The 72089-nt window shown below is 36.5% G+C and overlaps 3 protein-coding genes and 3 long non-coding RNA genes across 10 annotated transcripts; 4 read left to right on the top strand and 2 right to left on the bottom strand.

Annotated features, from left to right (window-relative positions):
- The first annotated feature begins 3816 nt into the window (after positions 1–3816).
- On the top strand, positions 3817–6167 carry LOC113278187. The gene is made up of 3 exons (XR_003325351.1): positions 3817–4335; positions 4596–4651; positions 5653–6167. It is a non-coding gene; the product is annotated as an uncharacterized LOC113278187 (long non-coding RNA).
- Positions 6168–12678: 6511 nt separating this feature from the next.
- LOC113283728 lies at positions 12679–17735 on the top strand. Of its 2 annotated transcripts, none has more exons than XR_003327601.1 (5): positions 12679–12788; positions 13271–13329; positions 13458–13657; positions 15894–16097; positions 16926–17735. It is a non-coding gene; the product is annotated as an uncharacterized LOC113283728 (long non-coding RNA). The 2 variants fall into 2 exon arrangements; XR_003327602.1 differs by having other exon boundaries at positions 12704–12788; positions 13202–13329.
- Positions 17736–17909: 174 nt separating this feature from the next.
- Positions 17910–20893, bottom strand: LOC113283727 (ankyrin repeat-containing protein At5g02620-like). Of its 3 annotated transcripts, none has more exons than XM_026533055.1 (3): positions 20217–20893; positions 18809–19126; positions 17910–18700 (listed from the first exon to the last, which is right to left on the bottom strand). In XM_026533055.1, exons 1-3 carry the CDS (start codon positions 20826–20828, stop codon positions 18041–18043), a joined length of 1590 nt encoding a protein of 529 aa, XP_026388840.1. In that variant the 5' UTR covers positions 20829–20893; the 3' UTR covers positions 17910–18040. The 3 variants fall into 3 exon arrangements, with proteins under 3 accessions (XP_026388840.1, XP_026388839.1, XP_026388841.1); XM_026533056.1 differs by having other exon boundaries at positions 18068–18248; positions 18440–19126; XM_026533054.1 differs by having other exon boundaries at positions 17910–19126.
- A 13403-nt stretch (positions 20894–34296) lies between these two features.
- On the bottom strand, positions 34297–39429 carry LOC113280102 (29 kDa ribonucleoprotein A, chloroplastic-like). The gene is made up of 2 exons (XM_026528754.1): positions 39195–39429; positions 34297–34457 (listed from the first exon to the last, which is right to left on the bottom strand). The coding sequence occupies exons 1-2, from the start codon at positions 39427–39429 to the stop codon at positions 34297–34299; spliced, it is 396 nt and encodes a 131-aa protein (XP_026384539.1).
- An 8999-nt stretch (positions 39430–48428) lies between these two features.
- LOC113278186 lies at positions 48429–48823 on the top strand. Of its 2 annotated transcripts, none has more exons than XR_003325350.1 (3): positions 48429–48501; positions 48599–48703; positions 48805–48823. It is a non-coding gene; the product is annotated as an uncharacterized LOC113278186 (long non-coding RNA). The 2 variants fall into 2 exon arrangements; XR_003325349.1 differs by having other exon boundaries at positions 48438–48501; positions 48584–48703; positions 48805–48819.
- Positions 48824–54216: 5393 nt separating this feature from the next.
- On the top strand, positions 54217–56097 carry LOC113280101. Its single transcript, XM_026528753.1, has one exon. It carries the CDS (start codon positions 54217–54219, stop codon positions 56095–56097), a length of 1881 nt encoding a protein of 626 aa, XP_026384538.1.
- Positions 56098–72089: the final 15992 nt, after the last annotated feature.

The following is a 72089-nucleotide window of genomic DNA, read 5'->3' as shown; positions in this document are numbered from 1 at the left end:
TTTAAACTAAATGTTATTATATAACTATGTTACTGCAACATGTTTAATATGTTACCATAGTTGACATTATCGTGACATTTCTGTAAATTGTTTATTTGTATAACTAGTTTTTGGGTATCCGATTCAAGAAAATAACTACTTATGAACTGACATTAATTTAACATCTTGATTTAGTTCTAAGCACGAGAGCTAGTCGTGGCTCGTACTGATGGTTACCTAAGGTTTGAGAAAAAATCTAATATAACACAAAATAATAAACAAGTTGTAAAAATATGTAGGAATATTAAAAATATAAATTGTGTTGTAGTTGCGTGGTGTGACGACGAAGGTGGTGGAGGTATAGTTTACTGTCTAATGAGAGTAAATATTTTATTTGGATAACATTAAACAAAAGAAAAACATGGAAGAATGGTTCAAGAGTTATAATTAATGCAATAGGTCTCAAGGTCGAATCTTGTGAAGTGTACTTTTATAGAATTTATATTTCATGTCCAAGAAGACCAACTCATGGTAGTGGACGTGACGGACATGGTGGTGACGGTTGTGGAGATGCTAGTGTTGATGGTTGTGGCAGTGCTGGTGGTGGAGGTAGTGGTGGCGCTAGTGGTGGAGGTGATGGTACTCAGTAAAAACTGTTAGTTTTTATGACAGTTTCAATAAAAAGTGTTACGGTTACTCAAACAATAGCAACAGATTGTTCCCAAACATGTTACAATAAACTGCTAACGGTAACGGTTTTATGTAAAATAGTTACAATAGAAATTATTCAGTAACATATATTTTATAAAGTGTTACTGGAAACTACCAACAGTAATAGTTTTAGAATTTATGAGTCATTTTTCAATAGCCTTTCCATAACAGGTTTTATAAACTTTCCGTAACAGGGGCTTTAGTAACACCGCAGAAAAAACTAAAACTGTTATGGAAATAATACAGTAACAGTTTTTAACTGTTACGGATCATCATTTTTCTACTAGTGTATGGTGATTTAAAATGCGACCCTCTTCGATGTCGCCTCCCCAATCTCAAAAATAATCTATTTAAATGTTTGAAATTGCGTCCTCATGTTGTTGGAAATTGATATGCGATCGTAACGAGCCAAAAATAATCCAATTCGGACGTACGATCACTACAAGAAAACATGGCTTTGGTGACGATAGTTTTTGCGGCGAAGAATATTTCATTGCTAAAGCTTAGTTATTGTGACCAAAATAATTTTTGTCACTGTTATTAGGTTTTCCGCGACGGGACTCAGGTTTCGTCACTCATAAGTTTTTAGTGACTTTAGTTAGAGACGAAATAATATATAGTCACTAATAATTTTTTTGTGACTTCAGTTAGAGACGAAATAATGTCTAGTCAATAATAAGTTTTTTGTGATCATATGTGTTTGTCACCATTTAAGTCTATTGTGATGATGCTAAAAAGTGGACATAAAATCTTTTTGGTGATAATATATAAATTTCGTTACAAAAGAAAAATTTATACTGACCAAATTAATTCGTCACTAACTAATTTTATAGTGACGAAACTAAATGTTTGACACTAGATTTATTTTTAGTGACCATCAACTTGTTTGGTTGCAAATATTTATATAATAACAACTTTTAATCTTCACAAGTAAGAACATTTACAACGAACTAGATTTTGTCGCTTTAGTCATTTTCAGTGATATTATAACTTCACCGCAGTTTGTTGTTTCAATGATTACTGAAATGTTGTCACAAAGAATTCTTTATGGTGATAAAAGAATACATAGATGCCAAAGAATAGGTTTTTGGTAACAATATAATTCACCATGTAAAGCATAATATTTAACAATAACTTATAAATTAGAGAAAATCAACTTACTTGTTGAAGAAATTTTTTAAAAGGGGAAATATACAAATCTTCATTTATTTACGTCATTTAAGGGGAAAAGATTGAAAAGAATGCTCCGGAAAAAGAACGCTCTATAGAACTGGAGTACTACCACATTTACACTACTCGACGATGTTTCGGGTGCAACCAACCTTCCTTTTGATTGAGAAGTTGAGTACTTCATCCGCCTATCATCGTGAAAGTGTTCAATATGCAGATATATGCACACAAATATATTCTTATTTATTTGTAATACCTTGTGATTCAATTTTTTTCATTAATATGATTACCTTGAAAGATTTGAATTCAATTTCACCTTAAGCCGTCCAGAGAATAAAGAAGATGCGACGAATTTGTGATTGAAGCATGCATATGTACACAAAATATTATTATTATCTATAATCAAAATTTTCTTAGTGACTCGAAATTTTCAGCAAGTTAAATCCAGTAGTAATTGTACCAAAACTTTATCTTGTAAGTCAATAATCTAAATCCCAATACATCTCAACTCCAATTTTGCCAGTGAGGAAAAAACTTGTCAACTCTGTTTGAAATATCCTCGGTATCTTCTCATCTCTTTCCATAAATTTACAATATCACTATAATGGTTTCCAAGCTCTCTTTAATTTTTCCAAATTTCTTCCTATTAAGAAGTTGAGCTCTTTGCTTCCAACTGTAATAATGATCATCTAGTATATAAATTTTATATGTATATATAAACACCATTATATGGTAAAAAATGAATTATAAGAATGTTTCGTATAAATGTACTAGTACGTTAAAAAATATATCTTGTGAACCAAGAATTTAAATATACCAACCCTAAAAATTCAAGTGTAACTAAAATTTGTTAAGGCGACATTAAATTTTTGTGGTATCTTTTCATTTGTTTCGATAATCTTACAATCTCAAGATAAGAAACTTAGTTGTGAGGCAAAAGAGGGTCATTTATGTTTTTTCTCTATACTTTACTAACAAAGAGAAAGTAATGAAGGTATAATGACAGGATCTCAAGATTTCTTGAACAATTTTTTTTTGTGATTTCGTCACTCTCAATTGCAATATAATCTACCTGTGATTTAAAAATTTGCACTCAACTTGGGATTTACTAGTGCGCACTTGATATTTGTCAACACGTCCTAAAATGCACCGGGTATCCTTAAAATCCTTGCACGTGCTCATTTCCTAAGTATTAAAATGCATTCTCCTTAAAAGCTAGTGGTCCTACAAGTTATTTTGAGGATGAATTTTGATGCATCTTCGGCGGAGACACGTCGTAGGCGCACTGGGGGGTCCCGAGTGAAGTGCTGGGCGGGATTTGACTACGAGTTTTTACTGAAAATGCACTCTGGTACATATTTTAGTGCCGAATCAACTATAAGTTTGAATATTTATAGGAGTAAATAAACCAACAATGATACACCCACCGAAGATTTACACCGCAAAGTGTACTTCGAGGGAATCCAACGGTCCCGCAGCAGCTCTAAACATTGGGATAAAGAGTGGGGCAGAAATAGGCCCTACTCCACCTCTCACACAATTCATCACGATACACCCTATGGTGTAGAATCTCGGTGGACCAATCATTTTTATAAATAAAATCCATGAGGTTCTATATAACCAAAAAACAAAAGTATTTGTTTAAACAATCATGAGCCTTTGATTTTCTTGTATAACACTCCGCAAGTTACAATTGGATCTGTGGTTATGATGCATCTTAAATTGTTGCATCGTAAAGCATATGACACTTATTAGGATATAGTCTCGCTATAATGGATGCTAGGAAATTTCGATGCGCCTAATTTGGTTCAACGATCTCAAAGCGTAACATTAATATTTGAACGGCTAATAAATAAAGTGTAACTTGTTATGTTACACTTTGCTACACATGTTATCACTCTCTGGTATATGCCGCGAGAAATCTCGTTTTTCCGTCGATTGCTCCAGAAAATTTCTTCTCTCATCTTTCTTCCCTAATAAACAAAAACATTCCTTTTTTTGTTGTTATGGATTTCCTAAAATATAAAGATAGATGAACTGTTTGGATTTTACTATAAAACAGGTTTGATTTAGCTGAAAGATTTTCGGAATATTTTTTTTTGAGGTTGAACGGTTGAATCTGGGGTAATGAGAAGATCCAATGGCTGTTAGTGAATGTATATGTCGATCCAAACATTTTAATTTTCCTTGTTAAGAAGTATCTTGGATGTAATTTTCGATTTCGGGGGAGAATAATATTTTCACTTATTTGGAAAGAAGATATGGATAAACAGAAGAACCTTAATTCTATATCAAAATCAGAGAAATTCAAATTAAGAAACCATTTCGATTTTGGTTAATCTTCAAATTTTTTTGGGGCCATGTAAATCAAAAGGAAAAAAAGTTGGGTGGTATTCTTTCCCGCTTGATCTTCCATTTTCTCTACTATAAATACAACCCCAAAGTTGTGAAGTTATCAAAAGATACTAATTGAAGGTAATTTCTCTCTAGATCTCATATTACTCTTCAATTTCATATGTTATAATTCTTTGATCTTTTAATTTGAGGATGATTCTATCCCTTGGTTATCCTAATTTCAAAGGTTTTCAGAACTCTAATTTAATGTTTGTTTTTAGCCTTTGTGTTCCCTTTGTATCCTGTTGTTTTTTAAAAAATATATATACATCATCAAGTTTTCATGTTTTGACTGTGGTTTCTTAGATTTTCTTTTAATCATGGTGTTTTTCACTGCCTAGGTGAAACATGGTTAACAACAATGAACAACCAGCTCTAGCAACATCATCTTCTGAGGGTACCTATCACTTTTCCCTTCTCTCTTCTTTATGGACTTTACTTAATTCAACATCACAGTTATATTGGTTGTTTTTTATTCTTTTTGCTTCAATCTGTTCTCACTGTTAGGTTCTGTTTATCACTATTGTTGCTAGTTGGATATTTTTGTTTCAATCTGTGCTGAGTGGTTGGAATAAGCTTAATTTATCATTGATTTGAAACTTTGACTATGGTTCTGTTACTCAGTATTGTTCTGCTGCAGCTAATACAAAGCGGGTTTCCCATAGGTTGTTTGAAAAATTGTCTTAACCAAACCTTTTGTGATTTAAGGAAAACTAATAAATGGGTCTTTCTTGTTGTTCCTTCACATTTCTATGTTGTAACTATTCTTCATCACTGCTCGGTGATGGTAGCTGGATATGTGTAGGTAGGTCTATTTGGTAGCTTACTTTGTGTCAAATCTATGTAACACCCAAAAAATGTTTGTATTTAAGGCTTTTAATTTTTCAATTAGATTGGTATTTTTTGATCCTTTTTAGACTTATGGATGGAGCTTGATTAACTTCACAATTTTGTGTGCTAGCTAAGACTTAGTTAGCGTTATTTAATTGAGTTGCATTAAGCACTTTTAAGTCAGCAAAAATCACAACATAATTTAGGTCTGCAATGTATTAACTTTTTTAGCTAGGTTAATGCATCACTCATAAAATGTGAGTATTTATCATTTTTCAATAATTCAGATCACCTTGTATATGTGTCGGTAGGTCGATTTGGTAGCTCACTTGGATCCTTCATTCTCTAACTGCAAGCAGTAGTGCTTGAAAGTTCTTTTTGTTACTTGGAGTCTGAAAACTAAGTTGAACATCAAATTGATTTCCATCTTGTTCATCTCTTTAGTGCTTACTGGTCCACTTTTGCATAATATGCCTTGTTCTAAAATATGTGTAGGGTACCACTTTTATAGTATTCACATTATCTTTATTACCTTCCCATAAAATTGATCTTTTTTCACATTTGTAGGCACAACACCCACATCAAGAAAAGTGAGGGGTCCGAGAAAGAGGGCTGAAGCTAGATGCATTGACTGTAGCCAATAAAGGAAAGCTTTGTGTTAACTTCTCATAATTATAAGAAAAGTCGGACTGCGAAATGCTAGTCCACTCGCAAGCGAGTGTGGGGTAATTGTTCGCTCCCTTGCCTCGTTACGACACAAGTCATGGACCAAAATACCTCTCCGCGAGAGAGATGCATTGATTGAAAGCCTCAAGGTAATGCATTTCTGAAAGAAGACAGTGAAAAGGTCATAAGAAAACTGGAAGATATGATGATACGTTCTCTCGGGCTGAACAACATTACCGCGTGGAACTAAAAGTTGAATGTAGTCACATTAATAATTTGGTGTTTAGTATTTTTTTTCTCTTTTCTAGTAGTGATGTTTATTTATTCATTTACTGGTAGAGTTTATTTATCAGATTTTTTTTAGTTTGGATTTTGTATTAACAATTTATTTTAATGGGCAATTATTTTTTATTCAACGTATATTATTTATTTATATTAATTTTTTGTATGATATTAAATCTAGGTTAGTCATCAAAGAAAAAATGGTGACGAGTATGGTACGATGAGAAAATAGTTACCGTGAGGGCAGTGTTATGTCTCTAATAATTTTTTGAAAATAGTTATCGTGAGGGCAGTGTTATGTCTCTAATAATTTTTTGAGACAAATGACTTTATCTGAAATTTTTTTGGAGACGATGAGATTCGTTATTGAAATGACTATACATAGACAATCCTAATTATTCATTATACTTGTTTTTAGAGACGACTAAATTTTGTCATTGATTTTCTATTTTGAGTTTAAATCTATTCCGCTGCTAAATCATTATTTTTTCAGAGATAAAAATATTTCGCGGCTAGAACTATTTAGGTGACAAATTTGTTGCTTCACTATAAATGTATTTTGAGACGAACAAATTTCGCCGCTAGAACTATTTATGTGATGATTTTGTTTCTTCACTATAAGTATATTTTGAGACGAACAAATTTCGCGGCTAAAACTATTTTAAGTGACGAATTTGTTTCTTCATGATAAGTATATTTCGAGACGAACAAATTTCATGGCTAAAGCTCTTTTAAGTGATAAAATATTTTCCTCACCAATAATACCCAGAGTGACAAAATTCTTCATCACAAAATTAGTGAACAGTGTGAATTTTATTTGCTCACGAAAAGATAGTTTTGGTGGCAAAAAGACTTATGTCGCTAATTAAAAAATTTCGGTGATTATTTCTTAAGGACGTCACAGAACATTTTCAACGACTCGCTATAGGTGATGAAACTTTTTGCGCCGCTGAATTCTTTTGGCAACGAAGAAATTGGTTTTCGTGACACAGTGTTTTGCCACTAAAAGCGACTTTTCTTGTAGTGGATGAAGAAGTTATCGAACAAACAATTGCATGTGGAGTAAGACGAGAAATAGATTGTTTTCGGGGCAGGAGCGGCTGATGTGGCGCAAGTTGCTAATGTGGCAACTTATATGGAAAGAAGTTGGTTGTGGCACCCGGTTGACGACGCGGTATTAACATGTTGATGACGTGATCCATTTCTTAATGACTTTGTTCGGTGAGCACCTCGCTCCAAAAAATGTAATGATGTTGTTGGTCCAAGAATATTCTCCTCAAATTGTAGAAATTTTTCCTTCGTGATGTGGAATATCGAGATATGATTGCAACGAACCAAAAATCATCCAATCTGGACATCATATGAAGTAGATATCAAAGAAATAAGATCGAACACCAAGCCCAATAATTAGTGTAAAGCGTCAAGTCCAAGAAGTAGAATTTTTCTCAAGCCCACAGAGGGGCGTAGAAATCCACAAGCCAAATTGACGTGGGCTGAAAAATCCATGGCTACAAAATTGAGTTGCTCCGCATTGCGCTGGATCGGAGGTAAGTTATTAATTTACTTCGTGCTGCACTGAATTGGATGTACGTTATTAAGATACTCCGTGTTGCGTTGAATCGGGACTATGAAATTATATTGTTTCGTGAAACAGTGAATCACCGAAAGCCGTTGTCGCCGGCCTGCCGCCGCCGCCTGCCGCCGCCGCCTGCCGCCGCCGCCGCCTGCCGCCGCCGCCGCCTGCCGCCGCCGCCGCCTGCCGCCTGGACCCCGGGAAAGGCCGCCGGGTAGGCCGCAGTGCAAGGCCGCCGGCGATTGCATCTGCTGACCAGACCTGTTGAAGATGATCGACCTTGTTGACGTGGGTGAAGGAGACTTAATTTGGGTGACGAAAATGTAACGTGGGTGAACTGACCCATTGATGTGGGTGACAATGTAACACGGATCATCAAAGTTTGATGTACCAACGAGCATCCAAGGTTAATATACGCAGAACATCGAGGTTTGATGTAACATGAAGCATCGAAATTTTCACCTTGATTTACTTGGCTTGATGTAGGTTCCTTATTCGTCCTTCCCTCTTTGTTTGGCACCCCCGCCCCGTCACCTTGTTGTTCTTGGTGCTTGATGTTTGTACCTTTGGTGGCCTACCCCTTTTCCTTGGAACCTCCGCTACATCGACTATGGGTGTGGCTTCGGAATGCTCACCTTGTTGTTCTTGGTAGCTTGATGTTGGTATCTTTGGCAGCCTACCCCTTTTCTTTGGAACCTCCTCTACAACGACTATGAGTGGGGCTTGGGAATTTTCATGTTGTTGTTCTTATTCGATCAATGTGGGTACCTTCTTAGGTCTACCCCTTTTCATTGGAACCTCCGATTTATCGGCTTTTGATGTGGATACGGAATCCGTCGTTTGTTGTTGACTTGATAGCGGTTCCTTCCTCGGCCTACCCTTTTTCCTTGGAACCGGCGCTTCCGCGAACCTTGCTTCCTAAATCTCACATCCGGTTAGATCTCGTTTCTTACTTGCATGGAGTTCATTTTCACGTTCACTCATTTCTTTCAATTCCTTCCTTTGTTTTCTCCTTGCCGTTTTGGTTTGTGGTCTACCGGTAGGATCTCCCTTTGTTGTCTTTTCACTTTGAGTTGTCCATGGGCGTGTAATTAGCCTTAGTTGGCTCAACAAGACTTGTCGGATAACCAAGTTTCCACGTGAGTAAGCTTGGTAGAATTCCTTTGGTTCGTTCGTATCCCAAGGTGATTTTCCGGTATCTTCCGTAGGGGGAGGGTCGAAAGATAGTTGCTTCCAAAACGGATCGATAACCTCAATAGGTATCACTTCTTCATACTTCACAAGCATATGAAGACACGGAAGCCCCAACGAAGACATGTCGGGAGAAATACACACATCACCCGGTTTGTCGTAGTGTATCTCCCATATCATTTGTCTCATCATATGTTTTATTTCCCATTAAGAGACGTTGAACTCTATTCCTTGGAGCAACTTAACATATGGTAAATATGAAGTCATCCTTTCCATTGAGATTTTCTCAAAAGCGTTCTTGATCCTATCGATATCACTCTTAAAGTATTGCTCCATTGTCTCGGTGACCGTAACCACGTTTCCTTGGACGGACCGGATGAGATCTTTCAATATCCCATGAGCGGACTCCTCTATATTAGTTGCTTCATTCCCGTAGTGTCTATACCGGTTTGTCCATGCACGCACAAATTTTTCCTTGAACTTATCCAACCATTGAGCCCGACAATACCAGACGACAGTCGGATAAACTTCATTCCAATCGGCAATAAACTTGTCCAATCTCTTTTCATACATATCCTTCGTAAGAGACCAATAAACTTTCTCCCAATCCCTTAAAAATTCCAACCACTTTTTATGATTTTCCTCATGTTCTTTGTCCACTCGCTCTTTGATCTTTCCTCTCACGTCTTCTTCTTCTTCGGGTGTTAGTTTGTTCTTACGAATATCTTCCTATAGTTGAACAATCATTCTCTTCTTAATATCCACCTTTGTGTGTTCAAACAAGGCATGACAAGTTTTTATCACATTATTACGTATATGGTATGTACATAGGAAATTTTGTGCATCCGGGAAGACATCGGATATTGAATTCATCAATGCATCATCTTGATCGGTTATGATGACCCTCGGAAGTTGATTTTCCCGGAAGAATCTTTTCAATTGACGTAATGCCCAATGATAATTATAGTCCCCCTCATTTTCCATTAAACACCATGCCAATGTGAATGTTACCTTGTCCGATGTGTGCTCCCACGATGTTCAACAATGGCATATTGTATTTGTTTGTCTTGTAGGTGCAATCCATCATAAGAACACCACAATATGTATGAGCCAATTGTGAAAGCAAAGAATGCGAAATGAATATTTGAAGGGGATTGTTGTCCGACCCTCTTTTAATTATATGCGTGTAGTTGTAATCCCAAACTATCTTCTCAAATTCTTGCATAACGCTCATCCCTTCCGATTCCACCTTTCTAATACTTTCTTGTGCGCTATAAATTGTACTTAGAGAAGACACGTTGTCTTATCCTTTTCCTTGAATCCTTTGAGAATATGTCTCGGTTTGATAAATGATTTGGTCAATCGCGTTTCATCCTCCATTTCATGAGGTTTTAGCTTCGCAACTAGGGAGTAACCAACAAAATCTTTCGGATCCCGGTGGTTATGACGGCAGAACGAAACCTCACAATCCCATTCATTGTTCTTGTCATTTAAACGAAATACAAGCTTAAAGGGGCAATTATCCTCTTTAGAGCACTTCTCTCGCAAACCATCTCAAAACGGCTTTTTGAACCTTGGGTATTACTCAACAACACACACATGTTCTTTAGAGCAGTCTCTTTAGCCCAAGCAATTGCTTCCTTTGGATATTTTATTCCCTACATAAGGACAACAATGGGAGATTATAAGGTTCATTACAAGCAATCCATTGGTAATATTCAAGATACTAGGTGAAAAGAAAATCTTTGGTAACATACCAGAGGCATTTTATAGTATTCCGACGTATCCCGACCAAACGGTTTTGCATTTGTCGGATCAATATATGTCACAACCTAAGGATCGAACGAAAATAAAATAAATTAGGTCCAAAAAAGAAAAATTAAATACTATGCCGGTACTCAGTTCCGGCATGCTCGATCACAGTCCCGGCATGGTCGAACTGGACCGAAACTGAAGACCAATTTTGAGACGCTTCCGACATTAAAAATATATTTGAAAGCAATGCTGGTAATACCGGTTCCGGCATGCTCGTAATCTAAGTTACAACGCCTGTACGAGGTTCCGGCGCGGACCATACTTAGTATGCCATATGCCGGTATTTAGCTTTGAAAAACACTCATTCCTATATGTTTTTTTTTAGGTACCGGCATAATAATGTTAAAATTAAACAACGCTGGTACACGCTTCCGGCGCTATCGTTATCTAAGATTCCGCGCTGGTACTGTGGTAGTTAATTAACTTACATGCCGGTATTTAGCTTCGAAAGACACTGCAACCTGTATGTTTTTCATGCAATACCGACATGGTAACCTTAGAATTCAACCATGCCGGTAGCATATTCGAGAAAATATTCCGTGGTAGGTAAAAAGTAACTTTTGTACCGGCATAGTTTTTTGGTTGCAAACTATGCCGCTTTTAGTTTCAAAATGGGGGATATTAAGGTTCCGGCATGGTCGTAGCATGAATACTATGCCGGTATTCGTGATTCCGGCATGGTATTCATACTTTGACCATGCCGGTACCGAGCTTTTACAGCAGCAGCAATGGTGGATTCAAAGAGAAAAAAATCAATTTTTCAACCTATTCGCAGCTTTACCTGAGTATTGGGAGCGCTTATATGTTGAGCTAGTTTACTCTCTTGGATTAGTTCTTCACGAAACACTTCATGCTCATAAAATTCATGTTCCAAAGGTGTTGGTTCCATAAATACTTGCAATTGTGAGTTGTTTTCATTAGCAGAAGATTGAAGATATGTTCGTTGTTGTAGTTTAGCTAAAGATTGAGCAGCAATTCTCTCTTCACAATCATCCTCCATTTTCACCAAAAAAAAAATTCTCTCCCAAAATTTTTCCCTACTTCTACTCTCACCTCGCCCACCCAAATACAAATAAAAACACACAGTAATCTTTTATCAAATAATCTTATGATTTTTCTAATTATAATTGATCACTAAACCTGATTAGTGAGGGGTAGATTAGGAATTAGATAAAATACTTAGATAACGGGTGACCCTGATTTGATATTTGGGTCCCGCTGTTGTCCTTTTCCTATATCCCCCAATTGTTTTTTGTATCCTCCAATCGCGTTCAAAATTAATTTGTTTTCATTCCTCTCCTTTTACCTCTTCCATTTTCTTCTTCCACATCACCTTCATCGCTTATTTCTTCGATTAATCATCAATTCTCAAAATAATTCATTATCGGTTAACACCACTTAATCCACCCGCAATGACTCTAACAAGATAAAAATCATTAGTTTTAATGCATGGATAGGCGGAACCGATCAAATTAGGTTTTTGAAACAACAGTTTCAGAACTGTCTACGGTGGGGAAACCAAACCGTACGCACTGTCGACGGTTGGGAAACCCAACTGTAAGTCATCTACGGTTTGGAGTTGAGAACTCCAAACCGTATATTCTGGGTTCAAAAATCCTACGATTTTAAAAAATTATACTTCCATACCGTAACTTGTACTTATGGTTGGGAAGTATGAATTTTCCCAACCGTAGGTTAGCTTATAGTTCGAATTTGGGGGTTTTCAAAAGAAAAAAAAATAAGTGATGGGTTTTCTTAGTTTTTTTTTTTTGTGATCGTCTTCTTCATCGCGGCGGAGAATAAGAAGAGAGAAAGAAGAATAATAGGGTATTTTTATGATCCTCATCTTCATCATAATTTATGAATGAAAAGAGAAGGAGATGGTAATAAATTTAATTTTATAATTTACGGAGAGTAAAAATAACTGGATACATGGTTTTGTTGATTATTATTTCATAATCCGGTTTTGTCATCTTCTGAGCCCTCAAACCCCAATGTTTAGAGCACCACTGCCACACCGTTTAACCTTTAGGCCCAAGGTTCAAATCTCACTGCATCCCCTTTGACAAAAATAAAAGAAAACCTATCAAATGTCCTCTCTTTCTCTCCCACTTTCTTCTTCTTCTTCTTCATTCTCTGGGCGGCTGAAGGTGAAATTGAAATGAAGTCTTTCAAGGTAATCGGTTCTATTCATAGTGTTTCAATCCTTAATTAATTTGTATTATCTTTCTTGCATTAGGGCTTTACAATTTGGGGATCAGCTAATATTGGTGTTTGTACTCGTCAGCTTATTGGGTGAAATCAGGGTTAGGGTTACAGTTAATAGATATTTAGAGCACTAGCAGATAGTATCTCAAGTTAAAATTTCAAATTCTCATGTAGATTACTGATGAAATTGTATTGATTTGAGATGATTTGTTAGCATTTGGGTTTTAGTCCATTTTTTTTTTGTTGTAATTGTCATGCTTTTAAGTGATTGATTTGTTTCTTCTTCTGTCAAATCCTACTGAATGTGTAGCATATTGATTTGCTGTGTTCATGTCAGACTAGTGCTCTATCACTTTTATCTTCTTGTTTTATTACTAGCAGATGTTGTGGTTTATGTATCCTGGTCAATTGGTTGTGGTAAATAACCAATTCTAAGTTGTACAATCACAGTTGTGGATTCCGTGTATACTGGTTGGGACCTCTCACCGGTACAAAGCAAAGGTACCATGGTAAGTACTTATGTACCTCTTATGTATGAATCATTTCATTCAAGCAAGATGTTGTTTGATAAGATGCGTGAAACAAAGTTTTGATTGTTGCATCCATTTAGTGAATCATCTTTTTTTTTGATGTTTAGGATTGGTGAAGAAAGTTAAATACTGCAAGGTGGACGAATTAGACTTAAAGGGTTGCAGCAAGCGGCTGTTGCTGTTGGTTCCACATTGCTGCACTCAGGACCCAAGACGGGTGGATTTGATAGCAGCTTTAGGGGAGACAACTGGAAAACCAGCATTTGAAAGAGTTTTAGAGAGGATCAAAAACAACCCAAAAGGCAGAGTAAGTTTCTGTACCCTTAGCGGTGTTAATCTTTTACCGAGTTTGTAGAATGCAATAAGTTTTTCGATGCTCTCTCATCGCTTATTCGTCTGCGATGCAATGATCCACTACGAAACCCAATTAACTTATAACTAAATATATGTCTTTTAATCCCATATGATTCTCGAACTTTGAACTCTTTGATGGGGATGTGAGAAGTATGATTACACCGTTTAAAAGATAGAGAAATAGGCCTTCAAGATTCCACCATTAGTGGAATGTATTACTTAAAACGTTTTTAGGAAAAAATAGATAGATTGAATGTTGGTAAGATAGGAGAACACTTCCATTTTTCATGTGAAAGGAAATTGTATGGTTAAACCTTACTCTCATATAGTGTGATGTGCGTCGACATGACAGTTATTTTCATGTCGGATTCACATGGTATGGACCTTGGACAACTATCAAAAAGGTTGAGTTTTGAATGGCACTATTATCGGCCTAGATTTTGGGGAAACCCTCGATGATGGGTTTATGTGGCTTATTCCAGGAATTTTGATTTGATGTTGATTAGAGTTACCTTTATGTTCCACAATTTTTTAACTATGTGAAGATTCGGGTGATGCAGGGACATTGTTTCTATTTAGGAATGTTTCTGTCCTTGGTCTATTTAGGAATGTTTCCATGATTTCTTTCTATAGGGAGGGTGTTTCTGTCCTTGGTCTTAGGTTTCTTTCTGTAGGGGTTATTTTCTGATATAAATAGGCTATTAGGTCTACTTTATCAAACAGAACTTTTATGATATTTTCTTAAACTTATAATCTGATTATAGAAGAGTAATGGGTTTTTACCTGGACTCGATTTATCTACATTCTTAAGAGTTCAACCTTAATCTTCCATATTCTATCTGTTTAAGTGCGATGTTCTATGGTTTTGGATTTCCAGTTATGGGTTTCTGAAGTGCATCAATTGGTGCTAGAAACAAAACACCAGCAAACCCTTGTTTTCCTGGTGTTACGTTTCTAGCGCCAATTGATGCAGTTTACAAAATCAAAAGGACAGAATATCGCAATTAAACAACAGCAAGCATATAGAACATGAGATTGAACTCTACGAACGTGTATGGATCGAGTCTAGGTTAAAATCCATTAGTCTTTAATAATCAATAGATTTTATAAATTTAAGAAAATATGATAAAAAAGTCTGTCTTCTAAAAAGGACCTAATAGCATGTTCTAAAGATTATGAACATGAACACGCAGTAGTCCAGGAAACACCAGTCTCAGAAAGTGAGAGTGAAGGCGAATAAGCAGAATGGATGGTAGGAGTAGCTGGTTTGGGAAGGACACTAAGACAGTTCAACGAAAGCATTGGTATTGGTTGCCTATTGTACTTGTATGGATCCTGCTGTATATGCCATCATGTTTGAATTCCAAGATTTGCTAGTAATGTTTACTTCATAGATTATATACCTTAGTTTTACATATGCACATAAGTGTTTAATTTTTTTCTTTCATAAAATCTATGAATAGTTTTTGTCTGAATCCGTGTGAGACTGTATCTTCATCACATTCTGAACTAAATCCATGATATTATAATTGATTGGATTCGTGTTGAAATCCATATTTCTTTCTGGAAGCTTCCTAGGATAACAATGACTTACATACAGAGTCCAATACTGCTGACTCATCCTGGCCTGAAACCTTGTGACGTTGTCATGGATGGTACCAGTACAACCTATGTTGTGAAAGGCGCTCTAGGCGCACGACTCGCCCAAGGGGCGCCTAGGCAATAAAGCGCCCTAGGCGCCAAGATGTGTACAGATTTATTTATTTTTTATTTTTATTTTGTTTTTCCACGGGCGCCTAGGCCCTAGGCGAAGGGGTTGGCGTCTCGCCTCACCTCGTCTCGCCTAGCGCGTAACACAACATAGAGTACAACTACTATGTGCCAGCATAAAGGTTCATGAGGTGGTCACAGACTGTCTTCTGAAAGTTTTGGAGGAGACTGATTAGATGAAAAGTACTACGTAAAGTTTGCTCGTATCCATTCTCCACTAGTGAATGAAAACAAAAGAAAAATGCTGTGTTAGACAAAAGAATTGGAGAACAGTTTTCGAAATCTAAACCAAACAGGCTCTTAATCTCATTCTGTTGAATAATACCTTTTATTGTATGAATCATTTGAGACAATGCTTAAACCAGAGCTTGGATTGTTGGAACCCTTTAGTAAGTCATTTTTTGTTTTGATGTTCACAGATTGAGAAGAAAATAAAATGCTGCAAGGTGGACGTATCAGACTTAAATGGTGGCAGCAAGCGGCTGTTGTTGTAGGTTCCGCATTTGGTGCACTAACGGATCCAAGACGGGCGGATTTGATAGCAGCTTTAGGGGAGAATACTGGAAAACCTGCATTTGAAAAAGTTTTAAGGAAGGATCAAAAACAACCCAGAAGAAGGGAGAGTAAGTTTTTTTTACCCTTTGCGGTGTTAGTCTTTTACCGAATTTGTAGAATGCAATAAGTTTTTTTAAGCTCTCTCGTCTTTTATCCGTTTGCAATGCGATTATCGACTACGAAACACAATTAGCTTATGACCAAATGTATGTCGTCTAATCCCATATGCGAGAAGTGTGATTACACCGTTTAAAAGATTAAGAAACTCAGGGCCCTCAAGATTCCACCATTAATGGAATGTATTACTTGAAACGGTGTGGAAAAAATAGACAATTGAATGTTCCATTTTTCATGTGATAGGAAATTGTATGGTTAAACCTTACCCTCAGAGAGTGGGATGTGCAGGACAGTTATTTTCATGTCGGATTCACATGGTAGGGTGGTTGGAGCACTATCAAAAGGGTTTAGTTTTGAATGACACGTTTGTCGGCCTAGATTTTGGGAAAACCCTCAATGATGGGTTTGTGTGGCTTATACCAGTAATTTTGATTTGATGGATTTTGGAACGATGTCAAGACTCGTCAAAATCATGGTGAAGTTTCCTCTGTAGATTTAAAAGAATATGCTTAGTTTTATTCTCACAAAATTGGTTCATAGGTCCCATTATTTTTACTAGGCCAGTATTTATGTTTTCCTCTGATTACCGAAGTGAAGGAGAAAATGTTCTCAAGGAAAGCATTTCTGAGTCTTTCCTTTTAGCAAACACATAAATGGTTATATTGTTTATTCTTCCTTCTTTAGCATTTTTGTATTCTCTTGTGAATCTGCAGATTGAACATGCAGAGGTCCTCTTTATGATTTAGTGCCATTTACTGTACCTCACAATCTCTTCACAGGCTATGTTGTTGGAGCATCTGCTAACGTGGGGCATGCGTGGGACCTACCAGAGAACACATTTTGGTGAAGCTTACGATAGATTTATGGGACCAAGACACTTCTCTCCTGATGACCATCCACCAGTGCGTTTCATGGAGACAGGAACTTGCATATGTTGCAATTCGAGCCTGCGAGGTGCATGATTTCTGGCATACCCTGTTTGATCTTCCAACCAACTTAATTAGTGAGTCTGCACTCAAAGTCATTGAATTCGAGCAGATGTACCTACCAATGTGTCTGTTGTCAGTTGTTGGTGGCACGACTAGGTTTAACGGGAAGAAAAGGGCTGTGTTCTTTAAACACTACTTGCCATGGGGAACACGAGCTGGTAGGCCGTGTACAGATCTCATGTTTATCTACTATGAACAGCATTTCCATGAGGATTTAGCCTAAGAGATGGGAAATAGGCAGAGATCAAGCATGTCAGATCATTGGTACTCTATCTGGGGTTTTGGGTTTTGATACAAGTTATATGGATGAAATAATGGCAATTTTGATGGCAATTGAATAAGCTGTCAGTGTATGCCTATCTAAAATCATTATTAGATCTGATTCACAGACAATATTGGGGATTATAGTAATGGTTCCATACCTTGCTGTATACAAGCAAAGTTGGAACCTGGCACTGGTGCAGACGGTGGATTAGAGAGACACTTTTCTGCCTATTCTCTTGCAAAAGCTGGGCCTAGTTATGCAGGTGGTATAAGATTGGAGATGGGAAGGACTGATTCTACGCCAAGAATGCACAATTTGCCACTGGATTACAAATATATATGTTTCGAGATTTCTTCGCTTTTGGTTTCTTAGTTTTTCCTGTGGGTTATCTGTAGTTTGGTATCTGGATTATGTCCAACTGCAATCTTCTGCCTAACATTTGTCCAGCTTCAAGTTTAGTACTTCAAATTAACATTGACCATTGTTGACTATGCTTGACTAAACCAGCAAACAAAAATTTACTCCGTATTATTTTTATTACAGGCATTTAGCACCAGAGGTCCTCAGCGTTTAACCTTTAGATTCAAACTTCAAGCCTCACTACAGTCCCTTTTTACAAAAACAAAACAATCTACGTGCATCAATCGACCCACCTAAAAATCAATGTAATGAGGATGAAAATCCACATACTTGTTACGTATTGAAGTGTATGACTAGTCGATCTTCTTGTACGGATTGTGAAAGATTTGCGCGATTTGTTAAATAGCTCTGTATAGGTGAAGATGCCGAATAGACCGATGAACCAAGCTTCAGCGTACAAGCCAAATGGCGTATACCTTACATTGTTTCTGAAAAAAGGTGGAGTCATGGTTTTGTAAAGAGACATGTAACCTATGATAATACATCCGATTGAGATTGCCATTAGTGACGCAAGAAATCGGACATGAGGAACAGGCTGATCAAGGATGAGCATGGTGGTAACTAAGAGGATAATGGATAGAGACAGTAGAAGTGCCAGTGCATTAGAGCTCAGATATACCTGGTAACTAACTGGGTTTGTATAAGCCAAGATAGGAGTCCCTGCATAACGTATCAAATAAGGGGAAAAGCTTGCATCACCTCCAATACTACGATTGTAGTCGGAGAAGATTTTCCTCCACTTATCCTCATCCAACACAATACCAGGTGCTGTCGGAGACGTATAGGAATATGAATCATCATTCAACGTGATGTCTGAAAGAGCCTTAACAAAATGAGCGCTGTTGTTTTTGCCTGTTGTAAAATTACTTGTAGCTGTCGTCTGTTCCAGCAGGTTTTGTAAGTAAGAACTAAAATGATCAGACATAGTGGTGCCGATCACGGAGTTCAGATAATATGTAAATAGAACAGGGTCAATAGACGAATCAACCTCTGAATCCTCCTGAAAGACACCTCCAGGTGGACTAACAGTTGCTTGAAAGGCGATGCCTGCTATCAGTACTGCAACGACCATTAGCATATTCACCCTCTCATGCATCCATTGGTTATCTGACGATGTTTTTCGATCAACTCTTTCACAAAAATATCCCAAGCAAGAAATTTCAAGCTCAACCATTTCACTTTTTGCTAACATCTGTATGTCATCCATTTCATTTTGAGCTAGCATCTGTAGGGCTCTGAGATTAGCCTTGTTTAAAGCATTTATTTCAACTCCTATGTAATCATGCTCCAGTAAATAATCCATCACCTGTAAAGAAACAAACACAAAAAATTGTAATCTTCTTTCAGTTTCAAAGTCTAGTGGCAATTATATTCTGAATTTACAGATGGTTTGTTTTTTGCTGACTCAACGTCTGGATCTGACTCGGGCGCTGTTTCGGCACCGGTCAATGTTAGGATGTTTGTTTTTTAATTTGAGTCAGATCTGACTCGCGACCTGACTCAAACTTAACCCCCGAGTTAGACTCGTTAGGGCTTGGGATTAAATACTCTGACTCATTGGATGATGCCACTAGGGGTGTAAATTTTGCCCGGCAGCCCAAGGCAAAGTACCGTCCGCCCTATCCCATGACAGATCATGGGTTCCCGTGGCCCATTACGGGCTGTCCCGACCTAGGCCACTTAAATAAGAGGGCGGGCACATGCCACAATCTAAATTTTCTTGCCCGACCCAATACCCTCCCTATTAGCCCGTCAATGTTACCCGCCCTATTAGCACGTCAATGTTATCCATTTACCTAGCCTAAATAACTATTTTCATTTTTTTTTATCCTAGAATATACTTGGTACAGATATTTAATACAGTCAATCCTCATAGTTCTCTTATGTGTTTCTTAACTTTTACTTCATACGAATTTAAATTTGCTAACTTTTTAGAGAAAATATTGAGCAAAATCTAAGGTACGAAAAATTATAGGAAGCTTGGTTTATCTTGTTCCCAACTCAATCTCGTATTTGATTATTAATTTAAAGTAAAATTTGTGTATTATCACAATTACTTTATTTTTATTTTTAATAATATATATATATGTATGTAATATATTCAAGGCCTTCCCAGCCCTACCCGCCCGAGCCCAAATTACATAACAGGGTCGGGCAGGCCATGAGTATTAACTGTAGATAAATAACCTTGCCCGTCCGGCCCGTTTAATTTCATGGGTAAGAGATGTTCTGACCCGTCCTGTACCGTCCCATTTAATAATTAGGCCAGGCTGCCCGGCCCGGCCCAATTTACACCCCGAGATGCCACTGATTCGTATATTTTCTAGTCAGTTGAGCCAAAATCTAAAAAAACATACACATTGATGCAAGAAAAAAAAACGTAATGCTAGTTATACCTTCAGCTGCTTTGTTTTCGCTGCCAGGTGCAAGATTGTGTTCCCATCAATGTCCTTGGAGTTCACAGAAGTAGCGTTCGGGTTTGTAGTAGTATCACTTGGTGAATGCGACAAGTACTCAACCAACGACTTTAAGGCCTTAAAAGTGTGATGTTTAACACATAGGTGTAGTATTGTTTCTCTCCGATCCATCAGGACTTGATAAATGGCATCAGGTTTTCTAAGAAGCAGCATTTCCATGACTTCAACATTATTTCTCATGGCTGCTAGATGTAGAGGTGTTCGTCCATCTTGATCTGGAACTGTGCAAGTATCAACTCTTGCATTTAATAGCAATCTCACCATATCAACATTACCTCTTACGGAAGCCAAATGAAGAGCTGTAAATCCTTGCGAATCTTTCACATCCGCGGGATGTTGTTCATCATTTAACGTCAACCGCAAAATTTCTTCTGCAAATTTAACATGACCAAGCATAGCTGCAACATGTAAAGGAGTTCTACGGAAACTAGTAAATGTTGCATCATGAAGACGGAGGTTTGGATTTGCATCAAGTATGATAGCGAGGGATTTGACATCGCCTTTTCGTGCTGCCAAATATATCTTCTCCATTGCCTTTCTCTCTGTATACGTTATAAGCTGATTGATGTGCACACCATAGTCCTAAAAACATCAAGTATGATAGTGGTGAGTCTTACCTAGTAGCTTGCACCCTCCAGTCCACTATATAAGGATCGATACTTTTAATAAACCTACCATTAAAAGTCCTGAACTTTTCAACCGAAAATCAACGACGGAAATCCCCCAAAATTGGCACTTTTACACATCACTGGTCGTCCCCATTTGTGATGATCAGTTATTCAAGCACATCCTAATTCTTTAAGGAGTTTACCACTATATTCATGAGTGTTTTCTCAAATTACTTCTGCTCCATATCGTGTTAAAAATATATTAATTAGTGTTTCATGTGATTACTGTTGGAGAATAACAATTAAAATTGATCAAACAAATAAATAATAAAAGAGGCACTTATCTGGTTTTCGTGTCTTCTCGTTAGCCAACTGTTGATGTCTTGAACATCCTGTTAAACAACATAGAAAGAAGAAACTCGAATGGTAGATTGAGGCGCATGTTCAACATACTGTCCTTAAGACAAGAATGCCCGGCTACACTCTGAAAAGATGATGCTATAGCCATACGGGTACATCTGCCTCCAAGATACAACAATCTTAACAAAGTTTGAATAGCACATTCAAATTTGTCCTACTAGAACTTGGCAGCGGAAAACTCATGGAATCGTTAGCACTTAAACCCTCGAATCAAACATCGAAAAACAAAGAAGAAGTACTCAACCCCAGGGGATATATAAGAGAGGTTTTTTCTATATATATCGGCAATAAAAAGAGGTTCTTCTTATTTAAAACCCTAACCCAAATCCAAAAATATATGGTAAACTTATCCCGTAAAAAACTAAGAGATAAATTTGGAAGGTGTTTTTTATTTTTGGAAAAACCTTTTTATTAGTAATTTTTATTCACATAAAACTGTATTTTTTCCAACAATCCCCCACATGAATAAAAATACGATGAAACACGGAAAACAAGAAATATCACGAATAGGCATAGGTGTCCATAAGGTCTTGAACCTTTGCTTAGTGAGAGGTTACCTGAACTACTTATTAGCCAGTGTCCATTAGGTCTTGAACTTTCTAACATTTGGTGTAACTCGCGATAAAAACCACACATGATATCTCCAAGGTTGCTGCCAAGCTCCGCCGTTGTGTCCATTTTGGCTTTGGACGTCTTGTTTCTCAGAATGTTCTAGAGAATCAGCTCATATTCTCATAGGAAGCGACCCACTTCCTCATTCAGATAGGTGAGTTCCATTAAGAGTGTTCACTGCTACACCTCACTTCAATCTTACATTGAAACTATGGAACTCATTAAGACTTATTAAAAGTCATCCGTCACATGCAGTCACACTATCACATCTACACCATAGGGAAGGGACAGAAAATTAATTCTCTGATAGTGTTTACCTTTACCAACCACAAATTAGTTGTCTCATTCGAAACCTTGATCTTGGGATCTCCAGTCAACAAGGTTGAGTATCCTTCATGGCAAGTTATTATTTTATGAGCTTAAGTCCCATTCCCCCTCGATGTATAATTACGAACTATCTCTTTAGAAAATCCTTTCGTCAAAGGACCACTAATTTTTCTGTTGACTTCCCTAAGTCTATGAGGTTCTCTTTTGACTTTACATGTCTACTGAGACCTCTTTTTGACTTCACAAATCAACTAAAATTACTTCATTAAAGAGTATAGTTGTCTTACCGAATAAGCCCTCTCCGAGTATGTCTAGACTTTGTCATTGCTCATTTACTTTAGACTTACATAGTCAATTGAGTTTTTGCAATGATGGCCAGGCTTCGGTCACAGAGGAATACAAGTTCAAAATACAAGTTCATCTTGTCTGTCTTAAGGACTTCCTTAGACAGACACTCCTTAAGAGGATACACACATAGGCTAAGATTTATCCATAGCTTCAAACAACAACATCTCTTAAGGTCAGTACAATATGTATTACATACACAATTTAAGATGTACCTCAAGTATCACAAATCTCTAATCAGATCATCCAGTAATTCTCTTGAGATACAAGGGTATTTGTATACACCTGATATACTGCACATTTACAGCACACATTAAACGCATCGAGTTTGACAAAAACCATTTCCTTCAGAATTTCTTCTGGATCCTTTCGATCCTTTAGATCATATCAGCCATCTTGGTCTTTCAGTCAAATCGTAAATATATCACATATTTCATAGGTGGTTGTAAAGCATATATCACATAATTGAAATTAATTATGTACCTCATGCATTCCAATCTCTGGTCTTCTAATCATAGCATCCCTGGAATTTCCCAGGTTAAACGCGGATATGCACATCTGTTTTGCAACACGTACTAAACACGTTAGACAGAAACTACAAAAAAAATAATATTTGGTTACCTACTGATCCTTTAGACCATGTCAACCGCATATTAGTTTCCTGTCAAATCTGAAGTGTTCCATAATCACGTGTCTTTCTTATATTCTTCAAGGTTGTTTTATGCATTCATCATATACCTCTCATCGTTGATGGAATGCAAGATCACATGTCTTATCCCCCACATTTAAATACTTCTCTTAAGAATTATTTAAGACTTATACCGACAACAAGTACAAGAATTAAGCATGAATAGGTGATGCTCTTCCCCTGAAACGAGCTTCACTATACCTTTGCATGCTTATTCAAAAGAATTGGAAAAAACACTTTGATTCGCACAATCTAGTGATTTCAGTTCCCGCATACATCGCTTCGTCTTTGCACGTAAATTGTTTCTCCTCTTAACAAACCCGATGAAAAACTTTACGCCGCTTAACACCATCACTGGACATCATGAACGGTATTTTGGACTCCTCGTCATGCTCGTGTGGTGCCAAATCTTCTACTAAAACGGAATATGACCTTCTGGATCTCATCCATACGCTCATGAGTGTGTTTGTCATCCAAGAAAACCATGATTAGACGAGCTTCTTTGGAACTTCCACAACCATCCAATATGTAGTGGCATTTCTCCTCCTTGATCTCTCATACGACCCATGAGAATCTTCACAACATCTTTCCCAGACACGGTATTACGGTAACGATCTGAGGCAGTATACCTCTTCTGATCAATCTTGTAATTGATATCTCTTAACTTCACTACTGCAACCACAGGTCTATCTGTATCTGGTCAGCAAGTATGACAAGGTCATGTAACTCATTCTCTACACGTATAATTACCCCAAAGCTCGTGTCAGCAAGCATGACAAGTACATGTAACTCATAATCCCCAAATCTGGTGGTATCTCCAGAAGTTACTTCAGAGCTTCATGAGTACCATAAACAACCTTCACATGATCCTCGAGCTTGAAGTATTTGCAAACATATTTTTCATGCACAACAATTGTTGTATGCAGGTCCTTCCTATTTGGTTTCATATTGAGGTTACCTTCTTCAACTTTCTCAACCCATCCGCTCAGATTTATTAGATCTCCTTTGAGAACAATAATAGAATCACCCTTCATATAATGGCATTTTTTCCTGATTTCTGGTGAGGTGGACATTGCATACTCACTAAATCTTTGAAGCTCATCAAAATATGGTTGAGTATTTTGATATTCAATTGATCTCAATGGCAAAACACAACCATCAAACTAGCTTTCTTCCCGCAGAACAAAAACTGACCAGTGTAATCCCCTCAGCCGCAAGGAATAACTCCTTCTGATGCTTGTACCTGAATGGATGACGGAAGGTAACTCTATCTAATGGTGCACCACGTCCTGGATCATGAATGATTTCAGTAACTACACCTAATCATGGCAAGATGACGCTCATCCCTTGTCCAGATGAAAATCTCAGCACAATTTAGAATGTTATTGTTCTAAGGAGTATCATTACTTCTCTCTGTGTTGCTCAACTACTTCTGCGGACAGTCTGGTTACCGTAACTAATTTCTTCTAAGTTTGAAACTCAGTCAAGCTCTGCATTTTTTTTGTCTGTCTCTAACTCTGTTCATAGCTCAGCTTCCCGTCACTGCCAAACAACAGTTTCCTCCTTTCTTCGCTGCTAACATCCAACAAGCCCTTTAGCTCGAACTTATACTACCAGACCTTCACTGCCATTACCATCCCATCACAACTCCATCAACTGCCACTTCTAATGACTTCCAACACCTACAAATGCTATGAGTCACTTGTTAGTACTGAATTATATTCCGAAACAAATGTAGAATTTCCTGAGTGGGATGGCTACATTAGGGATCCTAACGTCATGTTTGCGGTTGATAACAAAAGTAGCCTTTGAAAATTCCAGGAGTGGCCTCCGTAAGGGGGCAAGTAAGTGTCACATCATTAGTCTTATAAGTAACAAGCGTATGTATAATGTCCAAATCATTATTAGGCTTTCTGAAATTTGTATTTCTCCCAATATATTTTCTCAGTGGTGTTTCTGTCAATCGCCACATCTTTTATGCTGTTGTGTGCTCTCCTCTATGCATTTATCTTCGCGAAACTACCAATTGTCAGGTACTTTCGATCCAAGGCATCTTCTGAAGGGTCAAAAAACAGTTGCAGCTGACTTGGTTGCAGCTGGCATGGAAATGAAGCAAATCGGAATACTATTCTACTTACCCTCTTTCTTTCTGTTAATCTTGTCCAACTCGTTATATTAGGCCGGGAAATAAGATTTCGGAGTTTTTATTACAGGATGATGAGGAAAGCCAGAAACAACAACTGGAGCGCCTGACCACCAAACAGTTATAACAATTGATGCTGTCAACTTCTTCTCCCAAACATCAAGTCCAAATTTTGATGCATTTGCAAAGATAACAAACATGTGGTGACTATCGAAAATCCATGAAGATGTCTCACTTGAAGCTGTTTCGACGGCTCTAATTCTGTAGAAAAAATGTCAACATGGCTTCAGATCTTGACAGATGCTCAAACCGTCAAATTTACCACTAATGGTGATGCTAAGTAATTGCTTGTTGGATCTAAAGCCGAGAGTCCTTTGTAGAATCTAGAATTTGGACAACAAACTCTTCTCTGGCTAATGGTGTAGGTGGATTATTAAGACTATCAAAAGAAGAAAACCCAGAAAATATTAAAAGCATCTGATCTGCATCCATCCTAGGCCCATAGCCATCTAAAAAGCTTATTTTCTTCCAAACGTCGGAGGTTGGATTTATACGCCTCTGTGGTTGCATCTACAACGATCTCTGAACCACCTAGCCGTGGACGCTTCAACATATATAATAAGCACATGCTCCAACAGCTTTACTGGCTTGCTTTATTACGAGTATTATCAGATTGACCCGCCGAAATTAGAGGATATACAAGATATCCCATATAGGCCCCTGATCAGATTTAAAGCACATATTAACCAGTTAGGTTCATCACGATCACATGTAAACTTAAAAAAGAAAAACAGTCGATGTGTATAGTACGAGAGCTACTTATCAAACCCAATTCGATTCTTTCTTAATTGTTATTCTAATATACTTTCTTGTCTTAAGATTGTTGGTGAATAACAATTAAAATTGATCAAACAAATAAATAATAAAAGAGGCACTTATCTGATTTTCGTGTCTTCTCGTTAGCCAACTGTTGATGTCTTGAACATCCTGTTAAACAACATAGAAAGAAGAAACTCGAATGGTAGATTGAGGCGCATGTTCAACATACTGTCCTTAAGACAAGAATGCGCGGCTACACTCTGAAAAGATAATGCTATAGCCCTACGGGTACATCTGCCTCCAAGATACAACAATCTTAACAAAGTTTGAATAGCACATTCAAATTTGTCCTACTAGAACTTGGTAGCGGAAAACTCATGGAATCGTTAGCACTTAAACCCTCGAATCAAACATCGAAAAACAAAGAAGAAGTACTCAACCCCATGGGATATATAAGAGAGGTTTTTTCTATATATATCGGCAATAAAAAGAGGTTCTTCTTATTTAAAACCCTAACCCAAATCCAACAATATATGATAAACTTATCCCGTAAAAAACTAAGAGATAAATTTGGAAGGTGTTTTTTATTTTTGGAAAAACCTTTTTATTAGTAATTTTTATTCACATAAAACTGTATTTTTTCCAACAATTACAAGCCATACTAGAAACCCCGGAGGTTCATCATATTAGAAATTTATGATTTAAATACAAAATTCGCATGTCCTGGAATTACAAAGATCGATGTAAATGTTGATACCACTCACAAACTTTGTGTTACTTTAGAAAATAAAAATTTTACAGTCATATTTTTGGTGCTGCCAGTTTCCAACTAAGATCACCAAGTGACTTTATATTTTATACAACTTAAAATTTTTATACCACTCACAGGTTACCAAGTGACTTTACCACTACTATACTACAGTGAAATTCTGTGGTCATGAGTCAAACATCACTCCTTAATCATTTAATTCGGGAGCTGCACCCTGATATGTCTTCTATATCAGCGTAGTTGTCTCCATGATGACCTATGACTGAACAGATGATAAGTACTTCATGCAATTAGCCCCGCCCAGTGAACTGCTAGTTTCCAAGGCACTAAAGAATAATCTGATAAAGCTTATATGGTAAACCCAAGAACCCAGTGAAGAGATTGTATAATTTTAGACTTTTCATTTGTCGTCTATACGATTTTAGGCTTCTCCTTAAATCCTCATTCACCACTGCAACGTATTGAAATTAAAATCAGTAATGGTTCACACAAAAATACTCACGAACTTATAAAACGTAAAACTAAACAATAAACATATAAAAGAATGTACGTACCATTTACCAAAGTTTCAACGTTACGTTTTACACTCTTTAGATACTGATCAAAGGGATGCGCATCTTCAGACCGCTGACTCAAATCGTCCTGCGTCCTTGTTATTTCCTCCTCCAACAGCATGTATTCATCTATTGTGGCTCGAGATGGCTGAAAATTGAGATATTGATAACCGTCATCACTATCTTGGTACTTGGACGTATCAACTCCTAGCCTTTGGAGATGCACAATAATACCACTTATTCCACTTTTTAAACCCTCCAGGCATTCCTCATCATCATCACAGACATGATAACTATAACCATTACATTCTAATTTTTGCAGCATCCAGTTCTTAATATCCTCTGGGAGGGCGGCGGCGTCTGAAGAGTTTAAATATCCCGACATTGAAACTCTCGTCTGTGTCAAGCAAATAAATTTCAAGTCAGGCAAGAGCAAATTAAATGGTTTTTTTTTTATGGTCGAAACTTATAGCTAAGTAATTTCCCATCAACTCTAGTAAGGAGGAAGGCGGGGTTTAATCTCCACCATAAACGTATATATTAGTGCAGTTATATGGTTGGGTTTGGCGAGTTGGTTCAGAACTCCCCCTCTTTAGGGAATAGAATTCTCTTCCCACTATCCAAACATGCCAAAAAAGAGGTTTTGAACCGTATTAATACTAAAGAAAAAATACAATGGGCTGATACGCATACATGATATGGGCTTGACTAATGATATTGGGCTACTTGAATGGGCAATGCTGCGTTGGGTGTAATAAAGCCTCCCCCTACTGACCTCAGGCGTTGAAATCGGGGTAGCGGGCCTCTGCGTCAACCCAAGTTGCATCTTCTGTTGGAAGGCCCACCCACTTGACAAGCCACCTAGTCACTGGTCTGTTCTTGCGTTTGTAAGGCGACAAAATTGTTTAAAAGTAATTAGAACCTGCATTTGCTGTTTTGTCGCTCTTAAATGTTGGTAAGAATGCTTAGAGTAAGTTTTCTGAAATTCAAGTTGAAGATCAAACAGCGCAGGCTAAAATCTCTGGCAAAATTAAGAAGTAATCTAATCAGTATTTTAAGGGATATAAAATTAGTAAGCATGAAAAAGAGAAAGGTGAGGTCGAATTTTGATTAATGTAAGAAGAGTTACTTACTTTAAGGATTTCCAAGTCCTCGAACGCATCACGATATTCATATTCATCCCTAGTTGATGGATAGAGTCGTAACATTATGTTGGCGCATGTATCCTTGTGAAAGCTTAGCAGGGTGGTAATCTTTTCATCCTCGGAGAAGTTTCTAGGATTATTCAAAATATCCCTCATACGATCCCTGCAGGAAAACAAATCGATCGGGAATAGCAAAGTTCAGAATAAATTATCTTGTCACAAACACTAATTAATTGAAAGGGGGTATAAAAAAAAACTTAGATTCAAGATATATATATATACCTGTTTGCATCCGCATATTCATAGTCTTTCCGGGAACGGTGAAGGTTATCTCTGATCTCCATAAAATCGTTGAACATTCTAAAGTAGGGGGAATATAATAAATTATTAGAAGAAATTCGATTTGATTGAACAAGATTTAAAAGAGATAGATTTTATATACGTATATCCTAAATAATACCTACCTGCATGATTTCCGGCAATATTTCTCTATAGACGTCACCCTTTGAGCTTTCTGATTGATGTTTGGTGTCTTCATGATTGATTACGTTTTCTTAGGTTGAGTTCACCTAAATTGTGTATGGCACCGCATATACATATGGATAGATATAGAAAACAAGTTTTTCCTAGTTTAACTACAACATCTTTACTTTCATAAAATCAACTGTTGCCAAATTATTGCCTCAGCAATTTGATTGCGCGAGTAAGTCGTAGTTGCATGCCGAATCAGTGTTGGACTGCATCCACAATATCTGGATGGCAATTGTCCATAGGAAACAGAGACAATTCTCATCAAAAAGATTGTTTCCGGATATATTTAGCTGTACAAATGATATGTAAGATCCAAGTACAAAAATAAGTAGAAACTCTCAGTCAAAAAGTAGTCAGTCTTAAAGAACGTACAAACATAAGTTACTAAACTAGAGACATTACGTCTAAATCACTCCCCATTTGTAGCCTTCAAGGTGGCCAAAGCTTTAAGCCCTTGTACACTTCCATCTTCCAAGCATATGCTCAGCCAAATCCTGGACAACAATTCAAAACATCTATCAAGAAAGTGAAAATGAATAGCTCAAAATCTTACCAGTGCGTGTACAAGGGCTCAAAGCTTTGGCGAACTTGAAGGCTAAAAGTGTGGAGTCATTTAGGCTTAATGTCAAGAGTATAACTAGTAGAACCAGGAATAATTTTTGAAGCAGTATGAGAAAACATTCCTGGGTTGATACGAAGAGCATGGTATGTGTACCCGTACGAACATGTTAAATGAAACCTTGAGTATAATCGTCTTCCTACTCCTAGTTTGGAGTGTTAGACTTTTTTATGGTTTAGCAACTAATCATGTTTAGTTTGACAAAACTGGATTAGTCTAATCTTAATCAAGTGTGTGTTTAATGTTTAGATCATGTACTAAAGGAAAGACTTTTATTGTTTTGTGGTTGTACATAAGGCTAAAGTACATCAAGTTAATCCACTAAGTGGCATGCAAGTTTTTTATTTGAAGTTAAGAGATGTGTCTCCACCTCATGATGGCTGAGTAGGTGAAACATGTCTATGCAGTTGGAGGTGGACTCCCTTCTCGCCTTATTTAAAGTAATTTCTGCCATTAGAAGTTTAAGGACATAAAAGTGGATGAAAAACCTTCCTCTTAAGGATTTTATTTAAGGTACCAACTTTTGTTGATTGTCTATTCTTATCAGAGAAAAGTCAGGTATATCTTTACCCTATAATCTCCTATTTGATCATGTAATCCTTGAAGAATATCTCATACTAAGCATACAACAAGTCTTAGCATCAAGTAGTTATATCTGAACACATAAAGTTAAGCATAAAGCATGTTCTTTCTGTTTAATGATCATGTAGTTGTTTCTAGATGCAACACATGTAATCCTAAGCATAAAGTTATCTCTAATGGACATGATGATTTACTCATGTGTGGTAAGTGATTTTTCTGTTGGACCCAAAGGTTTAACAAATTTATTATTCACTTTGTATGAGTACATCAGTCTTGAACTTCATTTTAGGGGACTTCGATATGTAATAACTTTACCCAAAGGTGAAGTGACGACAATATCGAGTCTTTATAAAGTTTATGCTTGCCTTATTGATTAAAGATAAATAAAGAATTTTGTTTTCTGTTTAGTTATGAATCCTACGCAAGTTCAGATTGTTTTGGCTGGTATCGAACCTTTAAGTGGCTCAAACTACTTAAAGTGGAAGTCGCAAGTTGATATAGTTATAGGGTGTCGGAATTTCGATATAGCTCTATGGGAACCAAAACCGGTAGAAATTACAGATGAGTCTACAAATGCTCAGAAGAAGGCATATCTCAAGTGGGAAAAAGCAAACAAAATGGCTATTCTAATCATTCGAGGGGCTATACCTGATGCTATCCGAGGAGGAATCCCTATTAAAGACACAGCTACAGAACTGATTGAGGTGATTGAGTCACATTTTATGGGATCTACAAAGTCTTTGGTGAATACTCACTTAAGTCGGTTATCTTCAATGAAGTATGATGGTAAAACAGTATTAGAGAGCATATACTTCAAATGGCAGAACTGATCTATAAAATTCGTACCCTAGACATGTTTCTACCTGATGACTACATGGTGCAACAAGCAATAAATTGTCTTCCAAAATAGTATGAAGCGTTTAAGATCAACTACAACACTTGTGACATGAAGTGGGATTTGAACGAACTAATTACTCACTTTGTACAAGAGGAAGATAGACTTCGACGTGAAACACCGGAGTATGCACATTCAGTTCATCATTCAGCTGCATTAGGTCCCACAAAGAAGGACTTCAAAGTATCAACATCAACAGCCAAAGCATCAACGGGAGCAGATAAAGAGGACGGTTTAGGAGAAGAAAAGCAAGGTTCACATAGCTCTTATACATGTTTCTTTTGTCAGAAGAAGGGTCATATCAAGAAGAACTGCTTGAAGTATCAACGATGGCTGAAAAAGCTCAAAACATAAGTTGTTGAAAAGAAGTAACTAGTGGTTTAATATTCTAGCAAGTCTATGGTTGTGTGTATTTGGATGTGTTTGTTTGTTGTTTGTTGTTTTTTGCTTGTGAAATATAGTAGGCAAACATGTTTTAGTTAGTAGATTAGTTCTATAAGGTTGTCGTATGCATGTTAAGGTCAGCCATATGCATGTTTTTATCTCACTCATAATTTGTAAAGTTCACTGGGAGAGAAGTTCTTTTTGCTACTATGTACAATTCAGTGGGAGCATATACACATTATGTTTGCTATATAGTGTGTTTGTGCTAACGTGGTTTCCTTTAGTGACATATGTTGGATCTCTTTTGAGACGATACAGTTAAATTCTCAAGTAGTCTGTCCAGTTTGGGTATAAGGTGAAACTCATTTTCAGACATTGTAGGTAAGTTTGATCTCTTTGAGATCGAAAAGTTGTCCTGGTCATTAAGCATGAGGCATGGCGAATTATTTCTCATTATTTTCTTTTATTTCTTCATCTCTATCTGAAAGGCATGTCGGCTTTATTAATGCAAGTTATGTCTGAAAAGCATGACAACTTTAATGATGTTCAAAAATTGAAGAAAATAAATGAATATGAGAGGTAAGAGATGGCCGCTCGAGAAACTACTAAAAGCACCCAGAAAAGTATTGGAGGCACCATATAAATGCATTGAAGGCATCCGGAGGAGTTTTTGCTATTCATAGCCCGAAATTACTCCTTATACCCCATAAATTTCTATTCGCACCCCCAAGATTGCTAAATACAACCCAAATGCTAAAGGCACCCCCGGACTGGATAAGGGGCACTTTTCTTCAACCTTTTGAATTTGAAATTTGGCGGGAAGAAAAGTGCAGTACTGGCAGATTTCGAGTTCGAGATTTGAGGTTGTTTTAATGAGACTAAACAGGGTTAGTAGGTCCAACAGAATCAATTAAATAGGGCTAGTTCATCAAGTTTGGCTAAAACAAAGGAAACATATCATGGAACTTTGCTGTGTTGGGTTTGGAAGAGAGTCACTCGGGTTCTTTCATGGATTCGGATTTCTTTGGGCCTGTTACGATAAGTCAGAGTTGGCAAAGAATTTGTTTGCGAAAAAAGGAGTTTGTGATGAATTAATACTTGGGCTAGAACGTCGGTTTGGAGCAAACAGAGGAGGAACTATCCACGGGTCTCTGATTGGTTCGAGTTTGGGAGATTTTCAAGGGATTTGGTACAGGATAATGTTCTTACCATATACAAAAGATTGAATGACGTGTTCAGGGAGCTTAAAAAGGGATTACATCTCATAGGGAGGTGAAATATTATCGGTTTTCTTTACACGGAAGTTTTTGGTTGAATAAATGGAAGTCATGAAGAGATAAGGGAAAGATATGCTCTGTTTGGTTCGCTAAAAGATTGGGGAAGATCTTTGACAACTCAGGGACGCGGCAAGAGGAAAGAAAAAAATTACCATGACTTGGAAGAAAAGAATAATCAGATATGGAAGGTGTTTTAGCGAGATTCTTGACGCTGTTGTGCATAAATAGAGAGGGTTGAGGTCTCGAGAAGGGAGACGGAGAGCCTGGGATAGAATAGTTTGCTTAGGAATCGAGAAACCAAAGTTTTAGAAAGTCATCTGCTGCTGCAAACCTAGAACACGAAGAACAATATCTGGAGGAAAAAGTCACAGAACTGTATCGTTTTACGACAACAAAAGGCATATATTGTTTACTATTCAGTGGTGAAAGATCTTTAGCAACCATCTGCCGTAGCTGCACTGCTCAGTTTTATTAGCTAGAAACCTTTAGCGACTGCAAAATCATTGTAAGCTTATTTATATCTTTTGAATACAATGGTTAATGAAATTTTCTCCAATTCTCCAATCATGAGTAGATAAATTTCTTTTCTAGGATTTTGGAGGAAGTTATTTTTGATGAGTGGATTTTAGTAATTATTTTCTTTGACAATAAATACTCCAAAATTGTGCTTTTATTTTGTCTAAATTTTTTCTCTTCTTTATATGCTTCATATTAATTGTTCTGGGTAGTTTCTACCGATCTTTTATAAACGAAGGAAAGTTAGGCCTTAGAATAACGACGAGAGTCATAGAAACAAAAAAGCTTGTAACGTTATATTTTCCAAAGCATGAGTTCGCAAATTTTTTTGAGTAAACTAGGAGTATTTTGTCAAAGAAGTAATTCTTGAGTTTATAGACTAGTGGAATCAAAAACCCTAGAATCTTCTCTCCTTGGTAACCAAAAAAATCAATTTTAAGTAGTTTGTCTTAGTATTTCGTTTGATAATCCAAAACCAAATATTTAAAAAGAGTCCGAGAATCGAATCCTTATTACCACAATCAAGGATGAAAGTGTGTTTTCCATATCCTCGGTTGAGCTGTAAGTGACAAATCCTAAACCTCTTCACCTGCGAGTCTCGCTGTCATACACAACTCTAGCCTCCAATACTTTCCTCTGCTTACTGAATAAAGTCTCAAGTGCCTGATGATTTACATTCCATGAAAGGTTACCCACGTACAACCTTTTAGATGAACCTGAACCGCCTGATCCACCAAACTGTGACCTTTCCTCGAGCAGAGGTGCTCAATAGTTCACTCTGATAGTTCTACCACCAATTCTTAAGCCATTCAGTTTCTGTACTGCATCCCGAGCTTCCGCAGCAGAGGACATGGTAACAAACGCAAACCCACTACTTCTTAGAGTTGGATTATCGCAGAAAAACCTAACCATCTGAACATTTCCACCTGTTTGAAGCAATCCAACGTGAAGTTAATTTGTCGATAATCAATAATATTTCCTTGGTATCCAAGGGAGCAGGACTTAACGAAGTAATTCTTGGCAGCCAAGTATTCGATACTTAGGAAACTAGTAGTATTTCCATATTAAGGAAACCAGTTGAACTTGGTCACCAAGTATTATAATTGACCTTTAAGTATATATAGGGTGATCTCGTTTGGAGAATAGTATGAAATCGACAATGGAGTTGTGAGAGATTCCATCCCAACCTCCGGGGTGGTTATCTTGTGAAGAGTTTTCATGGTGAGTCCAAGGTTTCTTCTTGAGCGATTAAGATGGTTATCTTGTGAAGAGTTTTCATGGTGAGTCCAAGGTTTCTTCTTGAGCGATTAAGATACATCGTCGGTGAAGGTCAAGAGAGAAAGGTGAGGCTATCACGATCAGTGGTTCTTGTATCTAGCGTAAGGTTACAACAAAAGGAGTGTTCTTCAAGTGTTGTATATAATCGAAGCAATCGGGCTGCGATGCTAGATAGCAAGATAGGGGTTGAGTCAAGGTTGTCTTCTAGACATGGTTATAATGCTAGAGAGACATAGGTGGCTGACACATAAAGTGTTCTTGTATTTGTTTTTCCGAGATTTTTCATAATAGTAAAAAAAAAATCATCATCGCAAGTGGACGTAGGCACATTGCGAACCACTATAAATCTCGTGTCGTGGTATGCTTTTACTGTTTACTCGTTTTATGCTTGTTTGCTTTGTTATATCTATATTTGTGTTTTTCGTGTCTATGTTTGATAGAGCACCAGACGAAAGTAGTCAACCCTTACCAGAGAGAAACCCTAAAAATTGGTATCAGAGCCATGGTTGGCTCGGTACGGTGGTCTAGACAGTGAATGTGTTGTTTGAAGCAGGGAGTTAAGGATTGGCATCGGAACAAGCATAGATTAACATATATGATATTCTTTGGACTCTTAAGTTCAAGTGAAGTATGGTGATCGTGATTCAATGAGGTCCTTCGACAAGGCATTGAAAGGGAATACCGTAGAGATTTTGGAAGGGTGTGTTGATTGGGAAGAACGTGATTTGCAAGAGGGTTGTTTCTTTTGAAGCAATACTGATCATCGTTTTCGATTCAAAGAAGGTATGTCTGTTAACAAACTTCTTAATAATTTCACTAAGCTAATGTGTTACTTAATGAATGTGGGAGAAGTTGTTAAGGGCAAGGAGCAAGCTATGTTACTACTGCTGTTGTTTTCTGGATATATATGATATGCCGGTACAATTGAATGTGATCGGGATCAAGGGTTGTATCTAAACAACAAGAAAATCTGGAAATAATCCGGATGTGAGAGTTATCCAAAGGGAAGTCTGAATACGTTATTAGTGTCACGTAGAAAGACACTGGAAGAAATATTCTCTGAAGTTTTAAGCTGAGGAGAATTGTGATCAGTCAAATAAGGTGGTAAATGTAAGTTTCTGATTCAGGAGAGGTGTGGGAGATCACATGTGGTGATCATTGCGAAGTGTGGTTCTTTGGTTCAATTTTTCTTTTCATATGATTCCAAACATGGGCTAGGTTACTTCTTACGAGTCTTTAAGAGGTGGTACTATATTACTCGGTAGTAATTACGCATGTGGTATAGTTGGAATCAGAATAATTGAAAAACAAGAATCATGAGGCAAAGTTAATCCTGGTGACACATTCCTGAGTAGAAGAAGTATTTGACATCACTTTGAACTTTGGAATCCAAAGATTACGGTAGTGTAACGGAAGGTGGATTTTCAAAGGTGATGGATTCAGACTCGAAGTTGGTAATTCAAGCTAAGAGACAAAGATTTGTGTTTCTTATATGGTGGTACAGTAGTAGGTGGATCTTGTGCAGGAATCAGTAACGATGTTGATTCTAGTTCTTCAAGACCTTAATATATATATGTCTGGGGCATATAAGTGAGAAGAAGCTAAATGATGTATTTGCGAAACTTGAAGTCTATGAACGTGGAGTTTATGGAAAGGAGTTTGGCAAGGTTTTCATTATACGGTAAGTATGGAGGGGATGCGTTCTGGAAGGACGTATGGTGCACTCATTTGAATGTATGGGAATACTTTTTGAAAGTATTCATGCATGGAGATTCTTTATCGTACTGTATGGCGACTTATCAAGGAGAGTGTGGTTGTACGCCATGCTGATTGGTAGAGCTGTAAAAAGAAAGTGCAAGAGACTATGGTGATGAAGACCCAGTCTGACGAGGACGAGTTAAGTTGATTAACTGTGGGATTCAATGTGTGTTGAGTCTATAAAGAAGTTTTGTCAGATTCATGCATAGTAAAGCATTGGGGTTGCAGTGATAAAGAAATCTCAAGGTGGGAGAAGACACGGTGCATGTTGCCTAAAAGATTTTTTAGGTAATTAAAATTTTGTAAGTTGGTGCAAAAGGGCGTGTCATCTCAATTATGGTTTACCAATAATTGTATCGTCAAGTTGAATTCATCTAGAATGGGTGAAGTGAAGTCTTTGTTTATCCAAACAAAGAAACTTCAACTTGGGTGGAGGACTGGTAAAACGGTATGTGGGAATTTATTCCACAAGTGATTTATATCTTAATTATATATAGATCAGGTGGAGGTTCAAATTGGTGAATCTCAGCAACAACGAGAAGAAAATTTCCTGATGAACAACGGAAGCCCAATGACGTAAGGTCTCCATTACAATTGGAGAAGTTTGCAGTGGAAAGAAGGTCGATGGGTGTTCATGTGGAAGGAAGAAATTCCGAGTACGAAAGGCGTACGACGTAGTTAAGAATATTGATAGTCAAGGGTTATGCACAAGGAAGGTATTGCTTACGAAAATTCTCTCCGGTGGTAAGAATACATAAATCCATACCTTGTTGACTATGATGGTGGTGGTCTGTGGCTGTGCACAAGTCGAAGACAACTTGTTAAATGGTACTCAGTTATGGAATAAGATAAATTCAGCTCAAAGGTGTTGTTGCAAAAAAGGAAGTATGTATGCAAATTAACGGAAGTATCCAATAGGAAATTATTCACGAAATGATGAGCTTTAAGAAGAGTAAGACTCAAGAGGAGGTATGATCGTAGATCAAGATTCAAGGTGAGATGGACTCCACTAAAGCAAGACTCATGGTAGAGACGGGCTCAAGATTTTTGCAAAAATGACAAAGATCCATGCATGGATTGATTGTGTTTGGTGCGTAATAGGAGTCATGCTCAATATACTTTGATATATAAATGATGATTAGATTCTTAGAATCTGACATGAGGAGTTAGTTTAATATAAACTAACAAGTGGTCATTCTTCTATAAGTGGATTATATGCTTATTGCTGCGAAGAGCATGTTCGATATTGAGAAAGTGGAGTCTCAATTGAGTGTAAAGCTTAAGATGAAGAATATAAGGTATCTAAATGGTACAGTAGAAATGGATTGGTGTACCAACGATATAGTGGTCAAGAACTGCTATAATTTTGTGGTTAAGTAGATTCCGATGATGGTGTTTTTACAGTGGCTTGTCGTCCAATAACCTGGACGTCGTCTTTACAATTAGTTGGAGCTCAATAAACATTGGAGTCTGAATTGGTAGACGTAAATGACGCCTTGAGGGAAGCAAGTGTGCTTCGAGGCTTGATTGGATATTTTGGAGTCGGATAAGAATGCATATGTCCATTATGATTGTCCAAGAGATGAAAATGTTTTTTCAGGCATTAATATTTTCAAGCAAGGGTAAAACATATCAATGTTCGGTTTCAGTTTGTGCGAGATATCGGTGGAGAGTTTTCATTATGGAAGACTTACTGGAGGGATAATCTCACAGACATGCTTACAAAGGTGGCACCAAGGATTAACTACAAACATGGTTTGCACTTGATCAATATCTACAGGAAAGGTACAAGGTGGTGGCGATGATTAACGGGAAAGGAAGAACAAGTAATTTAAGCGAAGGATTATCAACAAATATGGAGATTTGTGAAGTTAATTTGTCGATAATCAATAATATTTCCTTGGTCTCCAAGGGAGCAGGACTTAACGGAGTAAGTCTTGGCAGCCAAGTATTCGATACTTAGGAAACTAGTAGTATTTCCATATTAAGGAAACTAGTTGAACTTGGTCACCAAGTGTTATACTTGACCTTTAAGCATATATACGGTGATCTTGTTTGGAGAATAGTATGGAATCGACAATGGAGTTGTGAGGGATTCCATCCCACCTCCGGGGTGCTTATCCTGTGAAGAGTTTTCATGGTAAGTCCAAGGTTTCTTCTTGAGCCATTAAGATACATCGTCGGTGAAGGTCAAGAGAGAAAGGTGAGGCTATTACGATGAGTGGTTCTTGTATCTAGCTTAAGGTTACAACAAAAGGAGTGTTCTTCAAGTGTTGTATATAATCGAAGCAATCGGGCTGCAATGCTAGATAGCAAGATAGGGGTTGAGTCAAGGTTGTCTTCTAGACATGGGTTATAATGCTAGAGAGGCATAGGTGGCTGACACATAAAGTGTTCTTGTATTTTTTTTTCCGAGATTTTTCATAATAGTGAAAAAAAAGATCATCATCGCAAGTGGACGTAGGCACATTGCCGAACCACTATAAATCTCGTGTCGTGGTATTCTTTTACTGTTTACTCGTTTTATGCTTGTTTGCTTTGTTATATCTATATTTGTGATGTTCGTGTCTATGTTTGATAGAGCACCAGACGAAAGTAGTCGACCCTTACCAGAGAGAAACCCCAACATCCAACAACTTCAGCAATATTGATATTGAATGGAAGGTTATCAAGAAAAAGTCTCAAATCCAAAGATAAATTCCGCACAACAGCTTCTTCTTCTTCCTCGGATTCTGAGGTAACTGCAGCCTTGACGGCCTCCTTCTTTAGTATTCCCAAGCGGAGTCTCAAACCTTTGATGTAATGGTTGACTATTCCAATCAATTTCAAACAGCTGCTAATCCGTTCTTGATGCTTTGTCATGTTCAGAAAAATAACTCGTAATGCACCTTGGATAGCCTTGAGCTGGAAATCGCGGAACTGTGTTGCTGTTAGGTTCTTGGGTTGTTGTGCAGGTAGTGGTAGATCATCAAAAGTTTTTGGTAACTTCTTCTTCAACTTTTCTGTCAGATATACCGGTACCTTGAGTATTTGAGCAAGTTTTTCTGCATTGTAGCTATCCAGTAATGCCCTGAGTACTTGAGCTTGTGGATTATATAAGTAGCCACCATCTCCCTGCGCTTTGTTTCTTCCAGGTAACTCCTAATCGTCACCTGCTGACAACCAGAAAGATCTGCAAACGTGCGCATTTTTGTAATGTCTGGAACCTTCTTAGCCAACTCTCCGCACAGAAACATTTGTTCTTCTGATAAATATTTGGTTTCTGCATATGAAACGCCTAGATCGCGGTCCAGTTTGGAAGACAACTTGGTCATTGAAGTCAGTTCCTTTTGCAATTCTCCGCCGTTTTCATCTGTTATTTTCAAGGAATAAATCTGACATGATGCGGATGTAATTGAATCGACATCTGGGTATTTGGTGTGCTCCTGAATAAGTGGATGAACATCATGTGGGTAAACATCTTCATCTACAGTAGTTCTGTCTTTGCTATTAGGAAAGATATATCCAGCACTAAAAGGAGGAACACATGAGATATCACTTGAAGAAGAAGAAGAAGAAGCATCCATAACTTTTCTCATCTTGCTCAAGAAGCCTTGATTTTTAGGTCGAGTTTTAATCGCGGTAAACCGAAGATATAAGCAGTGGAGAAGAAGTTGGAGGTGCCGATTAAGATGCCAAAATCTGTATGAATAAAAAAAAAGGGAAGGAGATAGTTACGGTTTTAGGGTTCGTCTGCTGTTTATACTTTCGTGTGGTTTTAGGATTCGTCTGCTGTTTGATTTTTTCTAACAAAACTAGTCACAAAACACCAAGGTGACCAAATTTGTGGAACAAAAAATCCAGCCATATTATCTTTAATAAATAAAAACCATTTGATTAAAAAGTGACACAAAAACCCCATATTAAATACTCCCTCCGTCCCACTTCTAAGTGACCTATTTGAAATTTGCACAATTTTTAAGGCAAGCAAGGAAAATAGTATTTTTAATCATTTTTTACAATTATACCCTTATGAATAATAACTAGTGAAATTTAAAAATGGTTTATCTCTCAAAATACTCCACGGATGTTCGCAAATTTCATACAATTGAAAAGCATTTTAAAACACCTACGTAACGAATATAAACATGCCTATCAAATTATACATATTTCATATATTATTTATAATTAACTAAAAGGATAATTCCGGAATATCTCATTGTTTAGTGATATAGGTCACTTATCATTGGGACAAAATCTAAAATCAAATAGGTCACTTAGGAGTGGGACGGAGGGAGTAGTAATGAGTAAATTTAGTTTTTATTATTTTAAAAAAAGCCAAACATACCCTTTTATCTTTCTTCTTCTTCTTCTCTCTTTTCTTTTTTCTTTCTTCTTTTCTTCCGCCACCTTCTCCCCACCACCATCACCACCAGCAGCAGAAAATTGTCTGCGAAAACCAGCAGCAACACCTCCGCTACCACTATCAGTTGTACCTTTGTCTCCTCTGTCTCCTCCACGAACAACTCCGTCTATTTTTCTTCTATTTTTATGTTCAGATCTATCATCTCCTCTTTGTTCCGCACCACCACCAAATCGACGACCATTTCCTGGTCCTCCGTCAACACCTTCTCCTTCATCCCCTCAAACCAAGACCGTTTAAAGATACAAAAGAAATTCAAAATCACTACTCGTCCCTCACTTACCCGTCCGTGCCGAAAATTCCTCTCAGATTCAATAAATTTTACCCTATTTTGTTATCTTTACAACCAAACACGTACAATCGAAGGTTGCAATTTCTTCTCCTCGTTCTATGAATCATCCATTTGGTCTTATAGGAACTTTTTAACCTAGCCCAGTGGTATGTATTTGAATTCCTTTTATTTAGTACTGCATGTCTGGTTTGAGTTTTTATTTCTCTGAAATTGGCTTAATCTGGTGAAAATATGATGAATTTGGTGGTTATATGATGTGGGTTTGATTGACTGTAATTCTTAATCATATTTTTAAAATGGTTTTTCAGTGTGATGTTTATGATGGTAATTCTTTGATTAGATGAGTTGAATATTGATGCACTATGATTAGAATGTGCTGTGCATTTTCATTGTCTTCTAAGGAGCTCATTTCATTTGTTGATTTACTTGCGTGTCTGCTTGTCTTAGTGTTGGCATTTTTCTGGGTGATTTCAAAAATTTTGTTTTGAAAGTGATGATGTTGATTGGGTTTTTAAAATCTGCCATTTTCTGGATGTGTGTGCTCAAAATGGGGCTTGTGTTTTTAAAATTTCAAATTGAGGTGTTCAGTAATATTTTTGCAATGACCAGGTGAAGCTGTTTGCAGAGAAGGAAACTGGTGCCAGATTTGGGTTTGAGTGAAAACTGATAGACACGTCCTCCTTTCTTTCTACCTATACTAATTTGTTAAATTGCAGTTTGGCTTTCATTTTTATATGTCGTGGAGGACCATCCAGATTTTGTATGGGTGTTAAATTGCAATCTGCTCTGGATGCTCTTTACTTAGCTTCATATGCAGGTAATCATGACATTTCAATGACGTCTTTCTATCAATGGACATGTATAATATATCTTGTATTTTTTCTTGCAGTTGGACAAACATTTTCACGTGTTCAATTATGGTTTCATCTTATTTATGATGAAACCGAAATTGGTTTCATCGTATTTATCATGAAACCAAAATTGGTTTCATTATATTTTTGTCGATCTCGAAAAGAAGAAAACTTTCAGTTCTTGAGGCTAAAAAGGGATTTGTTCCTAACAATAATATCTTGATTGTGTAGGCACAACATGGTTGCTTAAGGTCTAGTACGTTAAGAAATTTTTGGTTAAATCGAGATTCCAAGGACGAGGATAAAAGCGATATAGCTTTTTTGGAGGTGTAGACCCAAAGCACTATAGTGAAAAGGGATACTGGCAGGTGAGTGAATGAAATCATTCTCATTTGAATAATCATAAGATAGTTACTTATTCTTAAAACTGATTACACTTTTTTATTTTTCAAATGTTAAATAATGGTTTCTTGGTAGAATGGTAGTGTATGCTCCCTATTATATTATTTTTCATAATTGTTTAGGGAATTCAGAAACACTGCACCAGTTGCATTTCTGATAACTATAGGCACTAGGTAATTTTAATGGAATGTTAGAAAATATGAAACCCGATTACCAGTGCAGATGGACAGTTGCATTTGATTTCGTGAGTGGTTAAAATTAACAAGTTCGTCCATGGGATTTTTGGGTTTGCGAGACACTGATCAATAAACTTAGATTGCAGTAAAACTTGTAAATTTTGTATCATACGATTTTGTAATTCATGGGTAGCGGTATTTCAGTAGTGATATATTTTGTATCATACGTTTTATGTGTCCCTGCTTGTAGCTTTTATCATTGATTTGCTTTATTCTTCGTTAATTAAAATGATCTGATCCACTAGTACAATAAGGGGTTTTAGTCACGGTTGACCTTGTCGCGGTTTTATGTAAATACGTGACCAAAGTTAAATTGGTCTCGGGGATAAAAAATTCCGGGACTATTCACTATATCTTTAGTCACGGCATTAATTTTATCTGAGACACTAGATTCCTAGTATTTAATAGACTCGGTTTTGGCCAAGTCCTAATACGTGTTTATCTATCTCTAGAGACGTGTCTTCACTTTGGTATATGATTCTGGATTTAGGATCTTGGTTTCGATATGACCGAAATTCAAAATCAGAAAGAGGGAGGAGATAAGGTTTTCGCCTCGAAGAACAGCTGTCGTTTCTAAAACCTAAGTCCTAGAGTTTATGTTGCCAACAATTCGAAAACAAAATTCATTCTCCCCTGTTATAAATCTCTATTTATCCATTCAGCTAATTCTACCGAAGATTTTATTGATCGATGAGGTCTCACGGAGATTTTTTATTGGACACGGCTTACATTCAATCTTGTTTGATGCAACTGCTTAATACCCGCACCTATGATATACCCATTTCAAATTTACCGCCAATTTTGGTTTCCCACGATCAACACTACTCCACTCCCTATTTTATCTCCATTATTTCCTTGTTTGAAACCGCAACAGTTTTGAAGGGATTACATGAAGCCAACTGCAAGTTGTTTTCTCTATCTGATATTAATCAAGCAAAATCCTTCCATTTCCCTGAAATTAATATATTAAAAGGTGAAAGCGTCAACAGCTGATTACAAGGTATTCTCCTCCTAAAATCAAAGCATTCTCTTATATTTGTTTTGGGGTCATTCTCCAAATTCGGTATCTTATACTACTCTGATCAATGGGCTGGTGAATTGGGTATTACATACAAGGTGCTTGATGAAATGTCAAATAATGGGATACTGCCTGATTCTCACACTTGAAGTATATTTTAGAAAGAAAAGATTAAGTGTTTTCTTTACCTTTGGTTTTGCATTTCTTTATTTGTTGTCTTTTATATTTATTGCGTCATCTCTTTCCTTATAGTTGTTTTTATAGGATTTGAATAAGTTAAGGGGCTAGTGATATCAGGTGTTAGGGAGACCTCTGCATTGGCCACAATTAAACAAGAAAAGTAAGATTTAAATGGCTTGAATGGTTATGATATTTGGTATAGTGAAAGCGCTTCATTTAGCAAATACTAGTCGGTCTCTCATTAGTTAACCACATTTTTTCATGCTAAAATCGAATAGAAATCTATTTTCATTAGTAATAGCAAATACTTCATTAGTAATAGCAAATACTAGCCGATATCTCATTAGTAATAGCACCTTGGATATGTTTGTAATTTTTCGTTATTGTCTTTACTAGTAATCTCGAACTTCAGATATTATCTGTTCTTGGATATGTTTGTAATTTTTTGCTCCTAGCAGCTTATATATTATCTGTTCTTGCAGCTCATTTCATGGATACTTCAGACACAGAGTCTGATGGCGGGCTACAAGAGTATTCAGATTCCCACAGCGAACAACAGTCAGATTCCCACAGCGAACAATCAGGTTTGTTGTTTAAGTATTTTCTTGCAGTATACATGGTTGATTCGACCAAAAAAATTTGACAATATAAAGCTCCTTAAGGTTGTACCGCGCCAAACACTTATTAATTCGTTTTTCTTTTTCGTTTTTTTTATCTCAAGTTTCAAGTGAAGATAACGTGGATGCAAATAAAGTAAAGCGGACTAAGACAAGATTACCAAAGCTTTTAAGGGATACTAATGGTGAAAGGCGGACTGTTACTTATGATGAATCCAACCAAGCAACCGGTAAAAATGGTTTCTTGCTCTCAAGTTACATAGGCAGCGATGTTGGTCCAAGTCTTGGACTGAAGTATACCTGTTGGAAAGAAGTTCCACCTGTAGTGAAGAAAAAGTTATGGGAGGACGTAACGGTATGTATTAATTAATGAAATGCCCCATGTTAAAATCCCTACCAATGTTTTACATATATATATATATATCACTTAGTCGATGTTTATTTACCTCCAGTTTAAGTTTGATCTCGACGAATCAAAGAGGAAAGATGTATTGAGACAATTTTCTGTCTTGTGGCGAGGATGGAGGAAACGAACTGCTGCAAAGCATGTTACCCCATTTGAAAAAAGCCGAAAAAAGCTTAAGAATGTTCCTTCAGATTTAAGAGGTTTTGTAGAACAAGAAGAATGGAAAGAGTTTGTAAAACGGAGATTGAGCGACAAAGGCAAGGTATGTCAATTGAGCTAAACAAGATTGGGTCGAGAATTATTTTGTTACTATATAGAGCTAATACATTTTTAATCTTCAGGAGTTATCTGAAATTGGCAAAACGGTACAAGCTCACCACAAATATCCGCATAGGATGGGACGAAGGACCTATGCTGGATTAAAGGACAAACTGGTTTGCAATCATAAGTTTTTTTTTTGTTTTTTTTAATTTGTGAAGTTAAATGTTGAAATTAATTGCTGAGAGAGCTCGTGTATACATTCTCATTTTTTTTCCTTCTGTTTTTTACTTGAGTTCGTTATCTGCTTCCAAAGTTTCTAACTTCAATTTTGTTGTGTTCTGTCAACATAAGCTTTTAGATGAAATATAGTGTTATACAACATAAGCATCATACTGATATTAATGTATTTTCTGTACATAAAAGAGAAGGAAAGTGGACAAGTGATTCACCCCCTCCACGGGAATTATTATGGATACTTGCACGCCAAAATGAAAATGGGGAGTATAAGACTGATGAGATTGGTGAAGTTGATGCTCAAATTGTAAGATAGACAACTTCAATTTAATTATACACAAGTTCTATTTTAAAATAAGTAGATATCCAGTTTAACTCTTTGTGTGTGCAAAATTTTGGTTTTGTAACAGGATGACTGCTCGAAAAAGATCAAAGAGGGTACAATTGTCTGTGAAGGTAAGACAGATGCCCTTGTAAAGATTTTGGGTGAAGAACATGGTGGAAGAGTAAGGGCTGCAGGTACAAGAGTGACCCATAGTCAGTATTTTGACACTCCTCGACAGCGTGGATCATCAAATAAAGATAATCTGAATAAAATCAGAGAACTGGAAGAGCAACTAAGAGTGAAAGATGTGCAAGCAAGAATAAGTGAAGAGAACTTGAGAAAAGAATTCCAACAACAATTGGAGGAACAGTCACTGGACACAGAGAGAAAATTGCAGAAATAATTCCTTCAGTTCAAAGAATTATTGGGAAAATCCCAATATGATACGATTCAGCCACCTATGATGTCCTCAGAAAATGTCCCTGCCTTAGTGAGTTATTTTTTTAGTTTATATTTCTAATTAAATAGAAATATAGATAGTATGCTGAACATAGAAATTTATGAAGAAGTAAATACAAGTTAATATTTGTTATGATGAAGTTAATTGTGGTGTCTTGAACCCGGATGAATTGGGTTAATCTGGTTTGATCGTTTTTGAACACCTTAATGGAAATGGCATTGCAAATTTTTCAGGGTGCTGAGGATAAGGACTTAGCTGAAACTTGGTGGGAAGCTGTTCACGATCCGAAAGGAAAGGCCCAAAATATTCGGGTTTGTCAAAATTTGAACTTTAGACATATACTTATTGTTCTTGTGTACGAGTACCTTTGTCGTAATCGAGTTGCAGTAACCAGTCAGGATATATTGAGAATGATGAATTTTTTTCGTTGGATGTCAATTTTTTAGAGACATAATGGGGCCAAAAGCTCTAAACTGGATGCTAGAAAGACGTCTCAAGAATTGAACAGTACATCTATCCCGCCCAAGTGAGTGTTTTATTCGGTTTCTTTTCTACATTTTTTATCCTCAAATGTTTGGAATCTTGTACCTAATTGTGATATGGTGATAAATCATAGTTTATTTTGTTGATCCTGATTTTGTTACTCATTTAATTTATCTGGGTACCTAACTCGACGCTGTCCTCAAAAAAAGTGGTTGCACAGGTGAGTTGTTTAATTTGTTAGAAATCAAACCAAATTAATTGATTATGCAGGACATTCATGTGTTATTATATGACGTCTGCAGCCACCAACAGGACCACCTCATCCGCCTTCTAGCAGGGTAAGTTTCTTAATCTAAAGACCCCCTACTAATGGCGTTCTCATCTGAAACTAGATAACTCCAAATATAATTTTATATTTGTCATGTAGAGCCATCCGTGTGAATTGTACGACAAAATCAGCAGGGTTGTTGCGCTGGAACATGTTATTCACAGCGACTCAAAAATGATTCATGGAAAAAAAATGCGTGATGATTGTTTGCGTGTGTCGGTGGATTTTGTGGAGATAAAAACTGCAATGCTTCCATATCCATCTGGTGATATTGTTACTGTGTATGATGCCCGTGAAAGTGTTGTTCAATGGCCAAAACACTTGGTGGTCCTTGTCGGAAATGTATTTTAATCTCTATTTTTTTCAATTATAAAATCATTTACAGCGTAGTTTAATATCTCTTTTAGGTGTTGGTCGTCTTGTACTTGAACTTTTTTATTGCAGGAGCGAACGAGATTGGATGCATTTGAAGAATTTCTTAAGAGAGCAAAAGAAGTGTTCAGAAGCAGGGCTGCGATCAAAGTTGAGTTGCAACGCGATGTGTTTGGTCAAACTGTAGATGTGCCTATACATATGGCACTAGAAGATATTGAGTTTGTTTGCACGTCTCAGAAACTTACGAACAATGCTATAGTCTTATTCATCCGGTAAGTCTCTGTTGATTGTTGCTTTCATAAATAATTACTTCTTTTTGACTAGATAATGGTATGCTATTGGAACTCGTGTTTTTATTTGTTCCTAGATTTTTGTATGAAAAATTGGATGGCGATGCACGCAAAACCAAGTTCGGATTTATGAATCCAGCGGCAGTTCACTTTTCAGTCAATAAAACGAAACTCGTGAAAAGTGTATTAAATAGACTGAAAGATTCAGTGCCGAGTCGAAAATACATATTTATTCCTTGTAATACAGGGTAAGCGGAAGATGCATTGCATTATTCTTCTCGAATGTAGATATATTTTTTTCTTCAGAATTTAACCTTAATTTGCATATCAAGTAAAAAAAACTATTAGAGTTAGGGTATCCTTGTTTTTTTTTTTTGAAGCATAGTTAAGGTATTCTTTGATATCATCTGGTGTTGCTGACATTGCTTTTGCATACTTGCATATACTAACTTATTCTCTGTTCACTTTGTAGAATTCATTGGGTACTAATTGTATTTTTCGATGGGGTATTTTATTACTTAAATTCGTTGGATGAGAAGTGTAGATACAAACTAGAGGAGAAAATGAGCACGTAAGTTGATTTTGGGTTTGAACTTTTTTGTATGCATAGAAGGAAAAATGCTTAAACTCATGGCACTTCCATTGAAGGATTTGTGAAACTAGTATCCAGTTTTTAATAAATATATCTCTTTTTTCTTCACCAGTGTTTCAAAAGCTTTAAGAAAATTAGGTGTCAAGCGATCTGAAGAGAAAGTATTCTGGGTGGACGTGAAGGTAAGAAAAAGAAACTGAAGATTAATACCATTATTTTACCATTATTTTGTTAACTCTTAAAGAGTATGTTTCAAATACGTAGAATTGATACATGCAGCACAACCCTAAACAAAAAGGAGATTGGGAGTGTGGATTTTTTGTGATGCTATATATGAAGCACATTATAGAAAGTTATGACACTTCAATGAGGAACCCTAAGGAGGTAGTGATTCAACTTCTTCATGCAGCTCAATATGTTTCCACGATGTGATACTAAAAATGTTTTTAACAGAGCTTACATGTGTTTGAACTCTTTGACTGCAGATGTTTAAGTCGGGGATGAACTATAGTACGACAGAAATTGATGAAATCAAAAGAGAGTGGGTGGATTATATTTCACCAATTCTTGAGAAGTATGAGAAAACAATTTGATGTTTTTTTACCAATTTTTGAGAAGTATTGAGAAAAAAATTGTTGTTTAGTTTGAATTAATTAATTTAATGACGTTTTAAATACTGTCTTCCCTAGCTCCTTATTTTAGTTTGAAATTTAAAGGATTGGTGCAACTATGATGCAAATGGTGTTCCTAAGTCTTAATTGTCTGATATTGTGTTCATTTTTCTTCTCTCTTCTTTTTGTTTTAATTTTAATCTAAATTTATAATGAAAATGGTGCTCATAATTCATTTTGAATAGGATATCCTTCACTGCGCATGAGAGAAACTTTAAAAGGGGGATTTGTGTGAAGGAAAACTTAACAGGTTTCCGTGATTACTTAAACCAAAGATAGATTCTGACAACATGTGTTTCGATCACATGTGAGGCATGTACTAATTGAGTGAGAATATTTTTGGTCAAAGTGCTCAATTTTGGGAGCATGGAATTGAGTGTGAGTTATTGCTAAATGGAAAAACAAAATAAAGATAAGACTTTTTAGATAATTAACATATTTCAATTAATACAAATCAAAATAGGGATTACATGTTCGCTTACAAGAATAACAGAAACATCAAAATGCAAGATAATTAAGACCCTAATACAAATAAGGAAATCTATAAGTATATCACGAAGAGAAAGAACAATAAACCGTAATGATATCCAATTTCTTTTTATGTATAAGGGAGAGATGATGTTATGTTCGCAAGTAAATTTTGACCATTTAATCTGATTATATTCTTTTTCGATAAGAGATGCTCCTAAAATAAAGGAGTAGTTTTCGAATAAACTTGTCGATCCACACGAACGCAGATGCCGATAGAAAACGACGTCATAATGAATCGTCGATGTTTTTATTCGAGAATAGCAAGCCATGAACCAACCATTAAAATTTGAAAAACTCTCCCCATAACGACGAAGAAAATCGCCCCAAAACGGCGAAGAAATATGTCAAAAACACGAAAAGTGATGTAAACGCATCTTATTCAGTTACATACTAATACCAAAAACATTAAAAGAAAAAGAATCTTTGCTCAAATCTAGCCCAAAAGAAACAAATTTGTGCAAAACGGTTCTAGGGTTGTTTTTTATAAAGGGAAGAGAAAGAGAGGAAAGAGAAAAAAAATCTCAAGGTCTTATTAACACCTTTTATTTAAATTTAGAGACAAAAGATGATTTAGATTTTAGACTGAAGACCCAGGGTTATGAAAAAAGTCTAGATCAGACTTTCTACTTTACCCCCACTTAGTCATGTCATTTTTCTATATGACCTTCATCCTTGCATTGGATATGAAAATTTGGTGAAAAAGATATTAAATCCTATATGTCATGCTTTTTTAAAACCTTGTCCCATTGCATTGGGGATTCTCTAGATAAGTTTATGTTTTGGGTTATATTGTCCAAGTTTTGAATCACTTGATGACTTTGGGTGAATAACCATATCTCCGGTCAAGTGAGAGGTTTCATGTCACAATGTTGTATTTCAAATATAGGTTTCGGGTTATGAGGAAATGCTTGAGATAGAAAGTGGATTTCGGGTCACATTACTTAAAATTTGTATTGCATGGATGATTATGGGTTACAAGTTTCGAGTCTGTGATAGGTTTCAAAGGACTTCTTCCTTCTTCTTTTTTGCGTGAGAAAGTTACCTTAGATTTAACGAAGCAGAGGGTTCATTAAGGGTTCATTAAGACTTCTTCCAGTTAAGGGTTCCTTCCTAACAAGACTATCCAAAAAATAAGGAAAGGAGATCCAAATATCCTTGACACGGTATTTTCTAGCCCGACGTGCAAGTCGATCTGCTAGATTGTTTTTTAACACGCCTTATATTAATACACACAATTTTAAAAGAATGACAACTAGAAAGCAAATTCCGACCGTCTTCAAGAAGATCACTGCTTTAAGAATTTTAACATCTTTATTCACTTTTTTAATCAATAAAGGGGAGCAATATAAGTGTTAATCATTCTTCTAGCATCCGTAATAACTTTATTCAAATCTATATAGTAATACTCTTGAAGATTACATCATACTTTAACTTCCAAATGAACCACATAACAATAGCACATATACTTGGCCAACTAATAGAAAAAGGGGATATGCCAAGGGTATGATCATGCCAGTAAAGAAATAACATCAATCTAATCTAGATCAGTAGTAACTAGATGTTGCAGAGAAACCCCAAACCAAATATGAGATGCAATGGGACACTTAACTAATAAATAAATGCATAACAAACTCTTCCTCATTTTAGCATAAAGGAAATTTATCATCCATGTAAGGCTTATAGAACTTAAGAAAGGAGTTAACAGACCGCATTTGAGCAAAGATTTTCCACATGAAGAACTTTATTTTCGGAAGACAATCAATTGACCAAACTTTCCTCCAAAAACAAGCACTTCCAAAGTACTATTCTCATTCATATAAATCCTGTAAGATGATTTAATCTCATTTTTCTCTTCCTGATATACAAACTTCCTGATTTATTTCAATTTTGATCCAAATCTATCGGATTTGATCTGATTTATTCAGATCTTCCAGATTGATCGGGTACAACCATTAGTTACTAGTATTATTAAATAAATCATCGTTTTCTCAAACGATCTTAGGGTGTAAATATGATTATGATATGTATTTTTTTATCAATTGATTTCATATCCAATGGCTCTTATATGCCAATTAGAATATTATATCAGCCGTAATGGCGTTTCCATTGATTGCTTTCATCACAGATATGTCATCAGTAACATTTTTTAAAAGCGGCCATGATTCTATGATTTTCTGAAGGTACATGGCTAACAAGAAGTGATCGTGATAGCGATGATTTGGGGATACTATTCCCTTCTGGGACACTTTACTCTTAAAGGAGAAGAAAAATTAAATAGGGCATATTATTCTCCTCCGAGAAATTTTAATCTTAATGTAGAAGACAAATTCAAATGGCAGGAATTTATTTCACATGCCATATTTCAAATACCAGTTTCATCTATAAAACAAGATATATGTAAATTTTTATTGTTCCCATCTTTGAAGTATTTGGAATTGATATATTTAATTTTGACATATTAATGAAATCAAGAGGTTTCCTTCCCCCATTTTTAGTATGAGGCTACATTATTTTATCTCTTTGACTAAGGTTCACCCTAATCGACCGAATTCTAATAACTTCTTCTGAAGTCAATGACTTCATTAAAGTTAATGGTGGGTTTGGATGTAGAATTTTAAAGGTGGAATTTATGAGTCTAGGGGATTTGGTGGAATTATGTTTCCCTCTGTATGTTTGGTTGCCCGAATAATTGGAATAATGATTCCTACGGGATTCAGTTTTCCATCAAATCCTCCATATGGAGTCTGACCCCTCCCCCTAAGATTTGGTGGGAAACTTATCAATGGATTTATGAACCAACTTTTTTTTTTTAACTCTAAATCTCATGTATATATATATATATATATATATACATATGCAATTTTAAGATTTGAAGGTAATGCCAAACGATGTAAAGACTTTAATAAAAGAAACTCTATGGTTGTGTTTGATAGGAGTTAATTCCATGGAATTAGCCATCTTTCCATGGAAATAGCGTGTTTTCCGCCGTTTGGTCAAAAATCTATTTCCATGGAATTGCAATAAAAGCGTGACCTAAGGTATGTTTTAAACTCAATTCCGTGGAATTCCATGGAAAGTCTTTCCTTTCCTCCTCCGGGAAACTGATTTCATGTAAACACTTTCCATGGAATTGTTTCCTTTCTCTGTTATCAAACACAGCCTATAAATTCTAGGAATTTTTATTGAGTTACCAAACACACAAAAAATTTACATGAATCCAAAATTTATAATCCCATAGGATTATTAATTCCTAGAAACAGTGAATTCTGAAAACAAACCAACCATAAATTTATGGTTGTTTGGAGACCTTCTTTACTCTTCAACCAATATTTATGCCTTAATATTTTGGATTACAAGTGGGATTTTGTGCATGGTGTGAGAATTTTTATTTTTGCCAAAATGTCCCATGAAATACTTATACACGTGCTCGTTCTGCATAGTATTTATATTCTCTTTCCATTTATTTTATTTTATTATTTTTATTAGGAGAGAATTCATCTTGATGATTAATGTATTCTCAATCCTCCCCGTTATACCCTGTAATGGTGGGATCGAAGAATCTAGAAGGCACCTCCCCCAGTTTCCCCACTAATTTTAGTTTAACTTAATATTCGTTTCCTATTTCTTCAGCTTAGAAACATCCTGTTTCGAGTACTGGAATTACTCGAATTCGTATGGTGATAGTATTGGGTTTTTTTAATTTTACAGTGAAATCGTCTCCATTGTAACTTCCGTCAACAAGGTAATCTCTAAATCTTCAATCTAACTCATCTTTTCTTTTAGATCTGACTTATTTCTAACCCTTTATTAGATTTACTTTTCTTAAGTTTTAAATTTGAGTTTTTTGCTTATCTAATTTTGTGTTTTTGTTTACTCATTGTTAGGGTTTTCCTACTTTATTGTATTGTCGTGAATCCCCTTAAATGTGCTTGAGAAGAAAAGGCATAAGCTCTTAATCATTACCCTAACTCATCATTTTTTTAAGGTCTGCGTTCATAACTTGTTTTTTTTTTCTAGCAAAATGTTGAAATTTATTGCTGAGAGAGCTTGTGTATACATGATTCTCATTTTTTTTTCCTGTTTTTTACTAGAGTTTGGTATCTCCTTCAGAAATTTCTAACTTCAGTTTTGTTTTTTTCTCTGTTGACATAAGATTTTAGATGAAACATAGTATTATTCAACATAAGCATCATAATGATATTAATGTATCTGTTGTACAGAAAAGGGAAAGAAAGAAAACAGGTGATGCACCCTCTCCACGAGAATTAAAATTGGGATACTTGCACGCCAAAATGAAAATTGGGAATATAAAACCGATGAAATTCGTGTTTGTACAAAGTAAGTAGTTATCCTAATTTGTAATGTGTGCAAAATTTTGGTGTTGTGACAGAATGACTGCTCAAAACAGATCAAAGAGGGTACAATTGTCTGTGAAGCTAATACAGATGCCCTTGTAAATATTTTGGGTGCAGAACGTCCTGGAGAGTAAGGACCGCAGGTCGAAAAGTGACCCAAAGTTTTCTTTACTTTTCTAAAATTTTAATATTTGTGATTTTGTTTATCTAATTTGGGTGTTTGTTTGGTGATTGTTAGGGTTTTGTCCTACAACATTCATTTACACAGAATCTACGAGAATAAACTTGATAAGAAGGGGCATTAGCTCAAGCATTCAGAATGGAAAAAATTTGGATGAGAATGGATAGATTATCACCCGAATACAGAGCAGGAGTTAACGATTTTATCAAAGTTGCTACTCAAGATGCACGGAGAAGGAAACTAAAGAAAATCTTTTGTCCATGTGAATTATGTGTTAACCATTGTCGTAAAATTGAAAGCGAAGTAAGATATGATTTGTTCCGCTATGGTATTGACCAGAGCTATACTTTTTGGACTAAACATGGAGAGAATCTTCATGCTCCTCATGCTAGTAGTTGTACTATTAATTTTGAAACTCATACTTCTACAGAACATGAGTTTGAAGAGGGGACATTGGGTGATATTCCAGACAGTACTATAGATGATGCTCCGGATTATGTTGCAGAGGCAACAAAGATGGTCGACGCGATACTAGAGGACTTTCCAGGTGATCGTAGAAAGTTTGAGAAGTCAATAGAGGATGCTAAGAAGCCTTTATTTCCAGGAGACTCGAAACTTACCAAGCTGTCGGCAATAATCAAGCTGTACAACTTGAATGCGAAGCATGGAGTATCAGACAAGTTTTTTGGTGAGATTTTAGATTTGTTGAAGAACGAGATGCTTCCTGATGGTAATGAAATTCCTTCTTCTACATATGAAGCTAAGAAATCCATTAATACGTTAGGGTTGAACTATGTGAAGATACATGTATGTCCTAATGATTGCATACTATATAGGAAAGATCATGAAAAGAAAGAAGTATGCCCAACATGTGGGGAATCAAGATGGAAAAAGGATAAGATAACATTGAAGGAGTGCAAGGGGGTGCCTGTAAAGGTTTTGTGGTATTTCCCGATCATTCCACGACTGAAACGTTTATTTTTGGTGAAGTACATAGCAAGAAAATTGATACGGCATGATCGTGATAGAAACAAAGATGGGTTGCTGCGTCATCCAGCAGATGCTGAAGCATGGAAGGCGATTGATGAAAGATACCCTGATTTTGCTGAGGATCGTAGAAATATTCGCTTAGGAGTGTCAGCTGATGGAGTGAATCTATTTCGTGGTAAGAAGAAAAGTTATAGTTGCTGGCCTATCCTAACAGTGGTTTACAACCTTCCCCCATCGTTATGCATGAAGAGAAAATTCGTGATGCTTACAATGTTAATTCAAGGACCAAAAGAACCAGGCAATGACATCGACGTTTTTTTAGCTCCGTTTATTGATGATCTGAAATTATTGTTTGATGAAGGGGTCGAAACGTATGATGCCTACAAACAAGAAAGGTTCACATTAAGGGCTGTAGTTTTGTGGACAATAAGTGACTATCCTGCACTCGGCAATTTGAGTGGTTGTACTGTTGGTGGATATGATGCTTGTGCAACATGTGGTGTGAATACACACTCCACATGGCTTAAGTACTCTAAAAAAGTTTCATACACTGGTCATAGAAAATGGTTACCGTCTGGCCATCATTACAGATATCAAATGAAGCCATTTGATGGCAATCAAGAATTCGGTGTGGCTCCTGAACCAGTGAGTGGGTTACAAAGGTTTGAAGAGGAGAAGTCAATTGAAAATGCATGGGGAAAGAAAGGTAATGGCGGTAGAACATTGGGAAAATCAACAAGGTCGGAGTTTGAGGACGAGGATTCATCTAATCTGAAGAAATTGTCAATTTGGGCAAAAGAGCTTGAATACTTCAAATACAATCTTGTCCAACATAATTTTGATCTGATGCATATAGAGAAGAATGTGTGCGAGAGTTTAGTAGGGACATTTCTTAATGATCCTTTAAAAACGAAAGATGGTTATAAAGATCGCATGGATTTGAATGATTTGAAGATAAGGCCTGAGTTAGAACCTGTTGTTGCAGGAAAAAGGATGTATCTTCCTCCTGCCTGCTACACATTGACGAAAGAAGAGAAGGTGAAGTTTTGAAAAACATTGTACGAGTTAAAGGTTCCACAAGGGTACTGTTTTAATTTTAGCAGTCTGGTGTCGCTAAAAGATAGCAAGTTGATTGGTCTCAAATCACATGACTACCATGTTCTTATGCAGCAATTCTTGCCACTTGCGGTTAGATCGATTCTTCCAAAGAACGTAAGAAATACCATCATTAGATTGTCATCCTTCTTCAAGTCAATATGCAAAAAAGAGATTGATATTGTTGAATTGTATAATATACAAAGGGACCTGGTGGAGACATTATGCTTACTTGAGAAGTATTTTCCACCGTCATTATTTACCATCATGATTCATCTCACCGTGCATCTAGTCAGAAAAGTGAAATTGTGTGGACCAGTCTTTACTCGATGGATGTATCCATTTGAGAGGTACATGAAGATTTTGAAGGGATACATTCGAAATAAAAATCGTGCTGAAGGTTGTATTGTAAATTGTAACGAGTTAGAGGAATTGTTGAGTTTGCTGCCGATTGGTTGTCTGGCGTGGAAACAATCTGTATTCCTCCTTTAAAGTATACTGGAACTAGTTCTTTGGAGGGTTCAAGTATAATATCAGATGGAAAACCATTACGAGGTGCTCAGGAGGATGTGGTAGATGGCGTATTATTGTCCCAAGCCCACCTCGTTGTGTTACACAATACTGAAGAAGTAAAACCCTACATAGAGTATGTCCTCTTTTTCCTTTCATACAAGTTTATTAACTCAAGTCAGTGGAACTAATAACTTCTTTCTCACTGCCAGCCAACACATGTCCGAATTGAAGCAACAGTATGGAAAGAAAGCTAGAAATGAAGTATGGGTGCAAAATGAACACAATAAAACGTTCCGTCGATGGTTGAACAAAAAGGTAATCATTTCATCAATTTTCAGTGGTTTTTCAAATATTCCATTTAGGTATATTTGTGCAGTTTAACTATGTTCTAATCAATTGAGCATCTCTTTCTATCCCTGATTAGTACGTACAACTATTTGCATCGTAACTGTGTTCCACGATTTCTAATCTAAAACATTAACTATGTAGGTCAAGAAGGAGTTGGAGAACGAAGATGAAATCATGGCAGAGGAGAAGAAGATCTCTAAATATCTTAGGTGGATATCACAGGGCCCGCGTCATTAGTTGTAAAGTACAATGGATATGACATAAATGGATGCCGGTATCGCACTAAAAGTCAAGATGTTGGCGTAAACCAAAAATGTGGGGTTAGACTGGAGGCGTCAGGAATGCACATTGCTAGTGCGAAGGACAATAACCCAAAGATTGCTACATCGCGCTATTATGGAGTGATAAATGAGATTTGGGTTCTTGATTACCACTGCGTAAAGATACCCGTGTTCTTGTGTGATTGGGTACACAGTGGTTATGGTGTCAAAACTGATGAACTTGGTTACACACTAGTCGACCTCAACAGATTAGGGCATAAAAATGATCCTTTCATTTTAGCTTCCCAAGCTAATCAAGTTTTTTATGTAGAAGATCAAGGAGATCCAAGGTGGTCTGTTGTTATATCGTGCCCTTTAAATGACTATATGGATGACGATGATGTCGATAAAATTGCTGAGGATGAGCTAATGTATGAGAATAGTCGGCCAGAAGATAATATGGCAGTAGATATGAGCTCACTTTATGTGGACGACGATTCTGACACTTCTTATTTTCGCGATGATGGTCAGGGGATATATGTTGATCCCTGCTTTGAACAATAAGATGGTAGCAACAGCTGGTAAGAGACCCACCAGTTTCAGTATGTTAATAGTACAGTTTCGAAGAAGCTAGATTTGTTTTCAGTTTGTAATTTCACAAGCTGGTAATGTGCCCATAAATTTGATTATCTTTCATCCATGCTTTCTTGTTGCAGGTAACTCCTCATGCTTGTTATTTTGAAGGGAGAGTGGATTTTGTGTGTAGTTGTCGTGCTACGGCAGATTCAAAATCGTTTACTTCCATTTCTGCATTCTATTTGCACGTATAATTAAGTTCTTATCTTGTTTTACTTGTTATTTATGTTCTGTAATCCGTTGTACTTCCTTGGCAAGAATATCTTATAACTAGCTCGAGTCACCAGCAGAATTTTGATGCTAGATTTCTTTAAATGAATAGAAAGTGTTCATCAATATTCTGTCATCTCCCATTGATGTTCTAGTTTTTTCAGTGTTTTCTTATTGATTTTTTTGATTCTACAGTTAAAACTATGATTGAAGTTCAATCTTCACTTCTTGTTTAATGTGTTATGGCAGTAACACTCTGTATATATAACGGACATCATAGACTTACAATGTTGACCTTTACTCTACTTCCTGCAAGGTACATAAGCATCAAGAACCAAGGGCAATGAAGGTCATGTGCTAGTATCCAGCTGGGGATATAGCAACCCCTGGTAAGTCTTTTTTTCTTTTCATTTACCTTTCCATTATCTATGTTGGATATATTCATGTATGGTTGTACCATTAAATTCTTAAAACCTGTGGAAACAAACTACATTGTGCGAGGTAAAGAAAAGCGATGAAGATTTTTTCGGTTAACGGCAAGTACTGTTTTAAGTGGCTTGGAAAATATTATGCTTAACATGTTGGATGCTTCTTTGGTTAATATTAACCACCGTCCAAGGTCAGTTTATTTTTTACTTCTGAAAACTTACCAAAATGTGGAGAAGTATTCATGTCTCGTGATTTAGAATTTTGCACCTCAAAATGTAGGATTTTCACACATGCTAGTTTCATTACTACTACTGAAACTAATAGGAACTGGATCGCTGAGGAGTTGCGGAGTCTAGGGAGGTAGCTGGGGATTTCATCACTGAGGTTGTTGATCAGGTAATTTTTATTATAATATACTATTTTGATTTTTCTTTGTTGTTCGTTTGTTTTTCTAATCCTGGATCATTAGGTGAATATCTTGACGGTAAGATGAGAAGTTTGGAGTCTTGGTCACTGATTATATCATGCTAGCTATTACGTTATTTCTCAATATGAATGTATAATATCTTTGGGAAGTCAATCAATTCAAATGCACCCTTTATCTCTTAGATGTGTAACTTGTTCTGTATTATAATTATCGACTCTACTTTTTTTTATCAATTCAGATCAATTATAATTCTAATTAATTTGGCTGAATTGATATTACACATGCATTACTGATTTGAGTTTATTCCTTCCGGTACACTGGAGAGTTTATTGTGATTGCTTCAGCGAGGCACAGCTAAACTAGACTGGAGGTGACGTATATAATATGGCTTTAAATGGCGCAAGTACATTATGCTGATTGAACTGAAATGACATCAAGGTTTTTTATCTATTGCTTTTGACTAGAAGCGAGACAGATACATATGTGCTCCCTTTGTGACTTATTTGGAGAGATTGATTGAACTGAAGGAATACATCTATGCAGGCTTGTGCTTGACAGCGACAAAATAGTGAAGCTTGGGGATTTCGGTGTTTCATCTTGTGTATTTGACAAGGGTGGCAGGCAACGCTCAAGGGATACTTTTGTAAGAACTGCATGCTCGTCAGTTTTTTTTTTTTTCCTTATAACAAGTTTTTTCTGAATGCTGTTTCTTCCTTTTTCTCTTCGGTAGAACTTAAACAAACTAAAGTTAAAATATATTTTGGTATTTTCTCAGGTGGTTGGGGATGCAGTACTTGTGAATGGCTGGCTATTTAATTTAGACCTACAACGGTTATCCGCAATGGAAAACTACTGGCACAGGTCTGAGCATTACGTTTATAGCTGAAGCTGCAGAACTTACAACAAACAAATTGTTTCCTTCATTTTGTCATTGATATATCAGACCCGTAATTTTTGTTGTAGTGTTTGATCTAAAAATCTGATAGAACAGTGAACCACACTAATTTGGTTACGTTTCAGGAACTTCTGGAAAAGTGTAAAGATATGCAAGAGGCAATATGCATTCAATTTCAAGCACACCAAGCTGCTAATGGAGATGCCACACATGCGGTGTCAGAAACTTAGATGCTCCATGAGACTTAAATGCACTAACTATATTCGCGTAAAGGTATTTCATTGCTATGATCTCAATGAGTTTCTTATTGGATAAATAAACCTCGCCTGTGAAGCTGTGATCAATACAGTGCATCCTTTCCAGTAATACTGACATGGAAGTGCCTAGGTTGGGAGTTGTCTCCATCACCGTGATTAGATTTTTGGTGGTCTAAGTTGGACATTACAAGTGGTACCAACATTGTAAATAGGGATTTCATTATGCTTTCTTGTTCATTCTTGTTAACAGTAAGCTATATATGTTTATGGAATTTTATGTCATGGATATAATATTTGATTTTCAATAAAAACTCAGTTTATTGTTAGTTATGGCTTTTAAGACTTTTCTAGGTACAGTATTGATCTAAAAATATGTGGTCAACATTGGGGGATACTTGGACTAGACACGGTGGGTATTCCTGATCCGTGACCATTACACTGATTGGTCACGGTATGAGATGTGGTCCGTGACCAATGATCAAATTTGGACACGGTGTATGTTAGTTTCCTGGGTTTAAAAACATGAACTTGTCACGGTATAGAACAATATCCGTGTCTAATTGTGCGTATTGGTCACGGTGTCTAACAAAAGTACGTGACCAAAGAAATTGTGGTCACGGTGAAATGTACAAATTGGTCATGAAACTCACCGTGACCAAATGGGAAACACTTTTGGCCTCGCAGGCTTTGGACACGGTTTCTCAAAATTGAAATACCGTGACCGTAGACCTTTGGTCACGGTAAAAAACCGTGATGAAAAGGGATTTTTGTACTAGTGATCTCAACAAAAACACTGTAACTTAACAAGTCAGAGTCTTACGTACCCGCAATACAATGAATTACCATTGTAGTTTTACCTTCTTTTGCATGTATGACTTACCTTTGGGCTTTGGCTATAATGAATGAATTGATTGACCCTGTTCTGAATATTGAAACCTCTATCTGTTCATGCCTTACAATATTTGTGCGAGTTTCAAGTTATTCTTTTTATAAGACAACACAGGTTATTGCTATTGGTATGGTCAAACAAAATGAATCATGGTTTATAATTTTTCTTGCAGTTGAATTCTGACGAAAGCAATTATGGTTTCATCTAGTCTTATCCTTACTTAAATCGAATTTTTTTTATGAGTTTAAATTATTGTCGTGTTTGATATATGTGGATTAGGATTTACAATGCTAGCTGTGATGGAGATTATGTGCTTTGAATCAAAGAAGTGGTATTTGTGTTTAGGTTAAGTCTGAAACAGAAAAAATTGAGTTACAAATTGTTGTTTGTAGGTGCTCTACAGAATGTTATGAAACTGAATTACCTGTGATAATGTTTAGGTAGTTGTGTGGTTTGAATTCTAGTTGTAACTAGTGATGTTCCTGAGGTTTGAATGAAGTTTTTGTTTCATCTAATATGTGATTTTTTTCTTCTAGATTTTCTATCGACGAAACCAATCTTGTTGGTGTTTCATATAAATGGGTCGTGGAATCAGTTGCGAAGAGGTCAAAGTTCTTTAGGATATCTCTTTGCCGGTCCTGAGAAATCAAAACCATTTTGCACCTGTTGCACTTGCTGCTGCTTCAACTGCAACTGCTGCTGCTCAGGCCCCCCAGTTCAGGTGGAACAAAATGTACCTGTGGTGCAAAAAGATAAGCTGGGTCCATCAGGAGTGGTGCAAGGTTTTCTAGCCAATAACTATTATCGCCCTAATGGCCAAAACGCTGGCAAATTCATCCGTTAGTGTTTTCGAATCTTTGTGAAATAGCATTTTAGGAATTCCATGTCAATCATGACATTCCAATGATGTCTTTTCTATCAATGAACATGTATGATACCTCTTATAATTTTTTTCTTGCAGTTAAATTCTCACGGAACCAATTATGGTTTCATCGTATTTATGATGAAACCAAAATTGGTTCCATCTATCAATGAACATGTATAATACCTCTTATAATTTTTCTTACAGTTGAATTCTCACGAAACCAATTATGGTTTCATCTTATTTATGATGAAACCAAAATCGGTTTCATCGTATTTATGATGAAACCAAAATTGGTATAATCGTATTTTTGGGAGGTGGTGGTGGTGGGCGGTCGTGGTGCTGGTTTTGGTCGGCGGTGGTCGAAAGTGGTGGTGGTGGCTGGTATTGGTGGTGCAATTACGTAGTATCAGTGGTGGTGGTGGTGGTCGGAGGTGGTGGCGGTGGTGGTCGACAATGGTGGTGCTGGATGGTAGGGTGGCTGGCAGTGGTGGTGCAATTGCGCAGTATCGGTGGCGTCGGTGGGCGGCGGTGGTGGTCGGCGATGGCGGCGGCGGTGGTGGTCGGCGATGGCGGCGGAGGTGGTGGTCGGAGGTGGCGGCGGTGGTCGGTGGCGGTGGTCGGTGGCGGCGGTGGCGGCGGTCGGAGGTGGTGGCGGAGGCGGAGGCGGTCGGTTGTGCAAGGTGGCGGTGCTTATTGGTGGTTGTTTATTTCTTGTTGGGGGTGACAATATAATAAGAATTAAAGTGGGGTTGATTTTTATTTTTGTTGGGGTGATTTAAATTAGAAGGGTAATATTGATAGTTTATATTAAATGGGGTTTTTGTGAACAATTTATTTTGTTGGAGTTTTTGTATATCGATAGTGATACCTTTGGAGTTATAACTCGCGGACCGTAATCATTATGAAATTTTTGGGTGACCATGAAAAATTTCAGATCACGTTAATATATATATATATATATATATATATATATATATATATATATATTGGGTCATTTGAAGGAGTTTAGGTTAATCCGATGGAGTTTTTGGTAGCATGAAACCCAAAGTTGATTTTCTTTTTTTTTTTGCAATACAGACTTTGGGCTGGTAAGCTGATTATTGTAGCAAATATCTCTTCTTATGGAAGACTCTGAGTCATTACGCGACACATTTTAGTTACGTAACGAATATAGGATCACTGTAAAAGATTTTGATCTAAGTTGCATATCTTTTAAAGAATTTAGGATTATTGATATTGACATTGTTTGTATTACAAATTAAGATTAAGATTAATTAAGATTGTGTTTTCCTCCTCTTCCATTTTCCCCAAACATCCCCATGTGAAGGATAGATATTTTTGTATTATAATCAAATCAATCTCAGATTCTTTTAACACTCATCCACTTTAAAGCCTTCCACCTGTATCTAAAGTTATATCCCAGCCGTCTATGATAGATATTTACTGTCAGTCGCGAAATGTTTTCGAGCCGTTAAACCAAATAGTGAAACCAAATCAACGATCACAACATAGCTCTAAAAAAACGGGTTGGATCTCGAGACTCGAAGCCATATAAATAGAAGAGTTTTCTTCAATTATCTTCCGCCTCAATCTGAATCCAAACCCTAGCCAGAAAACTGATCTCTCTCTCTTTCATGTTCTTCTTCATTATTATGATCCATCATCAATGGAAACAAAAAAAACATCAAATACATGTTTATCAACAGCATAATGATTTTTGCTCTCAAAATTTTTCCCTCACTCTTTTCCACCGATTCCTTCGATTCTTTTCTTTATCAGCCCTTTCCTTCAAAAGAAGTTCCTAATTAGATTTTTATTCCTTTAGAATCTTTTGCTTGGTGCATGAGAAGAGATTATTTAACTTCTGGTTTTGCATATAACTTGGGTTGAATTGCTCTTTTTATATGTTCTTGGTGCTGAGGTTAATTTTTAGGATTATGAATTTGTAACAGTTGGTTTTCGTGCTGTTGAGGGATGAATTTTACATAGCTTAAAATGTTAAACAAATCTTTTCATTTAAAGTGAGATTTATTTTTGTATTGGAGTTCCTTTGTATGTATAAGAGCAGGTTAAGTGAGTAATCAATCATAAATAAGATTAATTTAAACACATTCAGTTTGATTGTGTGATTTTGCGAATGAAATTGGTTTTTTTCTAAGTTAAACTTTCTCTATGAATTTCGTATTGGTTTTTTCTAAGTTAAAGTTTGTCTATGAATTTCGTTTTGTTGTTAATTGCCGATTGTTAACAACAAAATGAATTTCGTTAACTTGGATTGCCTAAAATGTATGTTGCGTAAGTATAGGTGCCTCAGAGGTGTATGCCAGACCATATTGCAGCATTGGAAATGGAACATTATATGCTATAGCCTGAAGTAATGACATGAGAAAGTAGAGGCATCCAGAACAAACAGAAAAATATAATAGAAAAGAGCAATATAGACCCGCCGGAAAAAAAGCAATAAACCACCGTTGGACGGGATAAAAATAGCAATCACTTTTAGAGAATTAGGGAGAGCCAAATTCTCAAATAGTAGAGGCATCCAGAACAAACACAGTACCTCAATATATAGGTGCCAGTCACAAATTACAGTCAGTCGTAGTTGGATGCAGCCAATAATTATATTGTCAACTCATGTTCCAGACTAGATGCAAAAAGTTCTAAGCAAGCTAGTGGCACTCAAATATACACGGTTTCCTTTTCGCTTATTTCTTTCCTTTAATAATCAAAAATTAAGATACTGCCAGTATCCGTGATAAGGAAAATATTGTTGTGTGTTTTTAGGGTTTCTTTCTTCCTTTCACAGCTCACACAAGTGAGGCACAATTTGAATGCCCTAGTAATTTGTCCCTTAACTTTTATTTGATCCAACGGCTGTATTGTAATCTACGCATATATAGTTTGGATTCCCTAAATTAGGGTTATCTTTCGTTTCATATGACGGCTGTATCGTATTTCTAGACTGCCCGTATTTGCTCTCCGACATATGTGTTACACTATATATATTCACTCATAACTGGAAGCTAATTTTTTTGAAGCAAATACCCTAACCTCTTATCTCCAATCTTATCTTAAAACCCTAAAAAAAAAACCAATGTCGAAGAAGAAACAATCAAAGCAGCAACAAGAAGAAAACCATCAAGACACGGAAGCACAAACACAAGAAATGGAAACTCCGGATGAGAAAATGATCAATCTGAAATCGCTAAATGAAATATTAGTGAAAAAATCAGTTGAATACAGACAACAAATCAATATATTGCAGAAATCCAAAGCACAACTTGTATCTGAGATTACTGAGTTTCAAATTAAGACTCATAAGTTCAAAACAGAGAACAAGGAACTTGAAGGAAAACTCATGGATGTAAAAGCTGAGATAAACAAAGAAATAGACAAGGTTAAAGTTCAAGTGAAAGAAGCAATCAGTTGAAGAAGACGAAGATTAAAGAAAGAAGAAGCAGCGGCTCCTATTTCAGATGTAGAGTTTGTAGAGAGGGCGAGTCATCGTCAGGCTTACAATGAAGTGTTAGTACTGATTGCTAAGAGATGGAAGTTAAGGGATAAAATTCGATGGCATGTGGACGGCGATAGAAACACAAAGATTTTCACAAAGTGGCGATTTTCAAGTTAAAGATTGGCTCAAATGAGGTGGTTTGTCAGGATCTCATTAAGAAAGAGGTCATTGATTTCTATGAAAAGCTTTATTCAAAGGATCAGGTGGAGTATGTGAACTTGGATGAGATTTCTTTTTCAGGATCTCATTAAGAAAGAGGTCATTGATTTATGCGACAGAAAACATTTTACTGGAAAGAGCTATTTCAGAAGAAGAGATTCTTTCGACTATGAAATCTTTCAAGCTAAGTAAGTCCCCAGGGCCCGACGGGTTTCCAATAGAATTTTTCCGAGCATCTTGGGAGGTGATAAAGGACGACTTCATGAAAGTGGCGGAAGAATTCAACGAGAAAGGGTTTGTAGATTGGCGCTAAAATTGCACCTTTCTCTCCTTGATTCCTAAGAAGAATGATGCAGTTGAGTTGAAGGACTTTCGGCCTATTAGCTTGGTTAGTACCATTTATAAAATTTTATCTAAAGTTCTTGCGAATAGATTAAAGTTGGTAATGCCAAATCTGATATCCCAGTCCCAGGGAGCTTTTTTAACCGATAGACAAATTCTGGATGGGATCTTGATCACCAATGAGTTAATTGATTCGAGAAAGAGAGAAGGAAAAGAAGGAATTGTTTGTAAACTGGATATGGAAAAGCTTATGATCATGTTCTTTGGGGGGAAGTGGAGGTTGTTCTTTGGAAGATGAGGTTCGGGTGGAAATGGAGAAGCTGGATACGACATTGTATCTCTTCTGCAAGGTTTTCAGTTATTATTATGGGGAAGCAAAAGGATTTTTTAAGTCTTCTCGCGGGCTCCGACAGGGAGATCCACTTTCGCCGTTCTTATTTTTATGAGTGGCTGAAGTGTTTAACAAGCTCATGATTAATGCAAAAGTAGATGTTTTTCTTAAAGGATTTTATGTTAAGGAAAACGGTATGGAAATTTCTTACCTTCAATTTGCGGACGATACAATTATTTTTTAGATGCAAAGGCAGAAGAGGTTCGGAAACTCTTAGAAGTTGTAGTGAGCTTTAAAGATAAGACAGGGTTGAAAGTTAATCTGACTAAGAGTTCCATGATGGGTATAGAGACACAACAAGATATCATTCAAGAGTGTGCTGGTTTAGCGAGGTGTGTGATTGGTGAGTTTGCTTTTTCTTATCTAGGAATTCCTATTGGTGCTTCCACAAGATTGATTGGTGTATGGGTTACAATAATTGAGAGAATGACAGTTAGACTTGCGCCTTGGAAGAGAAGGTATCTCTCAAAAGCCGGAAGAGTATAACTCATCAAAAGTACGTTGACGTCTATTCCGTTGTATTATCTTTCTCTTTTTCAGATTCCGGTGTCAGTAGCAAAGAAGTTAGAAAGACTCATGCTGAACTTCCTTTGGGGTGACACTATCTCTAAGAAAAGATTACATTGGAGGTCTTGGAAAAAGGTTTGTGTACCAAAGAGAGAAGGTGGTCTGGGTTTAAGAAATTTGAAGACAACAAATGACGCTTTATTAACTAAATGGTTGTGGAGATATGGAGAGGAGAAGACTAGTTTATGGAGAAAACTTATATATGAGAAATTTGGCGGAGTTGAAGAGGTTTGGTTACCAAAGGACTCAAAGAGAACGTACGGATTGGGGTTATGGCGTGGTATTCTTAATCAGTCTATGCTCCTTAGAAATGGATCAAAAAATTTTAGTGGGACGAGGTAACAATACGAATTTTTGGAATGATGTTTGGTGTCATGAAAAAACTCTTAAAGAGCTATTTCCAAGATTGTGGAAAGTTAGTAGGAGGAAAGAAGCTTCGGTTAAAGACATGAACAATAACAACGGTAATGGGCAGTGTTGGAACATTGATCCTTGTAGAAGGCTTAAGGATCGGGAAATTCAAGAGGCCGCGGAGTTTTTCAAGAATATTAGAGAGTCAAGGAGAGCTTGATGCAGACGACGACAAACGGGAGTGGACTTCTAATCCAAAAGGTACATTTTCTGTTAGTTCTTGCTATGCTTGGCTCATGCATGATCAAGGACAAGTTATACCTCCAAAATTTCCTTCTGATTATATTTGGAATAAGACAATTCCTCCTAAAATTAGCTTCTTGGTATGGGCTGCTGCAAATAGGGTTGTCCCTACTCTTTCCTTGTTGTCAAGAAGGGGTATGACAGTGGTGAATGTGTGCACGTTTTGTAATGTTAGTGAGGAGTCAGTAGAGTATTTGTTTCTTCATTGCTCTTTTGTTGGGCAGATTTGGGAACACTTTTTACATCAGCTGGGTATTGGTTGGGTTCATCCTACGACAGTTATGGAATTCCTTTGGAAGTGGAAATTGAAGTTTTCTACTAAACCTCTCATTTTCTTTAGGTATTGTTTACCTTTTGCGATATGGTGGTCGGTGTGGTTAAAAAGGAATGACCTCTTAATAGAGCAGAAACAAGGATGAAAAACCTTAACTTCTCTTATTATAGATATCAAGTTGTTGATTTTTAGTTGGACTGTTAATGTTGAGTCGTTTAAGCAGATCAAATTTGATGATTTTATTTTCGATTGGGTGAATTTGTTTAGAGAGTAGTCCAATGTAAACTCTCTAGTCGCCTATCTTCGTGTATCTTTGGAGGGTGGCATCTTGGCATTCTTTCTTTCATTTTTAATATATCCTTTGCCTTTTTCAAAAAAAAAGATTAAAGAAAAATTAAATGAAACCAACAGATTAAATTGAGGTTTGATGGTGTTTTGCAAGAGAATTCTGAATTGCAAGATGAAACTAACAAGTTGAAGAAATCTGTGGATCTTCTTCATGGAGATCTGGTTCGTGAAAGAGAGGTTGTTTCTGAAATTATGAAGAAATCCGATCTTCGGGTTAAGAAATCCAAGAATATGAATGTGAAAATCAGCGAGTTGGATAAGAATAAGTGTCGATTCAGAAGAAACTCAGTGAGGTAGAAATGGAGAATGAAAAGCTAGTCCAAGAAAACAAGGATAATAAGAAAAATCTAGAATCTGTAAAAAGTGATAAGAAGGCTGTCGAGAAGAATTTGGTTGAGACTTTGAAAGCGTTTGATGATTTGAAGAAAGACAAGGAAAGGATTGTATTGCAGAAGGAGAATATTGAGAAGAAGAGAATTCATCAGTTGGCCTAATTCCATGATTTGGAGAAACATGTTCTGGAGCCTGTTGAAACAATTGCTTCATTGGATGAGATGCTGAGAAAGAAAGTGGATGAACTGGAGAATGGCTACAGTGACGCTTTAGAGAAACAACAACTGTTGAAATTGAAATTGGCTTCATTGGAGAAGAATGATAAGATGCTGAGAGACCAAGTCGCAGAAGAAAACAAGGAAAGAGATGAAGCATTTCAAGGTTTATTGGGCGAGAAACTTTTGATTGGGCAGAAGTTGGTTGATTCGGAGAAGATGGTCGAGGAATTGAAAGGAGAGGTTGGATTTTTGAAATATGATCTCATAAGAGTTGCTGCAGAGAAGAGTAAAATACAAAAGGAACCTGAGTTGAAGAAAAAGGAAGAGTTGAGTTTGCCTGATTACCAAAAATAAGTCGTTTTTGGATGTGTCTTTCAAAAATATCGGTGACGTAAATTAATACATAAATATGGTTTGTGTACCATTTTTACTCCTAAAAAATTATTTTATTAATTTTATGTCCTCAAAATTAGTGGACCATTACTATTATTATTATTTTTAGGCTTCTTAAATGTATTTATGGATGGTCATATATGGTGGCTCAACAATTATGTAAAGACTAACCGGTACTAAAAGAGATTGTGACTACCAAATATTGGTGCATTACTTTTTTATGAGACATTATAATTCTAATATTAATTAAGAAGACAATTTCGAACCAAAAATATTTGATAAATATGTTTATTAATTTGTTGTAACATCTTTGATGCATTTGGATACGATGTTCAGTATTAATGAATCGATTATTTTTTCCTTCAAAAATAAAAATGAAAAAGCAAAGGAAATATATTTTTTCTAGTTTTAGTCAGGAAGGTTCGGACTTTTAACTGAACCTTTTTAAATTATTCAAAAGTACCATAATTAGAATTTATTTTTATAAAATTAGGTCAGAATAGTCCGGAATTTCTTTTACCATAGTCTGGACCATAAAAATCCCCAAACTATGGGTTGCCACATAGATTCTAAATGGTCCGGACCATTAAACATAAAGCGGACCATAGACGACAGATAGGTGCCATGTAGGTTCATGAAGGTCCCTACCTTTGAATCCAAGTTCTGGACCTCACCGTTTGGTCATCAACCCATTTCTGTTTTCATACCTACACTTCTCTTACACCTCTATCTCGTATACCCTAAAGGTCCACAAATTCACTTCTTACATTTTTCTTTCTTCTGTCACTCTTCCCTTCCTTCGCAATAATGTAGTCGATCACCACAGCCATCACCCCGTTCTTCCTCTTGTTATACAGTCGACCACCACCACCGTCACCCTGTCTCGCTCTTATCATACAGTCTCCCTCTTGTAAAATCTAGGTAGGGTTTATCAGGTTTCGCTTGCATTTGAGGTAGGGGTTTTTCTCTCTTTTTGTTGTTAATATTTTTCCTTATTTCAATTATTTTGGTAAGGAACATAGTCCATCCATTCATTCATATAATTGACTATTTGGGGTATTTTATCTACTATGCCTTTGATTTTGCCCATATATTTTTTTCAAAGTACCCATGTTTTTGATTCCCTTTGAGCTGTGTTTCAAGTTAAACTTGGTTTGAACCCCATTAATTTTTCTGTGCTAACTCTTACGTTTTGAGCTGCTTATAATTTTGAATGTTGTACATGATCTTACGAAGATTAAAAATGTGTTGCAGTTGCACAAGTTAAGTTTTCCAACTTATGTCAGTCTTGTACAACCATTTCGCAACTAGCCTATCCACTGTTTGAAAAAATGCCCCAGTGAACTTTATATTAGATACCCCTTTGTTAGCCGAAGGAGCTACAAATTAATCGTCCAGACATATTTAATTTTTGTCAAATTTCAAAAATGATGCTAACGTTTCTATTAACAAGTGAGTAACCTATATTTTGTTTTATCCAATTCGAATTTTATTAATGATTTTGGTATTACTCTGTTAGATAGTCTTTTACTATGCTTCTAGTTTTTGCGCATTAAACGAGGCATAATACTGACCACAACAACAAAAGTTCCAGGCCACCATTAGTGGCTAATCCATTTTCTTTTTGAGTTTCTGGCACCAGCAAACAAGAGAATATTTCTTCTCTCATGAACTCCATGTCATTTCTAACACCCTTAGTTATGGTTCTTCATAATCGTAGAATCAAATTTGTTACTCATAACCCTTTTCCATTATCAAATTTCAATCGTTTTAGTAATAATATGTCCAAAAAAAATAATATTCTCGTTCTCAGGCCCATAATTAATTTTGTATACCGTGACACCCATAGTTATATGAAATTATTATATGAATCAATACATAACTGGTTATGCATACTATCTTTTTAGGCATAACTCGTTATGCATACTATCCTTTTTAGGGGTATAATTGGCTGCGCAACTTGGACATAACATAACTAAAAATCCGCGCCTTAGAATTTTACAAATTTTATATCGTTGAAAATCTTTTTAAAAGAGCTACGCAACGAGTACAAACAAGAATATCAAATTTTTGTTTTTAACGAAAAAATCGGAGGTGATCCTCATTTTAGGGAAATTTTTTGAAAACTTGATACTTAACCATTATGCAATCACCAAAAACGATGCATAATACATTCTGCAGACGCATAACAAATTATGCAACCATTTTTTCGACTGCATAACAAGTTATGTATCTGCATAACAAAGTTATGCATCTATAACAAGTTATGTAACCATTGTTTTGGTTGATTTTAGCCGTACATATAAAAAAATTGATGCATAATGCAATATGCATCCATATTTACGGATGCATATCAGGTTATGCATCTATTTTCTCGATGCAAAAAGTATTATGCAGTCATATTTTCGGATGCATAACAGGTTATGCATTTATTTTGACGACTGCATAACATGTTATGTAGATATTATTGTAGGTGCATGACAAGTTATGCAGCCTTATTTTGTGCTGGTTCCAATACTAAGAAAAAAATAGTTGCATAACGTGTTATGCAACCGTTTTCTGGACTGCATAACAAGTTATGCAAAAAAAAAAAAGTTGCAGAACGTGTTATGCAATTAATTTCGAGAATGCATAACAAGTTATGCAACAAAATTTTTAGATACATAACCTGTTATGCGTCACTATTCACATCTCCATGTTCTTTTAAATGCACGTCACACGCACACCAAACCCATTTGCACTTCCATCTCCTTTGCCTTGCCAGAGAATTCCTTGGATAAAACAAGATAAAACATATCATAGATACTATTGATGTACTACACGTATTTGCCTAAAAAGGTGAATTGGAAACAGCAAAATCACTGTTCGACTTTTGTCCAAAAGCAATTCGTGCGGTGGTCACAGAGTATTCACACACTGCACTGCATATCGCCGCAAATGCTAAGCAGTGGATGTTCGTGAAGGAGATTCTCGAACTCATGCATCCAGAAGAACTCGAGTTACAAGAAACCAAGTATGGTTATAC

Source organism: Papaver somniferum, chromosome 5 (assembly GCF_003573695.1).
Source record: "Papaver somniferum cultivar HN1 chromosome 5, ASM357369v1, whole genome shotgun sequence".
Lineage (NCBI taxonomy): Eukaryota > Viridiplantae > Streptophyta > Magnoliopsida > Ranunculales > Papaveraceae > Papaver > Papaver somniferum.
Note: the sequence above shows the minus strand (reverse complement) of the source record. Positions and strands in the feature narration are given on the sequence as shown.

What these genes read in the sequence shown, in the direction of transcription:
- LOC113283727 (XM_026533054.1), bottom strand. Translation starts at nt 20,828, where the DNA reads ATGGAGAAGATATATTTGGCAGCACGAAAAGGCGATGTCAAATCCCTC. An exon ending in CGAAAACAAAGCAGCTGAAG is followed by an intron (nt 19,127 to 20,216) that starts GTATAACTAGCA and finishes GTTTCTTTACAG; the next exon opens with GTGATGGATTATTTACTGGA.
- LOC113280101 (XM_026528753.1), top strand. Translation starts at nt 54,217, where the DNA reads ATGGATAGATTATCACCCGAATACAGAGCAGGAGTTAACGATTTTATC.
- LOC113280102 (XM_026528754.1), bottom strand. Translation starts at nt 39,429, where the DNA reads ATGACAAAGCATCAAGAACGGATTAGCAGCTGTTTGAAATTGATTGGA. An exon ending in TATTGCTGAAGTTGTTGGAT is followed by an intron (nt 34,458 to 39,194) that starts GTTGGGGTTTCT and finishes TGCTTCAAACAG; the next exon opens with GTGGAAATGTTCAGATGGTT.